This window comes from Malus domestica, chromosome 09 (genome assembly GCF_042453785.1).
Source record: "Malus domestica chromosome 09, GDT2T_hap1".
Lineage (NCBI taxonomy): Eukaryota > Viridiplantae > Streptophyta > Magnoliopsida > Rosales > Rosaceae > Malus > Malus domestica.
Window position 1 is genome coordinate 31785510 of NC_091669.1, and position 60948 is coordinate 31846457.

The 60948-nt window shown below is 38.0% G+C and overlaps 4 protein-coding genes across 5 annotated transcripts; 1 reads left to right on the forward strand and 3 right to left on the reverse strand.

Moving 5' to 3' along the window:
- Positions 1 to 8780: 8780 nt before the first annotated feature.
- On the reverse strand, positions 8781 to 14857 carry LOC103444154 (elongation factor Ts, mitochondrial). Its single transcript, XM_008383071.4, has 9 exons — positions 14402 to 14857; positions 13881 to 14274; positions 13584 to 13756; positions 13243 to 13332; positions 12443 to 12617; positions 12113 to 12297; positions 10912 to 11037; positions 9935 to 10023; positions 8781 to 9212 (listed from the first exon to the last, which is right to left on the reverse strand). The coding sequence occupies exons 2-9, from the start codon at positions 14236 to 14238 to the stop codon at positions 9167 to 9169; spliced, it is 1242 nt and encodes a 413-aa protein (XP_008381293.3). The 5' UTR covers positions 14239 to 14274; positions 14402 to 14857; the 3' UTR covers positions 8781 to 9166.
- Positions 14858 to 17317: 2460 nt separating this feature from the next.
- LOC103444337 (uncharacterized) lies at positions 17318 to 18097 on the reverse strand. Its single transcript, XM_008383273.3, has one exon. The coding sequence runs from the start codon at positions 18095 to 18097 to the stop codon at positions 17318 to 17320; it is 780 nt and encodes a 259-aa protein (XP_008381495.3).
- Positions 18098 to 20309: 2212 nt separating this feature from the next.
- On the reverse strand, positions 20310 to 40187 carry LOC103444156 (THO complex subunit 2). The gene is made up of 32 exons (XM_029108566.2): positions 39829 to 40187; positions 39611 to 39736; positions 39451 to 39492; positions 39240 to 39299; positions 39046 to 39108; positions 38452 to 38532; positions 38013 to 38081; positions 37878 to 37925; positions 36911 to 36979; positions 36699 to 36832; positions 35348 to 35423; positions 34692 to 34885; positions 33894 to 33974; positions 33406 to 33616; positions 33056 to 33292; positions 32889 to 32969; positions 32626 to 32745; positions 32134 to 32193; positions 30732 to 30859; positions 28126 to 28222; positions 27894 to 28022; positions 27645 to 27748; positions 27155 to 27335; positions 26769 to 26950; positions 26000 to 26606; positions 25736 to 25840; positions 25211 to 25366; positions 25045 to 25125; positions 24528 to 24965; positions 21912 to 23051; positions 20909 to 21225; positions 20310 to 20712 (listed from the first exon to the last, which is right to left on the reverse strand). The coding sequence occupies exons 1-32, from the start codon at positions 39961 to 39963 to the stop codon at positions 20649 to 20651; spliced, it is 5616 nt and encodes a 1871-aa protein (XP_028964399.2). The 5' UTR covers positions 39964 to 40187; the 3' UTR covers positions 20310 to 20648.
- Positions 40188 to 55074: 14887 nt separating this feature from the next.
- LOC103444159 (uncharacterized) lies at positions 55075 to 60548 on the forward strand. Of its 2 annotated transcripts, XM_070804564.1 has the most exons (8): positions 55121 to 55563; positions 55778 to 55903; positions 56579 to 56694; positions 56725 to 56806; positions 58995 to 59091; positions 59322 to 59425; positions 59576 to 59627; positions 59950 to 60548. In XM_070804564.1, the coding sequence occupies exons 1-8, from the start codon at positions 55349 to 55351 to the stop codon at positions 60151 to 60153; spliced, it is 996 nt and encodes a 331-aa protein (XP_070660665.1). In that variant the 5' UTR covers positions 55121 to 55348; the 3' UTR covers positions 60154 to 60548. The 2 variants fall into 2 exon arrangements, with proteins under 2 accessions (XP_028964400.2, XP_070660665.1); XM_029108567.2 differs by having other exon boundaries at positions 55075 to 55563; positions 56579 to 56806.
- Positions 60549 to 60948: the final 400 nt, after the last annotated feature.

Here is a 60948-nt window from a genome sequence, read left to right on the forward strand (position 1 = left end):
AGTGAATGGACCTCTGTTGTGAATTATAATGTTAATGAACCTGTGTTGAAGAGTGGTGGACCTTTAGTGAGTTTATTATGTGAACTAGCAGAGAGCACATACTTTGTGTGTGTGAATAACCGCTCATCTTCTTCCATGTTCTCTTCAAGCGCAACCGCTTCACTTCATTCAAACTATTAAAAAAACATTATGATTTCACTTACCTGTATGAAAAAATGATGGTGGGACAATTTCTCTTAATAAGTGCATATTTTTATTTTATGTAAATATTTTGATACAAAATTACTATTTTGCCCTTCTTTTGTAAATATAGTGTATCAAAAGTGAGGGCAAAATAAGAAAAAAAAGGATATGATTGTCATTTTGTCAGAAGATACAAAATTACTATTTTACCCTCCTCATCTCAACATTGTGTATTCAAAAGTGAGGGGCAAAATGGAAAAAGTGGGCAAAAAGGTTGACAATGTGTGTTCTCTTAATAATATAGAATAGATTAACCTGTATGGGTTCTAAAATCATGGTAGATCAAAACCCAAAACAGTTCAACCATTTACTACATGATTTTGTAGAAACACATTCTTAAGTATATAAAATAGGAATGTTTCTTAGTTGGATTGGAAGTACACGGATCTAAATTGATAAGCAAAGCATTCATGATTAAACCTAATATTTAATTACGAAATTGGTCTAATATCTAATTAACTCTATTATTTTTAAAAATAATACTCCATTTAACATTAAATATTGTTTTTCTTTTTAATGATTTTTATAGGATGATGCTATCCACACATCATTTTTTACTTCTCACACACCCTTAGTAAATTTTTGTCATTTGATTTTCTTCAATTCATTCTATCTGACGGTCGAAAATTAAGAAAGAGGTGTATGAGGTATAAAAAAAAAAGTGTGAATAACACCACTATTTTTATACTGGTGACAAAATATGGCGTATGGTATGAAAGTTGCTTTCCATCTCATAAAAACACCTTTTTCCTGTCTTCCTCTTATTGGACTACATTTCACACTTTTTTTTTTTTTTTATTGAAGAAAACCAGAAACTAGCATTCCAGGGCCGAAAAGCCTGAGAGATACATAGAAAGCCTAACACGATGCCAACAACTGAAGCAACACAAACAAGGCAGCAACGGGGATAAAAGAAAGACACTAGAACCAAGTTCAAGTGTCACCGCATGAACTGCTCATGAAGATAAAGGGGGACACGGCAAACCATCTTGACTCAGAATATGAACCAATGAAGATGGAGGTCTGAGGACCCAAACACAATTGCTCATCTCACTCTTTCGTATAGCTTTGAGTGCCAGTGTATGTATATATATATCTGTTTGTACTTGCATGCCTACAACATTCCAGCATTAATAACACAAAATTCGAAAAACACTTTGCTGCTTACATGTAAAAAGAATTATTTCTGATTTTATGCATACGTAATTTATAGCTAAGAAAGAATAACTCATCGAATGCCATGAACCAAGCAAGCTCTACCTTAGACCTAGATTCCAACAACAACAACAACAAAGCCTTTTCCCACTAAGTGGGGTCGGCTATATGAATCCTAGAACGCCATTGCGCTCGGTTTTGTGTCATGTCCTCCGTTCGATCCAAGTACTCTAAGTCTTTTCTTAGAGTCTCTTCTAAAGTTTTCCTAGGTCTTCCTCTACCCCTTCGGCCCTGAACCTCTGTCCCGTAGTCACATCTTCGAACCGGAGCGTCAGTCGGCCTTCTTTGCCCATGTCCAAATCACCGGAACCGATTTTCTCTCATCTTTCCTTCAATTTCGGCTACTCCTACTTTACCTCGGATATCCTCATGCCCAATCTTATCCTTTCTCGTGTGCCCACACATCCCACGAAGCATCCTCATCTCCGCTACACCCATTTTGTGTACGTGTTGATGCTTCACCGTCCAACATTCTGTGCCATACAACATCGTTGGCCTTATTGTCGTCCTATAAAATTTTCCCTTGAGCTTCAGTGGCCTACGACGGTCACATAACACGCCGGATGCACTCTTACACTTCATCCGTCCAGGTCGTATTCTATGGTTGAGATCTCCATCTAATTCTCCGTTCTCTTGCAAGATAGATCCTAGGCAGCAAAAACGGTCGCTTTTTGTGATCTTCGCTAGATTGCTCCGGTCATTAGTGTGGATAAGTATATAAATGAATAGAGATAGGAAAGCAAACACAAGATGTACGTGGTTCACCCAGATTGGCTACGTCCACGGAATAGAAGAGTTCTCATTAATTGTGAAGGGTTTACACAAGTACATAGGTTCAAGCTCTCCTTTAGTGAGTACAAGTGAATGATTTAGTACAAATGACATTAGGAAATATTGTGAGAGAATGATCTCGTAATCACGAAACTTCTAAGTATCGGAGTGTGGTATCGTCTTGACTTGCCTTATCTGTCTCATAGGTAGATGTGGCATCTTCTCTGGAAGTACTCTTCCTCCATCCAGGGGTGGTATCTTTAACTGGTGGAGATGCACAAGGTAATGTATCAATTTCACTTGAAGCTTACTTGTAGTTTCAGGCTTGGTCAAGCGCGATACAAACCATGTAGTAGGAGTCTCCCAAGTCGCCGAGCTAGGGGATCTGCTGAAAGAGGTGACAGACAAGGTAAGCAATCAGAGCTCCGGCTGATTGTTCACCTTCTCCCCATCTTGCAGCAGCATGAAGGATAAAGAGAAGAAAGATGAGAAGAGATGATATGGGATACTTTTGCTTTTGAAGAAGTAACTTTCCACATGCTTATTCTTGAACTGAGCTGGAGGGTTTTCTGGTTTCCTCCAGAGCCGACTGAAGAATTTGAGGGTCAAAACAAGTCCATCAAATCTAGAGTACGTTCGACCCTGCTGATATGGGATACTTTTGCTTTTGACAGAGTAATGGATGTATCGGCACGTGTGCTGTTACGCTTGTCTCCACATGCTTCCTTGTATCCTTCGCACTTGCCCTATCTGTTCCTCAAGCAGATGCGGTATCTTCCCTGGAAACATAAGATGTTGAAGATGAGTACTCGAGAGCAATGCCAGGTAAGTAATCAGGTAAGGGGTTCCAGGCAGTCAGTTCCTGGCTGGAAGCTTGATTCCAAGTGCTGACTGATTGCTCTCTTTCTCCTTGTCTTGCAGGTAACAACAAGGCCAAAGGAAAAGACAGGGAAAAAGCATGATATGGGATACTCTTGCTTTTAACCCTGATGATATGAGATATTCTTGCTCTAGTATAGCTTGTTTGCAAAGGTATTATCGGGGGGAAAGAAAGCTGAATATTTCGAAAGGCTTCGTTGGGAGTGCCCTCTCAAATATGAGGAAGGGTTGAACATTTTTGCAGGTCTGCCTGTCCGTTGGGGATGGAGGTCGACATATATATGAGTCTCCCTAACAACAAGTAGTAATGCTATTCCTTTACCCTGCTTGGTCATAGCACGGTAGTGGGAGCTGCCAGCTTCACATGTTTTAACTCTGTCAGAGCACTTTGAAAAAGTGGTCTGTGCTCTCGAGAAGTCTTCAACAGAATGCCCATAATTTCCGCAAAGCTGAGTGTGCGTGTGACAGGTGCTGACAAGGCTAGAAAAGTAGGTGCCTCTTCGATTTCTGAGATCGGCCCTCGTGGTCTCTGAGCAGCCCAGCTTTTGAGAAAGCGAGCGTCTCTTCGATTGATTCGGAGAACGATGCATCTTCGATTTTTAAGAAAGCAATCATGATGGGGGTCTGGCTCTCGAGATTCGGGGAGTAGTGTCACTTCGATTTTTGAGAAAGTAATCATGTTGGGAGTCTGGCTCTCGAGATTCGGAGGGCGGTGCCTCTTCGATTTTGGAGCAAGCAATCTTGTTGGGAGTGTTTTCTCGAATGTGAGTAAAGGTTGGGCATGTTTGCTAGTCTACCTTGCCACGAAGCACAGAGGTTGACACACAGGGATTTTCCAATTATCCAGCAATGGTACTGTTCCTTTACCCTCTCTTCGATTTTTGAGAAAGTAGTCATGTTGGGAGTCTGGCTCTCGAGATTCGGAGGACGGTGCCTCTTCGATTTTGGAGCAAGCAATCTTATTAGTAGTGTTTTCTCGAGTGTGAGTAAAGGTTGGGCATGTTTGCTAGTCTACCTTGCCACGAAGCACAGAGGTTGACACACAGGGACTTTCCAATTATCCAGCAGTGGTACTGTTCCTTTACCCTTGTGGGTAATAATATGGTAGCTAGACCTTCAAAATTTATGGGTCTAAACTTTGTTAGTGCTGTTTCTTTGCTATTCTTTTACCTTTCTTGGTCAGAGCGATGTAGTGGGAGCTGCAAGCTTTACGTGCTCAATTTTGGCAGAGAACTTTGGCAAAGTTATCTATGGTACCCATGAGCTATTGTTGCGTGTGGGAAGTGGGTGATTGAACAGTAAGATTCATGTGTTTTCTACTTCCTCAGAAGTCTTCGACAGAATGCCCATAATTTCCGCAAAGCTGAGTGTGCGTGTGACAGGTGCTGACAAGGCTGGAAAAGTAGGTGCCTCTTCGATTTCTGAGATCGGCCCTCGTGGTCTCTGAGGAGCCCAGCTTTTGAGAAAGCGAGCGCCTCTTCGATTTCTGAGATCGGCCTTCGTGGTCTTTGAGCAGCCTAACTTTTGAGAAAGCAAACGCCTCTTCGATTTCTGAGATCAACCCTCGTGGTCTCTAAGCAGCCCAGCTTTTGAGAAAGCAAACGCCTCTTCGATTTCTGAGCAGGCGCCTCTTCGATTTCTGAAGATCCGTCGAGTGCAGATTTTTATAGGGGCTGGCATTAAGTTCCAAAGCACACTTGAATCTCCACCAGTAGAAGCTCCATTCTTGCACTTCTAAGATCTTGATTTGTCCAACCTCTTCTCTCTTCAACACCTTTGAAAATGTCTGGCCCCTCCGACCGTCGTTTTGACTTGAACCTTGTTGAAGAGGCAGCCCCGCCTTCTCCAGACAACATATGGCGCCCATCCTTCGTCTCCCCTACTGGTCCTCTTACCGTTGGGGATTCTGTGATGAAGAATGATATGACTGCTGTGGTGGTGGCCAGGAACCTTCTCACTCCCAAAGATAACAGACTACTTTCCAAACGGTCTGATGAGTTAGCTGTTAAGGATTCGCTGGCTCTCAGTGTTCAGTGTGCAGGTTCTGTGTCTAATATGGCCCAACGCCTATTTGCTCGAACCCGCCAAGTTGAATCATTGGCGGCTGAGGTGATGAGTCTCAAACAGGAGATTAGAGGGCTCAAGCATGAGAATAAACAGTTGCACCGGCTCGCACATGACTATGCTACAAACATGAAGAGGAAGCTTGACCAGATGAAGGAAACTGATGGTCAGGTTTTACTTGATCATCAGAGATTTGTGGGTTTGTTCCAAAGGCATTTATTGCCTTCGTCTTCTGGGGCTGTACCGCGTAATGAAGCTCCAAATAATCAACCTATGATGCCTCCTCCTTCTAGGGTTCTGTCCAGTACTGAGGTTCCGAATGATCCCCATCCGGTGCCTTCTCTTTCTGGGGCTCTACCGACTGCTGAGACTTCTCCTAAGCAACCCTTGTGAAGGCTCCCTCTTGTTTGTTTATTTTGACTCATGTATATGTACACATTTGTAGCTTATCGGGGATATCAATAAATAAGTTTTCCTTCATTTCAACGTATTGTGTTAAATACACCAAAACCTTCTTCGCTAAGTTCTTTGAATTTTCTTTTGTTGAAGCTTGTATGTTGAAGCTTTCTGAGTGGAGCATGTAGGTTGGGGTAGTGTTCCCTTAATTTCCCGAGTGAGGAAAACTTCTCGATTGGAGACTTGGAAAATCCAAGTCACTGAGTGGGATCGGCTATATGAATCTTAGAACGCCATTGTGCTCGGTCCTGTGTCATGTCCTTCGTTAGATCCAAGTACTCTAAGTCTTTTCTTAGAGTCTCTTCCAAAGTTTTCCTAGGTCTTCCTCTACCCCTTCGGCCCTGAACCTCTGTCCCATAGTCGCATCTTCTAATCGGAGCGTCAGTAGGCCTTCGTTGCACATGTCCAAACCACCGTAACCGATTTTCTCTCATCTTGCCTTCAATTTCGGCTACTCCTACTTTACCCCGGATATCCTCATTCTTAATCTTATCCTTTCTCGTGTGCCCACACATCCAACGAAGCATCCTCATCTCCGCTACACCCATTTTGTGTATGTGTTGATGCTTCACCGCCCAACATTCTGTGCCATACAGCATCGCTGGCCTTATTGCCGTCCTATAAAATTTTCCCTTGAGCTTCAGTGGCATACGGCGGTCACACAACACGCCGGATGCACTCTTCCACTTCATCCATCCAGCTTGTATTTTATGGTTGAGATCTCCATCTAATTCTCCGTTCTTTTGCAAGATAGATCCTAGGTAACGAAAACGGTCGCTCTTTGGTATTTCTTGATCTCCGATCCTCACCCCTAACTCGTTTTGGCCTCCATTTGCACTGAACTTGCACTCCATATATTCTGTCTTTGATCGGCTTAGGCGAAGACCTTTAGATTCCAACACTTCTCTCCAAAGGTTAAGCTTTGCATTTACCCCTTCCTGAGTTTCATCTATCAACACTATATCGTCTGCGAAAAGCATACACCAAGGAATATCATCTTGAATATGTCATGTTAACTCATCCATTACCAACGCAAAAAGGTAAGGACTTAAGGATGAGCCTTGATGTAATCCTACAGTTATGGGAAAGCTTTCGGTTTGTCCTTCATGAGTTCTTACGGCAGTCTTTGCTCCTTCATACATATCCTTTATAGCTTGGATATATGCTACTCGTACTCCTTTCTTCTCTAAAATCCTCCAAAGAATGTCTCTTGGGACCCTATCATACGCTTTTTCCAAATCTATAAAGACCATGTGTAAATCCTTTTTCCCATCTCTATATCTTTCCATCAATCTTCGTAAGAGATAGATTGCCTCCATGGTTGAGCGCCCTGGCATGAACCCGAATTGGTTGTCCGAAACCCGTGTCTCTTGCCTCAATCTATGCTCAATGACTCTCTCCCAGAGCTTCATTGTATGACTCATTAGCTTAATACCCCTATAGTTCATGCAATTTTGTACGTCACCCTTATTCTTGTAGATAGGCACCAAAGTGCTCGTTCGCCACTCATTTGGCATCTTCTTCGTTTTCAAAATCCTATTGAAAAGGTCAGTGAGCCATGTTATACCTGTCTCTCCCAAAACTTTCCACACTTCGATTGGTATATCGTCTGGGCCTACTGCTTTTCTATGCTTCATCTTCTTCAAAGCTACAACCACTTCTTCCTTCCGGATTCTACGATAAAAAGAGTAGTTTCTACACTCTTCTGAGTTACTCAACTCCCCTAAAGAAGCACTCCTTTCATGTCCTTCATTGAAAAGATTATGAAAATAACCTTTCCATCTGTCTTTAACCGCGTTCTCTGTAGCAAGAACCTTTCCATCCTCATCCTTGATGCACCTCACTTGGTTTAGGTCCTTTGTCTTCTTTTCCCTTGCTCTAGCTAATTTATAGATATCCAACTCTCACCTTAGACCTAGATTCCACCATACTTTTAATTATTTTTGTTGATACAACAATAAATTAATACTAAAGATGAGAAAATAAATTGGTATGGTATCAAACCTGACGTCCACTAGATTCAAACTTAAGCTCTCTCATTTACAAATGAAGATAAATATTATTATATCGTAATACTAAATGACTTACTTTGGTGCTTTTAAGTTAACCAAAATTTTAATGCACTTTTAATGTTCAAATTTATTTTTTTAGTGAAAATGGTTTTTTTTTTTTTTTTTTGACAAACTATAGATTTTGTTAAATTATGAGTTAGATTAACCACTAACTGGGTTTGAACCCACGATGTCATGCAATGGCTTAACACATTTCTATCACTATGGTAAATGACCACTTGCAATGAAGATAGTTCACTCAGTCCACTATGGCCTCATTTGTTGTAGAGGATTGATTAACGTGATAACTCACTGTATTCAAGATGCAATGAAGGAAGTTAATGAAAAAATTGCTCCAACGTGAAAATGAAAGATGGATTATTGTTTTAAGAAAATTTATTCATTACAATCCCCTAAAATAATACAATGAGACAAAATAAATTTACTTCACATCTAATTTCTTATCTCTTCAAATCTCTTCAAATGAAAAATCATTTCCCTTCAGTTTCAACATGCCTTCAATTTTCTAAGTTACCCAATCCAATCCTACATAAGAGCATCTACAGTAGAGTCTCTAAATAGGGACAACCACCGTATAAAATAGGTATAAAACAAATATAAGGACAAAATGATTCTTCAATGAATAGGAAAGTGAGTCTCTAAAGTATAGGGACTCACCAAATACATAATGTATATCCTTACATAAAAGGACTGTATAAGAACAACCTTGAGTAGAAAAGGCCCACAATCTTGATTGTAGCTTTCAATGCTTTTAATTTTAATGCTTTTAATTAATTAAAAAAAGTTAACATAAGCAAAAAAATGTGCACCTAATCAAATTATCACGTAAAACCATAACAACTTCAAATTTAGGGATTCTACTATAAGGACTCTACCATTGTTGGCAATATTCCTTTAGGGACACAAAGATTCACTTTAAGTCCTTAAATGAGTACTCAAAAGTGGTGGTGGAAGTCCCTAAATAGGGACTTCCATTGAAGATGCTCTAAGGCCTATATATTCACATACCTTTAAATTTTTACTATTACTAAAGGGAGAGGGAGAATTCGAAACTATTAAATTAATTTGGGAAAGGAGGCATTTAGAACCCAGGAAGCATGGGTATAAACCCAATACCCTGTCCACTAAATATGAGATAGTAAATAGGTCAATATTAACCATTGGGGTTTCCATTATTACCATCTTTTTTGTTGGCAAAAGGTAAAAGAATCTCACATTCCTCACAAAATTTGTAAGTGGCGCTTCAAACTCTCAATACATCAGAGCCTGCAAACATCAATCCAACAAAAATACCTCACTCGGACATTGCCATAACTACCGTTTGTGAGCGCAAGCATGCTGTTTGTAAGATCTCAGACTCAGAGCATTAGAACCTGCAAAAATCAAAAGACACAAACCCGATTCCATGTATAACGGTCGGTTTGAAATTAAACTCTACTGTTCCGTGGTGAATGTCCCCCATTTCCTCAAACAGCCTGAGCCACATGTTCCGATGTACTAGATGCTTCTAGCCTGCAAGTACATATAGTCAGTAACACACAATCATCAGACGAGGACTTTTTGTTGCGGTGTTTACCTTAGGCGTCGAATAAAAGGAGCTCATATAGACCAAAAGTAATTAGTACATCAAGTAAGCCACATATAGACCGACTGTATGTACGGTGTCCAAATGTTTAATAATGTACGTCATACTATCCAACTGCTTAGAGTTGATCAGGTATAAAATGCAGCCTACAAAATATCAACCATCATTTGATAACCGTAGTTTTCGGATTCGGTGGATGAGATTATTGGCTTGTATGCACAAAGGAAATATGGCAGCCTTTCAGCTCCCACCCAAGGATTTTTTAATAATGATGTAGTTACGGTAATTTACATGCTCTACCAAGTTAGATCGAAGATCAACAGTCGATTACTTCTGAGAGTATTTAGGATGAAGGTGCAGCATAGAATCCATTGCTGTGATCCCAACCACATTCATGTTGACACAGTAGTTCAACGATAAAAGCCAAATAAGACAACAAAACTTCCAGTAGTTATAAGTAGGTAAAACGACAATTATGATGATGATAACCGCAACAATGTTAATGTTCCTGATCATGATAGATGAAGTCGATAACAGGATACTATGAAATATGGCCATTAGTCTAGGCACCAATCAATTATGTTACTATAGCATTGTCAAAATCATAATAAGACGGGAAAAGCATAAACTATAAGCAATGAATTTCTACCTCTGAATTCCTTCTCCCACTTCCATCCTGAAAAAGCTCTCGATCTTCACAGGTGATCTGACTTCCTTAGACAGATTTTCTAAAAGTTTCTGTAGAGAATTTGTAAGACACTAGTCAGCAAATGCACCACATAGCTTGTACATGCAGGTACCATTTTACAAACGACAAGCAACTAAGATACTACAAGTACATCAAAATAAACCTAGCTAACAATTCCCAGACATTCCTTGAAAAGCAAGGAGGGTGAAGTTCAACACATAGATTAGATATGAAGAAATTTGGGGTGGGCAAAGGCCTAACCTGATCTGACATACCACTGCTGTTTAGTATTTGTGCATGCATGAATGAAATATTTTGTTTATGTATACATGGATCCATGCATTTATGTATGTAAATCAATGATGGATAACTGTTTTTCCATGGTATTTACATGCATGATGTATGTGTACATGGATTACAAAAAAAAATATATGAATTTATACATTTATACATTTATACATTTTTGTATGTACTTTTATGAATACAACAGTTAGATTTCCATATATTCATAGGAGTTTACACATTTTCCAGGCAAACTTAGAATCAGAGAAATAGAATCCTCTGCTGATCCTGTTGATGTTGATCTTGTGCTTATGTCTAAAACAATTCCAGTTTGAAGGTTAGGGGGTTGAGGATTTTGGATTCAGAGTTGGAAATATGACATAAACACAAGAATACCAGAAAGATCAATAGGGGATCTGGACTAACAAAATGCACTGTGGGAAAACAAAATTCTTGTTATGTTTGAAACTCAAGTTTTACAAGGTGCAGTTAGTGTAATTCTTTTCTTGCTTTTCATTTAAACACCTTTGCTTCATTCTTTACTATTCCGACGTTTTTTAGATAATAAATACATTTTATCTTATCATTGAAATTCTTTAGAGTATACCACTATATCTAACAAAAATTTAAAATAAAGCAGTACAACAATTGTGCACCTTTATAGTTATGGTATCATCCATAATAAACTTCTGCTCCATAAGGACAACTTCCTCATAGTACTTACGCAAGCGACCTTCCACCATTTTCTCGATTGCCATTTGAGACTTCCCTGTACTTTCAGCCTGACATCAATAGAAAACATATGTTATTACTACTGGCTAGTAGGTGGTTATTAGAAGCAGTAATTGGTATAAAACACTTGCAATATACAGATGAAAGGGATCAGCACAATCATTGGTGGAACATCACCATCAACTGAGAATGAGGATCAAGCTGAGAGTGAACTGTGAAGTACAGTAAAAGAGCATACATGTTGATGTCCCCAAGACTACCTAATAAACTCTAGTAAGCGTCATGTTTAGCCAATAATGAAATAGAAAGAAAGAGAAAGGCTTCCACATTACCACTATGCGTAATTTCTCAACAAATCTGAAAAGTTACTTGTCAATATCAAAATTTCTTTTTGGTCAATAATGCTGCTTTGCAGTTGATGTCTCGTACATAAAAAAAAAAATCTTTATGCTCTATTCGTAGCAAAAAATCATAAATATTTGTTTCGCGACCATAGTGTACTGCTAATTTGATGAAAAAGACCACTTAGCCACACACATTTTGGAGTAATGATGCAAAGTTCAACTGAAAAAGTTAAATTCCGCAAAAATTTCCATTAGCAGTAATGTTTGGTGTCCCTTCTAGCTTTGACAAAATGCATCTATATTTTCTGGTTTACAAAATAAATATCAAATTATCAAATCTTCTGTTATGCTCATTTCAGGAGAAAATTGTTTTTGAACCTCCACATGCATCGGTAATTGATAACTCAATGGATAGCAAACTACCAGCAGTAAGTTGATCCAACAAGACGGATTTTCGGTGATTTCTTACCCACCGTAGGAATTAGTAATCCCAAAAATGGTGACCCATAAAAACATGAAATCAAGAAGTTCAAGGAAGTTATTAGATGGCTAAAAGTATTACACAACCAACCTGATGTTACTGAAGGACAATTTATAGATAGAATTGAATGACAAAAATTCATTAAACTAGAATCCTACATCATGTTATAAGCAAATAGAAAGGCAATATCTACAGGTAATTAGATAAATTTAGACTTGCTTGACAGATCACCATTCAATTCATGTTTACAATATTGCTGAGAGGAAGGTATATTAAAGAAAACGTGATATGACTAAGTACCTGAGACTTAAGAATTTCACGCTCACTTTCTAATGCATCAGAAGAAACGAGTTCCTTTGTTAAGAACAAAGGCTTCGCTGCCACTACATGCATTGCCAATTGTGAACCAATGCGCTGGATAGCATCCAATTGAGTAATTTTGTCCTCTACTGCAAGAGATAAAATTCCAGCAATACGACCTAAACCTGTAATTAGATAAAACATGACGGCAAAGTGAAAAATGCTTTTCAACTCAGATATTTTCAGTCCTGCTCCTGCATCAAGATAGTATCTGAAAGACCGGAACACATAGCATTAAAGTCAATATTTTGTGTGCAGGTAAACGCTTACCTGGTTGAGGACTTGTATGGAGGTAGGTAGAAACAACACCATGTGAAGATGTAGACATCACAATACCCCTTCTAAGTTTAACGTTTTCCCCCATTACTGCAGCTACTTCTGTAATTGCATTCTGAACAGTTGTTTCTCCACTAACTTTTGGATGTTCAAGATCTAACTTCAAGTCCTGGTAGGGATTGAACGACTTAAAAACAAGTTTCCAGGAATCCAATTCCAGTTAAAGTTGTAAAGAGGGATTGGAAATTAATTCAATTCAACTAATAGGTTTACTATAAGTTAACAAATATATTTACTTCGGAAACTTATTAAGATCTCCGATTTCAATAATTGCGTATTTAACTTACAACAAGCATAGAGTGCATTGCTATAGATATAAGTAGGTTTTATCAATACTTCGGGGTAAATATAACTGTCGCCATTTTTCCTACTTTAAGGACAACTTTTCTCATTTCAGCCTTTTCTTTCGAAAAGAATCAAACTTTTGTATTCAACACAAAACAAATAAGATGCATCGAGCAGTGGAGAAGGAATACACCAGAAACAGAAATATTATATCTCAGGTCCATTACAAAGATTAAGAGCAACCATAAATCAAGGTAAATGAACCATTATGGTTTCCACTCACTAAATCAAAGAACAGTGCATGATAATGTTCTTAAAAAGACTCATCATGTTAGTGGCAGAGCAATCATAATAACATAGAAGACTAGGAAATTGCATATTGTTTCTAGACCAACATATGAAAAGTTGAAAACAATAACACTACTAATAAAGCAATGCAAAATGCTTACCTCCAAATCCTCGGAGGCAATGTTAAAGACCCCAGAATCCAGTTGAGAAGAATGTTCAACCAGCAACGCTTTCTTTGCTAAAGCTAAGGCCTATAAGAACGGTAGAATCGATTATTTATGAGCTCCAACGTCTAGAAAATTTGTGACAAAGTTAAAATGAAAGACAATAAGAATGGAGTGTAAATGTTTGAAAAAACCAATGGAAATTACTTTATTTCTTATGAAAACAAAAACCATTGGTGAGAATGGTCCTAAATCAAAGTACGCAACCATATACTTACAATAACAACTAATCAAGTAGAACTCAAAAATTATGGAGAAAACATATCAGTCACACTAACCAAGTATTGAAAGATATCATTTCGAGCAACAAAGTCAGTCTCACAGTTAAGTTCAATAACAGCAGCCTTGTTCTCGTTCTGAGCCAAAGCCAGCAAGCCCTCAGCAGCCATCCGAGATGACTTTTTCGACGCCAAAACCTTCCCTCTCCTCCTCAATTCCTTCTGAGCAGCCTCTGCATTTCATTAAAGAAACTAACTTTGATAAGGATTCAATAAAAAAAAATATATATATATATACACACACACAAAACCGATTCAAATTAGCATAAACAAAAATGGGGAGAAAAGGGTTCTGACCAATGTCCCAATTGCTATCAATGAGAGCAGCCTTAACGTCTTTGATCGGCGCACTGGTTCGCTCCCTCAGCTGTTTAATGAGACTCATTTGATCAGCAGAAGAAGCTTCCACGCTGAAACCTCTAAGAAAGAGACCAGACCCACATCGGGTACTGGCAAATTTCGGAGGAAATGAGGCCGGACTCTCCGCGGCGCGGGCAAATGAAGCTCTTTTGCTCGAAACCCAGGTAGAAAACCCCCGCCCATTAGCAGCGGAAGAAGCAGCGGAAGCTGTGGAAAAAGTATAGCTAGTGTTCGGCAGCACCCTGCTATACAGGATTGAACCCAGAGAACGCTTTGCGCCTCCACGAAAAGCCATGAAAATATTCCTCTAGTCTCTCCCTTTCACTCTAATCTAAAATTCAAAATTCAATCAGAAAATTGTCATACAACGGAAAATTCAAACTTTCTGAGATATTTTCCGTGAGATTTTCTGAGGAAACAAACAGAGAATAGATAGAAGAACTGAAGCAAAAACTGACCTGACTAACGAAAGAAGGTGCGAACTCTGTGCTACTGAAACAACTGCGGTTCAAAACGGTGAGACAAAAGTTTGCGATGCAAAGTCTGCAGATACTCACTGGGTTTTAGAGGTACCTCCATAGTGGGTCGGGTCGGGTTTCCACCCGAATTAGATTCAAGTTTTCAAATTACTTTTGGTACCGTTTGGTACGTGGGACAGGACGGACGGAACGGAACGAGCCGTTCACTCCCACGTTTGGTGTGCCTAAAATCTGTGGAACGGGTTGTCCCATGAGACGAAATTTGGTTGATTTTTCGTTCCCCCTCTTCCCCTGAAACGACCCATTCCACATCTGTGGAACACAAATTTATAACATTTTATGACAAAATTTCTCCTTATCTTTTTCAATATTTACATCATCTGTTCCGTCCCGTCCCGTTCTGATCCGACCCGTCTGCGTACCAAATGGTACCTTTGGGACCATACTTAGGTCCTGACTGCTCAGGATCAAATATACTGACCTCACAACGTGGTACATTATAAAGATGACACCTGTCTTTTTACCTATCCAAACACCAAACATGGCGTCTTTGTTCTATATCCAAACATAAACTATTCCATTAACCAAACACCATCCTTCTCTCTCGTTGAAGAATCCCCAACCTTTAAGAGACAAACCAGCAAGCACCTCCCTGTTAGGTACTCAAGCCCAAAGGAAGAGCCCAACCCAAAAGACTAGTCCAATAGGTGGGAGGACCCCAAGGACTTAAGAACCCCTACACTCCCATAAGTGTAGTCAATGTGGGATCATAACATTACACCACCCTTCGGAAGACCCGACGCCCACGGCGGTAATCACGTCGCCCAGTCCCTCGTCACCAAGTCCCTTGGAGCCCATACTCCCAAGGCGGTAATCACGAGGCGGCACGTCACGTCACCAAGACCCGCAGCATCGGGCACCTAGGCTCTGATACCAATGTTAGGTACTCAAGCCCAAAGGAAGAGCCCAACCCAAAAGACTAGTCCAATAGGTGGGAGGACCCCAAGGACTTAAGAACCCCTACACTCCCATAAGTGTAGTCAATGTGGGATCATAACATTACACCACCCTTCGGAAGACCCGACTCCCACGGCGGTAATCACGTCGCCCAGTCCCTCGTCACCAAGTCCCTTGGAGCCCATACTCCCAAGGCGGTAATCACGAGGCGGCACGTCACGTCACCAAGACCCGCAGCATCGGGCACCTAGGCTCTGATACCAAATGTTAGGTACTCAAGCCCAAAGGAAGAGCCCAACCCAAAAGACTAGTCCAATAGGTGGGAGGACCCCAAGGACTTAAGAACCCCTACACTCCCATAAGTGTAGTCAATGTGGGATCATAACATTACACCACCCTTCGGAAGACCCGACGCCCACGGCGGTAATCACGTCGCCCAGTCCCTCGTCACCAAGTCCCTTGGAGCCCATACTCCCAAGGCGGTAATCACGAGGCGGCACGTCACGTCACCAAGACCCGCAACATCGGGCACCTAGGCTCTGATACCAAATGTTAGGTACTCAAGCCCAAAGGAAGAGCCCAACCCAAAAGACTAGTCCAATAGGTGGGAGGACCCCAAGGACTTAAGAACCCCTACACTCCCATAAGTGTAGTCAATGTGGGATCATAACATTACACCACCCTTCGGAAGACCCGACGCCCACGGCGGTAATCACGTCGCCCAGTCCCTCGTCACCAAGTCCCTTGGAGCCCATACTCCCAAGGCGGTAATCACGAGGCGGCACGTCACGTCACCAAGACCCGCAGCATCGGGCACCTAGGCTCTGATACCAATGTTAGGTACTCAAGCCCAAAGGAAGAGCCCAACCCAAAAGACTAGTCCAATAGGTGGGAGGACCCCAAGGACTTAAGAACCCCTACACTCCCATAAGTGTAGTCAATGTGGGATCATAACACTCCCTCGACCCACCTCGTTCCTTCGCCGTAAACCTACCCCGTGTCCTCATCCAACTTCTCTCCTCTGTCAACCCACCGCCGTTCCACTGTCAACTTCACCGGTATTCCTCCGTCGGCCCCGCTTCCGCCTCGTCCTTCAACCTCTCTCCTCCATCGAAGTAGGTCCATAAGAATTCATGAAAGGGAGGGGATCTTTGTTCTTCGTGTATAGTGTGACGACGCTGCACTGATACAAATCTGTGATGGCATAGGAAAAGACAAGGACGATGCGGGATGGAGAAGACACGAAGTGAAAATGGATTATGGGGTGTTTGGATGACTAGGTAATTGGATAAACAGGGTGTTTGGCTGCATAGCTTAAACATATAAAGTAGTACACGTGTTCTCTTTTAGTTGAGCCATATCAATGGTCAGTGAAAATTGGGTACCCACTTGTGAGTACCCCAGTATTATCCTTACTTTTGCCTTTTTTTTCTAGTACAACATATATTTACTGTATTATCAAATCAGCCCCTACTTTTATGGTTATGAGCGATATACCTCGGTTAATTAATTGCCTCACCTTGTCGCGAAAATTAGACTAATCGAAATTAAGCCAATTAAGTTTCTAATTTTAATGCTTGGAAATGTACTAATTGTAAAAGTATCATAGTGGGCAAGTAGTAAATCGTTCCACCATAGATTACTAAGATTGATTGAATTCTAACACCTAACTTAATTTAAATTGCAATTGTTAACATTTAACAATGATTGATAATTTGAGAAAAAACCAGGAAGCAAAATTTAAAATAAGAAGTAGATCGGATTAATAAAATGATTAAGAGTTATGGGAAAAAAAGAAGATATTTTGTGCTATTATAAGATAGCTTAGCAACGACGTTTATTGGAGGTGACTCGTAGCAAGGATTTTTGCCGATGAATCAGATTACTAAAAACAATAACAAGCTATAATGATACATCAAATTTCAATGAGGAAATCAATCATGATGAGTAATGATCGTCAGTAGGCATTGAGAAGCGGCACAGCGGGCAGAACCGGCTTTTCTCCAACCACTCGACAATGCACTCCTCGTGGTAAAAATGCAAACACGGCATACCAAGTGCTTCGGAACCAACCACAATCTCCGCCAGACAAATCGAGCAACAAACCCCCTGCGACGAGGCTTCCACTTTCACCCTCTCTAACTTCTCAATCGAAGATTTACTCGCCGGCACGAACGCAGGCTGCACATCAACCGGCAGCTCGTCGTCAACCGCATCAATGCTGATGAATGCCTCCATATGCACAAGTACAGGGTTGGTGCGACCTTGATCAGCACCATTGCTAACAACAAAACTCTTATCTCTTGCAACAGCACGCGCATCCCGTAATATAGTAGCCGCGGCGGATAAAAGATTCCCAGAACGGACGTGGATCAGCTTGGATAGCTCCTGAGATATGGTATCCAAAGTCCTTTTTGTGGCATTGTCCTCCATCAAAAGGTCAATCTCAAGTTTTTCCTCGTACTCGACGACGTCGGTGGTTTGTCCCATTTGATCATCTTCTAGTAACATTACTTTGTAGTGGTCCTCCAACTCCTCCTCATCCCCTAAATCCCTGGGCAGCACCATTACTGTAACGGTGGCCTTGATATCGAGCCACAACTTGGAATATTTCTCCGATTTGGGTATCTTCAAAACGTCGAGTAGCCGTGTTTCACAGTATGTGGTATCGCCCACCACATCCCAGAACTCATCACTTTGGCTCTCCACAGTGTCCATGTTATGTGGTATATGTGATAGGGTTTCTAAGTTTTGAAATTGGAAGCAAAAGTCTAAACAAGCTAGGATGTTCAGCGGGTATAAATAGCAATCAAGGGGTTTCCTAATTGGTTTAGGATGTGGAGTCTTGCTGGCTAAGAACTAGGGTTAGGGTTTTATGTAAAATGTGGATTTGGTTTTCCTAATTGTTTTAGGACAATGATACTTGGTTCGCAAGAAAGATAATTGAGCGAGACAAAAATAACCCTGCCTTGCCTACTAGTATTTGGAAACCCTAGCTAGCCGCTTTTACAAAGTATATATATATACATACTGCTAGACTTTCTTACTCTCATAAATTCTTACCTTCCAGTTTCTTCTCTTCCGAATTCTCTCTATCTTCACATCCAACTAGCTTTCAGAAAACCCTAGTTCTTTTTTCTTCGTCTAGTCGAGGAGAATTCAAAGCACATACTGACCTACAATGATTCATTCAAATCTTATTCAAGAAAAGACGACAATGTTCATCAAGAAGTTGAGCAAGTTCCGGTGCGCCAACAAAAGCTATATAGCTTTAAGCAAGTCCGAGAAGCCCAAGAAAGGTTATGTATCTTTGTCCGTGGGAGAAGAACGAAAGAAATATCAAGTTCCCTTGAAGTATCTCTCGGATCCAATTATCCAACAACTCATCAAGAAGGCACAACCGGATGTGTTCGATGCGAAGATTGACGGGCCACTTGAGATTGCATGTACGACCAACACCTTCGATCAGTTGCTCAAAATCTTCAAGCAGTACTAAAATCACATGTATGCCGCACTGTTTTCTGTTGATGACTTTTCTTAGCGGGTCTTGGCTTCGTCCACCCGCTTGTATCTAGTTATTTCATTCATCTTAATAATATAAGGTGGAGGGGGGACGGGCGGGGGGTTTCCGGGTGTAATGGTCCTCACCCTTTCGAGGGAGGGTAGGTGCCTCTCACGCGACCATTGCCGAGGAGCTAATCTCGCCTAATCCTTCTCCATTACTTAAAAAACAAATTCACAAGTATGTATTCAAGTTCTAATTAACATTCAGAAAAAAAAAAAAAAAAAAAAAAGCCCCTATGACGTTGGCATGTATGGAATTTGAGATTTTATTGAATGCAGTCGTAGTGAATAAAACAATAACAATTAAAATAAGAATGCATTTTGTTCAGAACGCCAGCAATGGCTAGAATGGTTGGTTCTCATGTTGAAGTTTTTGGAACATATCTGTGAAACATTGAATTTGGGATTGAGTTGCACCAACATGGCGGACAACAACGACAGTTCAACAGGAGGAGCGGTGGCGGCACCGCGAGTGGCGGTGGCGGCACCGCGAGTGGCGGTGGCAACGGTGGTGGTGCTTATAGTTTTCGGGGTTTTGTATAAGTAGGTTAACATTGTTTTTATTTTATTTTATGATTTCTCTCTATAATATTAATCCCAGATTAATACACGCATTAAAACAAAGTAAAAAAAACTATAAAAACATACAAAATTATATTTAAACTTGGAGTACTTTTTTTGGTATTTTCACACAATCGATATTAAAATCCCGTACGGTAATTTTCACTACAGTTATCGTTACTTCTATTACACTAATGCTCGAGATGACAAAACCCTATTTCTCTCAAACAAATATTTTTTATATAAAGCGTTAGAGCAAGAGCATCTCCTTTTGCCTTGACCCAGTTTAGGGTACCTACCATACCGGTTTTGAACCTATTAGAAAACAACTTTCATGACACAAGTATACCGACATATGACGTTTCGTGTCAATAAAACAAAGATAAGTGGATAAAAAACTCAGGTTTTTTTATTTCATTAGAACAGGACTCTACACATGGAGTTTCGTGTCGATAAACCAAAAGATTAGAGGCATCAAAATCACACATCTGACAAAAGGATTATCAAGTTGTACTTCGAACCCCATCATTTTCGTTTATATCAAGTTGTATCTTCGAACCCTACCATGTTCAGGTTCGTTTTTGTTCGACAAACCAAATTGTAAATTTGGAAGATTCGCGTTCAGTAATATTACCATGTCTTCAAGAAGATGACCAAAAAAGTCTCCAAATTATGTGTAGCCTCCGACTGATCTCAGAGTTATCGTGTTTTGCACACTCACTAATCTACAGGGACCATTGCCGTTCACAAAATATGAAAAACGAAATCTAAAAATGGAACATTTATCGACGGAAAAAATGGAACGTTTATCGACAGAACTCGGGGCTTCCCGATTTTCCTTTCAAAGTTCCAAGGGTACAGATAATTTTACTTCAACTCTGTACACTTGCGATCACTACGGAATTTACAATATTGTACATCATGACAAGAATGAAGTTATCACTACCCAATAGTGACGATAGGACGAAAGGCCGTTTGCCATGAAAGAAATTACAACAGATCTGTTACAAACCAAAGAGTTTCAGCACATCACTTCCGGTGCCTTTGCTTCTACCACCAACCCATCTGTCACAAACCAAAAGAACGAAACTCACCGCATCAAGAGCAGGTGGATGTACCACAAGTGACCAAAACTCTACGCACATCACTTCCGATGCCTTCGCTTTTGTTCAGCTCTTTGCCTTTTCTCATCTTCCCATTCATACATCCTGGGACATAGTTAAGGAGTTCTACTATCCGATACAAGATTGCATAACTCAAAACAGAATGGCGAAAAATATATGCATATCATGATAATCATAAATCAGTGTCACGATGATACATGTATTCGTGAATGTATGTTCTCAGCATTTAGCAATTATCTATTATATGCGGAATGACATGAAACATTGACATTAAGGATACGGGTCAGTTTCACGACGAGCCATTTTGCTGGGTACTTCTTTACCATGAATCCTCGGACTTGGTTCCTCCAAGTAGCCTGATCGCTGGACAATGGGTCCTTTTCGGTCTCCCCTATCCCTTCCATCATATGACTGGGACAAACTAATTGAAAGAGGAGGAGGTGGAGGGGGAACTGGTGAATACTCACCTGCTTCCCCGGAAGGCAGATGCTCTCTTTTAAGTTTCCGCCTCTTAGAAGCCGCAATTGCATCTGTATCCTCCTTCAAGAGGGTTGCTTTCTCCCTCTCTCTCTCCCTCTCCCGTTCCCGCTCCTCTACCTATACAGAAAAGAGTAAAGCACAAACATAAAAATCATGCCTCATGTACAATGAAACTAATGAGAATTCCATTTGTAGTTTGAACCAAGTGAGTGCCTCAGGTACACTCATCTGTTCTAAGTATCGAATCATGAAAAAATTGAGATGTTAAGAAATTAGGAGTGGACGTGGAATGCCAAAAAAAATATGCCTAATTAATAACTGATAATGGACCTATTAAATTCGCAAATAATGTGTATACATAGAAAACTTGACAAACTAAAAAAATAGCAAGTTCTCAATGAACAAACTCATGCTTATGTCGCCCTAAAATCTATACTTGAAGAGTAGAGGCATGTAAAGGACTAAAAATTACACAGCACTTGGCGTGATAGCAAAGCTACTAAAACTGATAGTCGCACATAATGGTAAATGTGGTATAACACAAGGAAAGTTAACTGTGATTGCGAAAAACCAGGCCTTTTGACCAACTATGATAAATATGGGGGACAAAAGCACATGTCTCTACAATTACAAAATACATCAAGATATTACTAATTACACTTAGTTTAGGCATCAATTTAACATACGGTGTTATAATGAGAACAGAAAGAGTCAATAATGCCTGAATATGGAACCACTTATTCTGATATATTGCAAGGAAGTGCCTCAAATGAAACCAAAAACAACTAGCATATTGAGCATACCTTTATTGACAGCCCCTCACGATCTTCGCGCTTTCTTTCTCGAAAATCATCTTCTCTTCTACGTTTTGAATCATCTTGAGAAATTAAGGAATTATCTTCAGATCGTCTACGGTCCTTCTCATCATGCCTTGGGGAAAGCCTCTGAGTATGTCTTGTAGTTCCAAACCTTCTATCTTCATCTTCATCTCTTTTAGCAGAACTAACAGAATGTGGAAGCATGTGAGGAGGTAAGGGTGGTGGCGGAGGTAAGCTTTGTCCATGATATCGATCATCAACATGAGATTTTTCCGCTGATACATCATTGTACCTTACTTTACCTCTGTCATCCTTAGATTTGTCAGGAAGTCTATCCAAATTCCTATCCATACCCCTCTCCTGAAGTTTCTCTACTGAACGCTCCCTTCCATGTCTCTCCATTGACCTGTCCCTGGATCTCTCATTCAAATCATCTCCACGCGACTTTTCAGGACGCTCCAATCTTTCCCTATAATCCTTTTCATGTCTTTCATTGCCCTTATCTTTGGACCGGTCAGAAGGCTTATCAGTGGCCTTGTGAACACTTTGATGATCAGTACCTGAAATTTCAGGATCCAACAGTCGAGCATCAACAGACCTCTCTCGGTCTGACACTCGAGCTTCGCCCTCAAAATCTCTCACTTCAGTTGTCCCTTTCCGCCGTTTGCTCTGTCTGTCAGTTTCTTCAGGACTGGTTCTCTTTTGCAGCTTATCACTAGATTTTGAAGCAGCAGCAGAATTATCATGCCTAGGAGAGTGAACAAGTCGAGAAGAATGGGGCCTTGGTGCATCAGAATTTTCACCACCATCTTCCTTCGGAGCAGAAATCCTTGTATTAGAAGATTTTGCTGCTGCAACCTCCACCTTTGATTCAGTACCATGAATGTCAGTCCTCGCAAATGAAGCTGAACCTTTAGCTGACGCTGAATCTGTGTTACCATTTACTGCGGCGGAAGAGGAAACATTTGAAGTCCCAGCTGATGCATGGGAAAGAATATCTCTGTCACTGATACTAGAAGTTCTGCCAATTGCTTTTCCAGATCTACTATCATCTTTTGCAACATCTTGTTTCAGCGCCTTAGCAAGTGATCCAGTAGGAACTGACCGTTTTGCTTGAGCTCTCAACTGTCAACAAAAGAAAATAAAATTTAAGGAAAAAGGAAGAAAAGTGAGACAATAAGAAAAATGTCGGTGAAATAATTGCTGGAAATATAACCTAAAGCTCAAAGAGGGAGAAGTAGAGAAAATGATTCAATCAAGGTATATAACTCATGACAATAATAAATAAAATTAGGCATTTAGCTCTTATCTTTTGGCCATGAAATCTACATACCAAATCCGTGAACACCAGGGCGCAGGAAGTAGGAAAGTTTTACGGCTCAACAATATGCACACCAGGCTTGGAAATAAAATCTTAAGTACCACATAGGTCAACATTCATTACAAACTCAAGCAAGTGAAAGGATACAGCTTGATTGCAGATGTTCCAATAATCTATATACAAGCAGACCATAGATCATTTTTTTTGGTCAATAGTTAGGGGGGAAGTGCCTTCGCCCATGAGCGGTAGGTCTCGGGTTCGAGACTTGGGAGCAGCCTCTCCATAAATGGGGGTAAGGCTAGCCGACATTCACCTCTCCCAGACCCTGCGTAAAGCGGGAGCCTTGTGCACTGGGTACGACCTAATAGTTAGGGGGGAAGGGGAAAGGGGAACCTAGAACCAAGGTGAGGAGGGCCACAAGGGTGCTTGATTTTCACTACAGCACTAGCCCTCCTCAGATATATTATATAGTTAGAACATATGAACTTTGCTGGTGTCATCTAAATTTAACCCTGAAGTAGTGCAGAAGTATCAGCTTCACCACATCCCCGCAAACTTGCGTGGGGTGATTTCAGAGATAAGTGTCTAGCAAGTTCCTTAAATTTCGTTCATTTCCCTTACCAACAACAACAACAAAGCCTTATTCCACTAAGTGGGGTCGGCTGTATGAATCCTAGAACATCACTGCACTCGGTTTTGTGCCAAGTCTTCTGTTTGATCCAAGTACTCCAAGTCTTTTCTAGAGTCTCTTTCCAAGTATTCCTAGGTCTTCCTCTACCCCTGTGACCCTGAGCCTCTGTCTCGTAATCGCCATATTCTAACTAGAGCGTCTGTAGGTCTTCGTTTCACATGTCCAAACCACCTTAACCGATTTTCTCTCATCTTATCTTCATTCAGCTATTCCTACTTTATCTTGGATATCCCCATTCCTAATCCTATCCTTCCTCGTTCATCTCCCTTGCCAATATGCAAAATTCCCACATATTTACTACATTAATATCTTTGATTGATTTAGCAAACATGATGCAAATGATGGCAAGGAGCACTAAACGAAGGAAATGAAATATAATAAATTTTAAATTCCCGTCTTCTACCCATCCACGGTGCAAAATGCATTTTGCCACCACAACCCTTAATTTCTTCCACTAGACAAACATTCATCTTGCACTGACCTAAAACTGGTCATCACAATGCTGATTAGACTACAGCATGAATGTGACAAATATCCTCAATCATACAATAGTTAAAGACAGAATTTTTTTTATGGGCCAACATAATACCTCAGATTCTGTAGGGTTCTTTGGTGCAGCTTTTCCCATGTTTTCATCTGAGGCTTTATTCGAGAATTCATTCACTTGTTTTTTATTTTCAATAGATCTTGCCGTTGCAGGTTGGAAAGCAGCTGAGGTTATTGATGGCTTAGCATCTGACCCATTCACCGATGAGCTAGCTTTAAGTTTTACATGCCCTTGATCAGATTTTGCAGTTGGGCTACTTTCACCTCTTTCCAACCTCCCATCTACAAGTTTTCTTTTTAGAGTCTGCTCTTTGCCTGAGTTCATTGAATCCGAGTGTTGGGAGGGTACAGCTCCAACTCTTCCTCCCATAGGTTCACCCTGTGCAGCTATTGAATTACCAGCAGAAGACTTTGATCCGTTTTGTCCATTCTTTAAATCAAGATGTCCGTTACCAAATTCCTCATCTGAAACCCATGAAGGCTGCAAATGGGAAACATAAAATTATTAATATTCGTTAATATCTAAGCTGAAAAGCATGCCTCCAAAAATTCACACAAACCTTTTTAGCAGCAAGAGAGGCACAGACACCTGTTGCCAGCACCTTGAGGTCCTCTCTCTCATCACCCTTTATCTTGGAAACCTGCAAGGAAGGTGGCAAAAATTAGAGACACATATGATGCCACTTCAACAAAAACCAAATCAAATGACTATTTGAAATCTCTTACCCGTTTTTCAAGATTAATCCCAGTTTTTCGAGTAACTGGAAAAACACTAGTTATTTTTGTCAACATTATGAGTGCATTTCGAATTTCCATGTACTCTGTTGATTCCAGACATTGAATCAATAACTTTGTAATCCTTTGACTCCATTTCCAGTGAACCTATAACAAAATTGAAAAACAAGGACATCAGAAAAAAAATGCAATGAGATACCATAGAATAATTTAAGGTACAAGATAAATTACGAACTCGAACTTGACTTTTAGAAAGGTTGAAGTTCAAACTAGAATCTCAAAGTATATGGATAAAACAGGCATTATGCATAATCAAAAAAATGAATAATAACCACTTGGAAGGACAAGAGTTAGCAAAAATCTTTAAAGGAAACTCAGAATCTCCACTTTAAGACCAATAGTAATCATTCTCTGCTTAGTGACTTTTGTGGCATAGGGAAGTTTATTTTTTCCTTTTTTCTATTTGGGGAAATATAGCCGAAGTTAATTTTACACATAAAAAGGACCTGGACTCACCTTGATGAACTGGCCGTAGGTAACTCTCTGGCTATTTGGATATCTATAATATACAGCAAAGCCTGGCATGTTTCCACATTCGCGTTCATAAATAGATTCATCGCTCTGGAAGACAAAACAAGGATCAGCAAGACATAAAATAAATTGGAGAAAGAATATAGCAGTTTCTGGTGCCCGAGTACACCCTCTTATATGTTCATGAATTGTATGATCAGTGTCACCAAATGAAAATACAAAGAACAAAAACATAAAATTGCCTATCACCTTCCAATAGTAAGCAATCCTCAACGTCTCACAGAGAAACTTCCCAAGTCTACCTACTTCATATTCAGTACAGCAGCATATCATAGGCTGCAAGGTTTTACAGATGAGAACATCAATGTGGTTGACTGTGTTAAAAAATGGTGTCCCAAGGGAATGAAGAGTGTGCACAAACATGGCACAATACACAGCATCTGGCATACTGAAAGTACAGCGTGGAAATATACAACGTTGAAGGAACTCCATGTTGATCTTCAAAGTATCAGGGCAAGAACTCAACCATTTGTCCTTCTCCCGAGATAAGCGTTTACGAACAGATGCGACGTTTTCTTCATGCTTATGGAGTTCGCTAGTCAGGCGATCTAGGGATTCTTGAATTCGTTCTTTTTCTTTCTTCCGTTTGGTTATTGCTGAACTTGAATTATCAGAAATCTCTTCCAGAGCTTTAAGAGCAGCATGCTGCTTTGCAATTTCAGCCTCATAACAATTTCTAGGGACATAAAGATCATAGAGCGTGAGCCCCCAAAATGTAGTATAGAGATCAGGTGACAGGCTATTCCAGGATTTTGAAGGCAGCATCCTTTCAGCAGTACTAAGAAGATCTGACCACCTGCTTGCAATTATATAAATATAGCATAGAAACACAAATCAGTTGGGAAAAACAAGGGAATTCATCCTGTCTGCAAAAATAACTAGATGACGATAATCTTTCACGTCAAGATGAGTGCAAATGCAATAAATAAAACAACAGAAAGCACACTAAAAAGTTTACGTTATAGGCTTCCATGGAGACCCAAGATCCAGAACCACATTTCCAGAATGCTCTGTAGCTTCAGACTCTGAACTTGCAGACGTGATACTTTGAGTGTCAATATTGTCTAGAGGCCAGAAGACATCAGAACTCCCTTGGCACTTGAAGAGCCTCATTACAGGGCGATAAATTAAGAAAGCAACCTATGTCATGGAGAAAATAGTGAAAATAGTGAAAACAGTGTATAGGTAAAAGATTTATGCTATTGTAGAAACAGTAATTAAAAAATCAGCACTTAATTGTAAATAGATTCAAAGATTACGATTATGAAATTTACAAACTAAGCACTCTGATTATATACAGATCGAAGAACATAAATCGAGAGAGAGAGAGAGAGAGAGACAGACCTCTGGATCAAGATGGTATTTGTGAACAAGATCGTCAAGCGAAGGAATTAGCTGAGCATAAGCCGATGCCGGTGTCACAGCACTGCAAAGAAATTCCACAAATTGAAGGAGGGTTCCATGACATCTATCAAACTGTTCACTAACCATCTTGATGTAAGGTGCATTCGCCTCTATTATGACCCTGCAGTTAATATAAATAAATAAAAAAAATTGTCAGGTATCTAACTTACCATGTGTTAAATAAAAAAGTGTTCAGATGGCGCATGAACAAAATCAGAACTGTCATGCCAAACCCAAACGAGAGGTGTTCTATCAAGATGTTAGAGACATTGGTCTAACTAGACAATGACCAACCCAGAATCAACTTCAAGATACCTTACCACCAATAATATTTGGTATCAAGAAAAACTAATGCTTCTTGAAAAGATTGTCATTTAACATTATAATGCAGGAAAAAAAAGAAAGAAGCAAATAAGCTCTTCAGCCTTACACAGAACGATGCTGAGCAAGAAGTATTAGAAGGGGGATTGCCAACTTGGATTCATCCTTTGGTAGCAGTGAGTCCCTTAGCCTGTTGGTGGACTTGATTAGTGCCTGTTATCAATATTAAAATGAACATTAACATCTTCAAATTTAGGCAACTCAAACATCATACCATGCATTACAGATCATCTCAAACATCAATACATGCATTACAGGTTTAACATCACATCTAATACAATCGAACATTACAAGGCACCTTGTTATTACGAGTAACACCGAAAGAAGTTGCCTGATATCGCAGCGTCTCACTGCCTGCCATGGCATCCAGTTGATCATCAGTCAGATTCTCAGTGTAATGGACATTTGCCATTTGCTGAATAAGCTCCTGACATATCATCCGCGAAATTCACTTCATCAGCAGGATAGCATAAGGAATAATCATACGAAATTGCTGGTATAACACTATAACCACTGAACCTGGTAAATACCTCGAGGAGAACCAGTTCAATTCCTTGGCCCTTTTTTAGTTGGTTCACAAGATACTGGAAAAGCCCCCTCAATTCCATAGATGGGTATTTCTTACACCTAAATAAAACAAAAAACTGAGTTAGTCAGCTTTCTTAAAAGTTAAATGACATATTTAACTTAATTCCAAAATGAAAAAACAACAAGAAATAAAAAAATATATAATAACAACCATCTTGAAGGGAAAAAGAAATAGGAACTACGTTAGAACTACACATTCATCACCTATATCAATAAATTTTATGAGTTGAGAAGAAACTAAAAAGTGGAAAAAAAGAAAGGACACAGCATAAATCAAGAAAATAAACAAAGAAATACATATCAAGGGGTTAAGAAAACTTGACGAATTGATCCACAAAATTGAACCCAAAAATATTCCTTACAAACCCATAAACAGAATGTAAAATAAAAATATTGTTACAGTAAACTATGTGAAGAGAATTTTAAGTCTTTAGACCAGTGGCTAGAAATTATATCTCCATACAAGATGAAGGGGTAAAAGCTAATTTAGCAAATATATTGTCTATTTAGACACTGTAATCGGAATCCCCCTTTCAGTTTCCACATATTCCCAGATCCATTGATACGGCCTTTTTCTTTTCGAAGATACCAAATTTTATTAATGAAATGGAAATTACAATCTGCAAACAAGAAGTCCACAGCAACGGATAAAACTAAGATCTCAACTTTTACAAGAACAATCATCAAACTAAAGGTACAAGGTGAGACAATTACAAGTAAACCATAGACCACAAGAAAAATCAACTCTAACCATCAATGCACAGATGCTTTCCAATCTAAGTAGATAGAATTCTTGAATTCCACCGAAACTGAGCCCAAAAGAAAAGACCGAAACTTTTCTCCTTTTCCCAGAGCACCTCAATCTGACTCCTTATGACATTCTAAACTATACATCCCCGGACCACTTTAGCTTTTTACCCTGCCAGCCACCTTGTGCTTTTCAAACAGTAAAGAGTTAGGAATAAAGGTCTCCTCCTTTGAACCATCTTGCAAGTATTGACTTTACCAACGTGCCACAAACCACACGAAAAATGTTTCACTGTTGATTGTTTCCAAGTCTGCCCTAAAGGTTGAAAAGAATGAACTTTTTGCTTGTCAAAAAGAAATTTGACATAACACTTGTATGATCCTGAGCATCTAACATCCATTTCCTAGAACTTGGCCTACTGTGAGAAAGGTGCACACTTTTTACACAACAACAGTATGCAGATAGTTCCTCCAACTCTGCCTTATTCAGAATTCTCCCAAAGCCAACGTCCCAACCATGTGGGAAATAAAACAAACCACAAGCCTGGAAATGTTCGAATCTCTACATCTAGGCAGCAAAATGTCTTTGAATTATTCCTAGAGTTTTTTCCCCACCCAACGATCCTTTCAGAATATCTTACCCTGGCGCCACCCACAAGCAACAAATAATTCCAGCACAATAGAAAAGGTTGGAGTAATGAGAAGCATCTTTCCATGGATTCCACCTTTAACCTTTTCCACCAGCTTGGTCATCCCAACCGTTGAGGCCTATCCCATATTTGCTTCTGACCACAGAACGCAATAAAGCTTCCTCCTCCAAATGGAGTCCCAAAAGCCATTTTCTAGCAAATATTTCTTCTTTTCAATAAATTCCCAACACCAGGATAATCCGCAATGAGGAAACTGAAGGGAAGTATCCAACAATATATCTAGACTCTGTATAGCAGTGAAAACAGGCATAAATGCCATCAAACAATCAATGCTAGAGTCAAAAGGAAATCTGAAAAAACACTTGTACGATCCTGAGCGTCTAACATCCATTTCCTAGAATTGGGTGTACTTTGAGAAAGGTGCACACTTTCTACACAACACTAGTATGCAGACAGTTCCTTCACCTCTGCCTCATGCAGAATTCTCCCGAAACCAAAGTCACAACTATGTCGGAAATAAAACAGACCACAAACCTATAAATGTTTGAATCTTTAAATCTCAACAGAAAATAGTCTCTGAATTAGGCTTCCTAGAGTTTTTTGCCCACCCAAAGATCCTTTCAGAATCGTACCCAACAAATAATTCCAACACAAAAGAAAGGGTTAGAGTAACTAGGAGTGTCTTCCCATGGATTCCGCCTTTAACCTCTTTCCACCAGCTTGGTTATCCCATCCATTGAGACCCATCCCGTATTTGCTTCTGAGCACAGAACGCGATAAAGCTTTCTCCTCCAAATGGAATCCCCAAAAGCTATTTTCCTAGCAAATCTTTCTTCTTCTTCAATAAATTCCCCAACACCATGATAATCCGCAACGAGGAAACTGAAGGGAAGTATCCAAGAATATATCTAGACTGTATGGCGGTGAAAACAAGCATGAATGCCATCAAATAATCAATGCTAGAAAAAGGTAAGAGGGAAAAGAAAGTGATGTAGATCGATAATAAACAAACAGAGCTCAAGAATAATAGAATTCCACAAAACCAAAAAAATAGGCCAACACATTTAACCTACTAAGTAGCATAAGAAAATATAGTATTTCAAAACAAACATATTTATAAAGACAGAAACAATAAGAAAGAAAAGACATACAAGTGACCCCAAAATGAAGCCAAAGATTGAAGCCAGTCTGACAAATTAAGGCCATCATCTTTTAGCTTGTCACGACCTCCTTGAGCCAGACGCTCAATGACAACATATTCCAAAACGTCATACTCCAGCTGTACAGAAAAACATGCATATAAGAAAGAATAAGAAAGAAATCACAGGTTTAAAATATGGAACACTTGTATATACACCCAAACATGAAAGCCAAATGCAATAAGTGGACAAGGAACGTCATAAACCAGATAGAATGATGGCTATTCAGCAAAAAGATGCCTCAAGCTAGAGTATGATGTTTCAAGAAATGCAATTAAATATCATGCTGAAAAAGTTAAAAACTGAGCCAACCACAAAGTACATTTCAACAAGCATGCTTCTGAAGTGCCCTGCAATGCCCTAAAGATGAAAATGAATATGAGGAATACTATTCCAATGATACTTAAGGCCATATGTCAGAAAAATCAAAATTATTGTAGCCTCCAAGAAATCTAAGTCAAGACTCTAAAGATTATAGGTTTAAATTATGGGCTATGACTACTATAAATTCATATAATTGAGGCATCCTTCTGAGAAACGACAAACAAACAAAAAATCACAATTGAAATCTTTCAGGATAGGTATCGTACTGGTAATAATCATGCACCAATGTCAGTATGACTAGTTCGAAAACTAGCATGACCCGTTCTAAAATTCCATTAATAGATCTCTCAGAATCCGAAAGGTTATTATGATGACAATTACAATAATTACACCTATATGGTGTTTCCAAGGACCAGAAAATTTCCATTAAGAGCTAGATTAGAGATCACTAAGTGGATGACTAGCCAAGGAATAGTCATACATAATTATTAAGGTAAAAGGCATATGAAGTAGTGTCAAATTTGTTTCGATGTCAATAAAGAGAATATAAAGTTGTGTCAAATAATGTTTGACAATAGCAATCAAAGGAATAGTCATACATAATTATTAAGGTAGAAGGCATATGAAGTAGTGTCAAATTTGTTTCGATGTCAATGAAGAGAATATTAAGTAGTGTCAAATAATGTTTGACAATAGCAATCAAATATAATGTTTGACAATAGCAATCAAATATAAGTTCTTTTGATAAAGAATGCACAAGTGTTGGGCACAGAATGGCATGCATGGAAACACGTGTTGCATGCATCAATGTGCCCAATAGACAAAATTTCACACAAAATTGTCCTGCAAGTACAAACCACAGGATTGGCCTAATAATCAGAGGAATCATCAGGATAATTACTATGGGTAAGATAACAGAAGGGTCAAAAAAACAGAGGGCTGATATATAGCTAGATATTATTAACAGTCTAAACAGTAATAGAAGTGAAGGAAAAAAAAAATACTAACACAATAAAAGAGAAATTCACACCTGAGTCAAATACTTAAATGCATCTACAACAGGAGCAATCATATCTCTGTACGCCTCAATCTGCAGGTTGTGCCAAGATATTAATAAATGCCTTTATAATTAACAGAATTATTCATTAAAAATAAAAGTAGATCAGTATAAATTAGCGAACAAGGATTCCACTTCTGGCAGAAAACAAAACAAGAAACCTAAGCAACAACATGATATGAGAAATTCACCAAGATAGAAACAGAATACCCAAATAGCTACAAAATAATCTGACAAAATACAGAGAAAGTTAACTCCCTAAATCAGAAGCTTCAGATGCCCACAAACAAGCCCAAAAACACCATAAACACTCCTAACACATTCTCAACACCCTCATATTCCTTTCTGCCCAGAAATATCAAGAGATTAATAACACCTCCTTGCATAAAAATTCAAATGCCAAAAAAAATGAAATTGAAGATTCCAAAAAAATAGGTAACAGTATATTCATCAATAAGATAAGACCTGATGAACAATTGTTCTTAGTACAGTCATTGGATTTGCGTGAGCCAGTTTTGCAACCATCCGACCCAGCTGCTTCAAATTTTCTTTTGCAAGCCGTTTCAAAATTCTTCTTGTGTCCAACTACAAAAAGAAAAAGAAAAAGGCATACCAATGATGCTTTTAGGGAATCAAACTTGCAAGTTGCAACATACGATATAATACGAGAGTAAATGCAAGCATATTCAGAAAGCCCAGGAGATTCAAGACGAATATATATGATGTACCTTGGCTGTTTGTCTTGCAGCTAAAACCATAGGAATCTGCTCATCTTCTTTCTCCCACTCACCATATAAACGATACCGCACCTAAGAAGACAAAATTCATTTAGCAAGAGTGTCTACCACAAAATAAATTCTCAACTGAAGTATCAAATGACTGATGTAAGGCAAACCTCATAGGGAAGCAGATTCATCACTTCCCAGATCTCCTGTCCAACAGCTGGATTTGCAGGTACCAATTGTAATGAAGGAAGTAGACATGTTCCCAAAGCTTCCTCTATCCTTGACCTTGCTTCCTTAAGATGCAGACGAGGATTACCTCCAAAAACATGATTGGGATCTATGACTCCTTCACCACTGTTTACAAGCTGAAGCGCAGACGAGTAATAACCTCTCAATACTCTACAGACCTACTCCAAAAGAGACAGTGACAAAGACCAACACACACATAGTCAACTCTTAGGTCATTAGGAGATATAACTCAAATAGACGAAACAAGAACATTAGAAATAGATAATTGCACCTTCTGCAGCAACAAAGTATTACGATAAAGATATGGTCCAGCACAAGTAAGCATCTGAAAAAGTTCTTTTGGAAGTTCTATAAATGATCCATGGATTGATGCATTTTCTGTATTCATCACATCAATACTAGTTCCTGAGGAAGCCCCAAATATTGGAAGATGTGCTCGACGAACAGTGTCATAAGCAGAAGAGATTGATTTTTCAATGAGCCTGGACTCAAGAATCAAATAATTATTAAAAAAACAAAAGTAGATGAATGGCCAAAGCTAAGAATGACCATGGACAACAGAAGAAGGCTACAGAAAGCCAAGTTAATTAACTTTTCAAGTGCGCTCAAAGAAATTATGCACAATCAGCCACCTATGTGCACTTGTGTGTTTTTTGTGCATACATATTTATGAGAGCACATCCGACCAAATAAATAGATACACAATTAGCTCATAGCATAAAACGAAAATAGAGTGAAAGAAAATACATTAAAATTTACCTAAACAAGCTGTCGCAGATTTGAATATGTTCAACAGGATGGAGAGGTGAGAGCCGCTCAAATAGTAGATGTGCATGGTACCTGATGAGAGAAAGTACAGTAACAAATGAGATACTTTAAAATGAATACAAAATAAAAGCTACTAAATCTAGTGTACAAAAGTGAAATCAGTTATAAACTTCAACAAGCTGGATTCATAATATTTTTGGAACAGACTTTAAGACATCCACCTTTGTGTGTATTATATGCATTCAAAACAAAAACCAAATACCAATCTTTTATGCAGACAGCCGACAAAGAGCTGGTTAGAAGTTCTCAATGTTTATGCAGAACAATAAGTACACACCATTTTAGCTTTTCACATATTTTCCAAGCCCTAATGTTGTGAACTTCCACTCAACTGAAAGCATGTTGGTTCACAAAATGTATTGAGTACTATACAGTATACAACAGGGTCCAATGATCACCAATACTGTTGAAAACATGTAAACCATACATTCACAGAATTTTCACATGAGAAAATTAAAAAGAATCATCAGCAAGGAAACACAAGAACCTCTATTTCATAAACGATTTCATTAAACAAATGACGCAACAATTGGAAAAGTACCCTTCAAAGTAGGATACGACCGCAAAACAGACAACTAATAGGCTCAAGAAAGGGGCAACTTAAGCCAGCAGCAACAGCTTATAGTATAATAATCAATGTAAACAAGAAAAGAGAAAATAAGTAAAAACTCAGGAATCATTTAGGGGGAACAGCTGGGAGCTAGAAGTTCCAAGTACAAACAAGCATACCAGTCATCTACGGAAAGAAAACCAGTAAGCAAGCCCAAAGTTTGATTATTTTCACACTCTGCAGACCGCTCACAAACTGCACCTGTTTCCATGTCTAAAGCGGCAAAAAAATCTATTGTCACATCTCCTTGTTTCTCATCATCCATCAGATCCTTCCCAGTTGCAGCAAGATTTATTTTACCAATTTTGTTAGCCTGCAAATGACCAGATGTTCATGTCAAAATAAAAAGGCCAAGTCTTTCATATAAAAGGAAAGGGATTTTGAAGGTATGTTAAATAAGCAAGTAAAGCCACCACCATAACTAAATGACAAAATACATGAACACTCAACAAAAAAGTAGAATCCACCGGACAAAATATACACAATTCTCTTGTCCATCAATGCCCTAAATTTTTATGCTGGGAAAAGAAAGCACATAACATACAGCTGAAACATAACATGTAGAATCAAAATAAGTTATGGCCTCATGCATTGATAACCATTCCAAGAAACTCCACAATTATATATATGTACACACACACACACACACACACACACACACACACACACATATATATATATATATATATATATATATCTGATCTGATAATCATCCATATTTCATACATTTAATAAGTTATATCTCATTTTTCACCAAAAAAAGAAAAAATTTTACCTCATCAAGTCGCTTGGAAGAGAAAGCACTATAATGCTCAAATGCCTCATTGTCCTTGGGAAGTAGATGAGCATATCTGTCAAAAACATAAATTTAATATAAAAAATAAAAAAAATAAAAAAAAACCAGCAAGCCCAGCACAAATAGAACTCTAATTCAGACCATCACGGAAACTGAAAAGCAGATAATCAACAGCAAAGTAGCACACATAACAATGATACTAAGATATATATAGCTTAACCAACCACAATCAAGCTAAAAGATGTACAGGTGGACATAAACACACTCCAAGTGGTTCCAACATATCTTAATCCTCCTCTAGCTCCATGCATATTTACCATTAAGAAATATTCATTATAAACCTTGCACTCATAAGCACAATACCAAAATTGACACAACCTTAGGTTCAATCACTGTTAATGTCTAGCGTCTAGGTCAAACTGCACATGCAGCAGAAGCACCACAACCCTCAATATTGACTCATGGACCCCTAAGAAAGATGTGTCGTAACTAGGTGCCATCATACCATAAGGACTCTATGTATAGTACATTGTTTAAAAAACGTGCCTTAAGGCGCACCTAGGCGGCTTTGGAGGCGGGGTGATGATGAAAATGCCTCAGCCCAGCGGGAGTAGGCTTAAACTCGCCTAGACGTGGTTGAGGTGCACCTAGGCGCCTAAAGTGTTCCACTGGGCCTTTTTTTAATCTTTTGATTAAAAAAAATTTAAAATAAAATAAAAAATAAATAAAATAAAAAAGAACCTACCCAAACCTCAAAATGACGTCGTTTTGGGCAGGGTTTTTTAAAACATTGATAGCACACAAGCCGATCCTTAAGCTTACCAGCTTTTGTACCAAAGTACTAAGAAAGAGCCCATTGGCCATGACAAGGAACAAAGAGTTTATACATACCCATAAATATGGCTTGTACATAAACATAGCGATTGATGGCAGCGGGCATATGAAATTTATTAGTAATCACTGCTTTGCAAAAGCAATTTACCTCCCAACCATTCCTATCAGCTAACAAATATAGTTATGAGAACAACCGAATCCATACTAAAACCAATTCAAATATATGGCCTATGGTGGTAGTGTCGCACTACAGAAAACCATAAATCTTGTAGTGTCCATGATTCCCTCAGGGTATCAAGGACACTAGGCTGCACTTGTCCTTACTAAAGCTGAACACAGGCCATGGATGCCAAGTCTATGTCTCACACTGGCACTGACATTGCTGTTTCATGTGTTCCAAGAGGTAACATCATCCATGCTTGAATCAAGATATAGGAAACTTAGCAAACAATATGGTTTTCCTATCAAATACCAAACTAAACAAAGGAAAACTCACATGCTATCAAGATCAATAAAGTCCTCTTTCACCAGCAAAGCTGTTAGCTTATAAAGTCCAAATGGTACTGGACTATTTACTTCCAAGCGCTGATAGTATTGAAATTTGAAACCAAGGACTTGTGAAGCATGAGACTGCAAAAGATGTAACGTCAATTAAAGATTTTTGAACTAGAGAATAGGACTTTAACTTCGTCAATAGAATATCCTTACCTTTGGAAAAATTGGTATCAGCTCCAAAAAGACATCACTATCTGGTTGAAGTTCAAAGCACTCCAAAACCTAATAACAAAAATATGGAAGGTAAATAGTGATATAGATTAGAACTCCATATTCTTATTAAATGCATCAGAGAAAGGACAGTACTTGCTTCTGTCAAAAAAAGGACAGTACTTGCTACTGATGCATCATGAGGAGCTCCTCTCTATATGGAGATGTGCCTCATCTAGAAGTGGACACTTGCCCAAAATTAAAATAAATACATAAAATTTGAAACAAACCAAAGAACTCCTTGTTGGGTTGTTCCAGCCCATGATGAGTTGTACTAAGGCTATTAGGAATTATAATCTTAAGAGGATTAAATTGTTTTTCCCAATTGGAGTTAGTTTCTCAATTGGAGAAAGATTCATAACTAGATTCCAATTAGGATTAGTAATCCTTATTGAAGAAGACCTTTATTATGTCTATATAAAGGGGCTATTGTACTAGTTTTGAATGGGAGCAAAACAATATTTTGTATACCACTCAAGGGATTAGAGTGAGAGAATATTGTAAGGGTAAAGTGTGAGTGAGAGAATATTCTAAGGGCAAAGTGTGTGTGAGAGAAAAGAAAAGAGATAAAGAGTGTATTTCTTGTTCTTGTTCTTTCAGGTTTATCGTCAAGTTCTTAATTCTAGAGACTTGGCAAGATTATTGGTTGTACTCATTATTGATATAGTGAAAGATTGTTGTTCCTGCCACGTGGACATAGGCACATGTAGCCGAACCACGTTAATTCTCTGTGTTGTTCATCTTGGTTATCTTGTTTCATGGTTTCCTTGTACATTCTGTTTTTCCCATTCTTAAACACGATATTCTCAACACTCCTCCTGATACATCTGAAGCCAACTATTGTCTCCCAAAATAATACAGGCTATATAGAAAGAAAAAAGTACAACTAAGGTAAACAGCGACAACTTACAATATCGAAAACATGATTTGGGTCCAGATCAAAATGTCCAATTAATGACTGCACAAACCAATGTAATTAGAAAGTTGAAAAGTATATATAAAGAAGCAAAAAACTTGTAGAGAAAACAGGACTTAAAATCTACACCTTTATAATTCCTATTGTTGCTGCTGCATTGTGTGATGAAGTTTCTGAGTTTTGGCAAAGAAGAGTAACCTACAAATAGACAAACAATGAAATATACATGATTAAATTTCTCAAATCTGGGTAAATTAAAGCACATATTTCAACCAAGGTGCACCTAAAGAGAGGACAACGCAAACTTTAAAATCATACTGATAATATACAACTTAATTGTGACTTCTCCGTGGAATGGAAGTAAACAAAAATGGAGAAACACAACACATTTGAGAGGAGCAGCACTTGTAAATAAATCCAAATACCAAAGATAGAATCGACAAGACAATTATCTTTTTTTCCCAAAAGAAAACCAGCAAGCACTCAAAACCAGTAAGGGAAGATTGTTGTGAAAAGAATATTGTAGAACACTGAACAACTTCGAAAAGATCATCAACAATAATCATACCAGCTTGGCATAGCCCTCGCTCTCTTCTCGGAGAAGGTTAAATTTTGTTTGCTGATATAGAAGACGGGTATTTACTCTGACCTGAAATTGAAATCAAATGCAAATCAAATGCAAATCAAATTTTACGGTATTCCCAGACTACTACATCAACATATTGATATTTTGGTAATAAACTTGTTACATAAGATGCTTTTCATAGTAAACTTAGCAAGCCATACTTTGTAAGGAACTTAGGGATCATGCAAGTCATTACACACAATTCCGAGCTGTATTTGTTCAAGCAAAGTATTGAACTTACATTTACCTTTAACAAATAGTGTCACAGGTTGATTCATCCAAAAGTTCATGTTATTATCAATTGACAAGAAAATATACAAACAAAACAGTGCAAGGTAAATAGAATGAGCATCAATATGGCCCTTCATCAGATAAAAGAAACTATAAGTTTACAAGGGTAAAGCAAGATTCTTTTTGGACAAGCTCGTGTGAGTATGACACATTGTTATAAGGTGAACTACGACATAACATCTGCTCATATTATGGGTAAGGCCCCCATCATCTAAGCATATAGCTACATGGTAACGATCTCATTACCTCTTTACTCTTCAATTCCTGAGCCTTTATCTTGATCATTTCAGCCTCCCACAAAAATTCTTCCTACAATTTATAAAGCATATATGCATCAGTTCTATTTCATACAAGGAAAAGAAAGCGGAGATCGAGCCCAACAAAGAAAAAACCATGACCAGATAACCATCCGTAAACTAGTATAAAGGATGAGTGCTCACCTCACAGCGCTCCTGGAAAAGTCTCAACGGAACTAAGGAAGATTCCACCAACCATTTGGCCTGATAAAGAGAAAACAACTGAACAATTACAAACAGTGAAGACACACCAATAAGAAAGTACTATTAATAACTAGAGCAATGAAGTAGCAAGAAGGCAATGAACACCAATATATTACAAGACTCCTATTTTTCAAATGACCAAAGTACTAACCAATTTTACTAGACGAGCACGATCCTCTCCAGGCATTCTAATCTGCAAATGAAGCGAACGTCCACGAGTCAAATAATCACACATTTAAACCCAAATTCATCTATTTCTCAATCTTGCACAATAATCACGCACTTCGCAAGCCAAATTACGAAGAACTCACATCTTGAGACAATTGGGTGGTGATATCCACAAAACAGGAAGGCAAGTCTTGGTCCGAAACCTCGTCGGAGAACTCAACCGAATCCAAGGCCGCTTTACACTTGTGAAGCGGCAGTTCCCCACATACCTAGCAATCAGAGCGCACACAAAATTCAATCCAAAACCCTAGTAAGTACCAAAATTGAAGACACGAGAAGTGGGCGGGCACATTGAGCTTACCATGGTGGAGCAGAGCTCGTAGAGAAATCGAAGCATCGGAACCGGGTCCGGGAGCTTGAAACTAGGGTTTCCATTCTTCCATTGACGAAGGCAGTCATCTGTGACGTACGCACGCTCTACGGGGGGGAGAGACATGGTCGTATGCAAAATTCTACTGAGAGTGGAGCTCCAGTACTTCAATTTTCGGCCGGTAGAAAACTAGAACGACGGAGGAACCCTAGCCCTAGCCCTATGTTTGGTTACAAGTATAGCGAGTTCCGCAGTTGGAAAAGAGGGGAGTTTCTGTTACGTTTCGGGTTGTTATGTACTGTGATTGACTTAATCACAATTACCTTAATGTGTAAGCAAATGGGGTCAATGTGCAAATTGGATCTTTGTTATTAATTTGTTGGCCAGCTGGCATTTATCTTTGTGACTAATTTAACAATGGCTTGTAAAACCATCTTCAATGAAAATGTCAAATTTCATTCTCATAGCTGATATGGTAAAATAACATTTTATAAAATCTCCTACTCTAACTGAGGTATCAAATTAAAATACTTTTGGGTTATCTATAAAATTAGATGGGGCAGAATATAATAATAATAAAATAATCATTAATTGAAAAGAAATATGTGGGCCAACGTTAATTAGAACAAAACTATAATCTAACATTGCCTTCAAATTTGGCTGCAAAGTGGAGAATGTCAATCTATGTGGGATTTTGGCATCTACTTTGGAATTAGAAAATCACCATTTTTTTTGTCAAAATAGTCCGCGTTGTTATTAATAGGCAAAAATTAGAGAGATAACATTTGCTAGGGACAGAAGTGAAGCGGGTGCAAAATATCACACTGTTTAGTTTCGTAACACAAAAGGATTGCAGGTAAAAAGAGGAAGGGGATACTGATATTATTGTTTTCAGTTCTTTTCTTTAGCAGTGTTATGTGTATTGTGATCACACGGAGTGTTCTTTATGTAGAGCAACACCCGTGACTAACAAAACAGACAAAATGATTACACTTTTGAAAGCACCACACAACAACTATTCCTTACTATTCCCTATTATTCCCAAGTCTCCTTCACTGTGGGCATTCATTCATCCTCACAATTTTACAACATTCCCCCTTGGATGCCCACATTTCTACATCAGTTACCTCGTTAAACTTTGCTTGGAAAAATCCAATGGGAAAAAACCATAACGAAGGAAAAAAAGTACAACTTTATCTGGATTGTTGATATAGTGTTAAGTATGCTTTTGTTGCCTCATTAAAACCTTGATAGGAAAAATCCTAGTCTAAGGAAAAAGAGTACAACAAACATGTATCATGGATGCTCCCCCTTACATGTATCTCTCCCTAATTCCGCATTCTTCAAATTTAATTTATTGGTAAGTCGACGTAATCTGATACCCTGCACTAGCTTCTGAAATGTGCACTTTGGTAGAGATTTGGTGAACAGGTCTGCCAGATTTTCATTGGAACGAATTTGTCTGACTTCAATAACTTTAGTCTTCTGAAACTCATATGCACTAAAAAAACTTTGGAGATATGTGTTTAGTCTTACCCTTGATTAATACTTCTTTCATTTGGGCAACACATGATGCATTATCTTCATGAATGACAGTTGAAGTGTCTATCTTTGAAGGTAGACCACATGAATTCTGGATATGATGGATCATTGATCTTAACCATGAACATTCACGATTTACTTCATGTAAAGCAAGTATTTCCGAGTGATTGGAAGATGTAGCAACTAATGTCTGCTTTGTTGAGCACCAGGAGATTGTTGTATCTCCATTAGTGAACACATATCCAGTTTGTGAGTGGGGCTTTATGCGGATCAAAGAGAAAACCAGCATCTGCATATCTAACAAGAATCTGGTCATTTGTGGATTTCTCTTAGTAGAAGAGGTCCATGTCTGTTGTCCCATGAAGGTATCGTAAAACATCTTTGACTCCCTTCCAATGACGAATTGTTGGAGCATAGCTATACCTTACTAACATGTTGACTAAAAAAGCTATATCTTGTCTAATACATTGTGCTAAATACAAAGCACTCAAATATGGTACTTCTGGACCAATGACCATTTCATCATTTTTTTTAGAAGGAATGGATCTTTCTTAATGTCCAAAGAACGAACGATGATTGGCGTGCTGAGTGGATAAGCTTTATCCATGCCAAATTGCTTTAGGATTTTTTCAATGTAAGCTGATTGATGGACCAAAATTCCATTAGCACAATGCTCAATCTGTAGGTCGAGTCAATATTTTGTTTTCCCAAGGTCTTTTATTTCAAATTCGCTTTTCAGATATTCAGAAGTTTTGTTGAACTCTTTAGGGGTTCCAACTAGGTTCATATCATCAACATATACTGTCACTATAGCAAATCCAAAATTTGATTTCTTAATGAACACACAAGGGCAAATGACATTGTTGGTATATCCTTTTTTGATTAAATACTCACTGAGACGATTGTATCACATTCGTCCAGATTGCTTCAACCTATACAATAATCGCCTTAATTTGATTGAGAGCATACCTCGTGGTTTGTTAGTCGTTTCAGGCAACTTAAGTTCTTTTGGGACCTTCATATATATATATATATATATATATATATATTAGTATCTAATTCTCTATATAAATACGCGGTAATGACATCCATAAGTCGCATGTCAAGTTTTTCTGAAACCACCAAACTTATTAAGTAACGAAACACAATTGCGTCAATTACAGGAGAATATGTCTCATCATAATCAATTCCATGTCTTTGTGAAAAACCTTATGCAACGAGTTGTGCTTTATATCTTGCAATCTTATTTTTCTCATTGCGTTTTCTTGTGAATACTCACTTGTAAACCACGGGGTTTACACCAGGCACGGTTTGGACTACCAGTCCAAAAACACTTTGTCTTTCCAATGAATTTAATTCTGCCTGGATTGAATATTTCCACTTAGGCCAATCTTGTCTATATTTGCATTCATCAACAGAGCGGGACTCAATATCATCGCTTAATATGATTTCAGTGGCTACTACGAATGCGAACATGTCGTCGATGATTATTTCATTTTGATCCCACAATTCCTTAATACATGCATAATTTATGGAGATTTCTTTACTTTCATGTACTTCTGTCTCTTCAGGGACATGTGTCTCATCAATGACATTTTCTTTTTCTGAAAGTGTCGAATCATGAATTGTGGATCTGTCATTCATTTTCTTTTCTTGAATGATTTCATTTGGATTTAGTTGTGCCCTTATCTTTCTCTTTCGAAAGGCTAAATCTTTTGAACCTGGGGGTCTACCACGCTTCAGGTGTGCACTGAATGAATCATTCACTGCCACCTTATTTTGTCCAACGGGAACATCAATTCTTGCAGGCACATTTGTAGCTGGTATATGTGATTTTGTCACTTTTGAAGCATCATTAAATGTCTTTGGCATTTGATTAGCAATACTTTGAAGATGAATGAATTTTTTCACTTCATTTTCACATTGAGTGTTTTGTGGATCAAAATGAGATAAGGTTGGTACAACCCATGTCAGCTCTTGCCGTTTTTCTGGAACGGTCTTTTCTCCCCCTAACAATGGGATGACTGTTTCATCAAAGTCACAATCCGCAAAACAAGTTGTAAACATATCACCTATCAAGGGTTCCAAATATCTAATGATATATGGTGAATCAAAACCTATATAAATTCCCAGTCTGCGTTGAGGTCCCATTTTAGTGTGTTGTGGCGGTGCAATAGGCACATAAATAACACAACCAAAGACTCGTAAATATGAAATGTTTGGCTGATAATCAAACATGAGTTGTAATGGTGAGTATTGGTGGTTGGCTATAAGTTTCAATCGAACCAATGATGCAACATGTAAGATGGTATGTCCCCATGCAAAAACTGGCAATTTTGTTTTCGTGGGCAAAGTACGAGCTATTAATTGAATCCGCTTGATAAATGCTTATGCTAAACCATTTTGGGTATGAACATGAGGAAAAAAGTGTTCAACATTAATATCTAGTGTCATGCAGTAATCATCAAAGGTTTGAGATGTAAATTCACTAGCGTTATAAAGTCGGATTGACTTGATAGGTTAATCTGAGAACTGTGCTTGCAACTTAATTATCTGAGCAAGAAGTCTCACAAAAGCTACATTTCGAATAGACAAGAGGCAAACATGTGACCATCGGGTAGATGCATCAACCAAAATCATAAAATATTAAAATGGTCCACAAGGTGGTTGAATAAGCCCACAAATATCCCCTTGAATTCTTTGCAAAAATGATGGGGATTCAACATCAATCTTTAGTTGTGATGGTCTAATCACCAACTTCCCTTGAGAACAAGCCTTGCAAGGGTTATTATTTGAGATAGCAATGTATCTGCTTAATAATGGATGTCCATTAAAGTTGGTAATGATTATATGGATCATGGAGGATCCTGGATAACCCAGACGGACATGCCAAAACATGTAAATTTTTTAATCAATGAACTTCTGTTTCATGACAGTATATGCTTCAATTGTCTTTATGTATGTATAATACAATCCACTCGATAAACCACGCAATTTCTCCAATGTACGCTTCTGGGTATCATTAGAGGTAATACATAGATATTCCACATTTTATGCACTTTTCGTTTCAATGTGGTATCCATTTAACCGTATGTCTTTAAAACTCAACAAATTTTTAGTAAATCGAGTAACGTACAACACTTTTTGTATGGACAATATTATTCCATTTGGTAACATGATCTAGGCTTTCCCTGAGCCTTCAATTACATCTGATTGGCTTGATATTGTTGTTAGCTTTACTTTTGTAAGCATCAAGCTTGAGAAATATTTTCGATCTTGAAGTTTTGTATGCGTGGTCATGCTGTCTGCAAGACAAATATCTCTGTCATTGCTTTTGTTTTGAGAATAACCATAGTTTTTATCCTTACTCTCTGAGTAAGGGAATCACAGTTAAAAACAGTTTATTCATAATAAAAGGAAATTGAAATGCCACTTTTATTGAATTGAAATGTGAGCTTTAAACTACTAGTTCAGAATAATAAGAGTACATCAAATAGAAATGATTCAATCCGACCGATACACTTCATTCCCTCTTTCCACAATGAAGTCTGAGACATCCATATGGGTTGTGTTCAATTGCCCTAATAAATCGAACACTGGATCATGTATATCCATTGGTTTAGCCTAGTCGAGAAAATTGGTTTCAACACCCTTCTTCTTGAGGAAGGCTTGATACAGGTCCACCAGATGTTTAGGGGGTGCGACAGGTACACGTCCAGTGCCCATTGCCACCACACATATGGCAAACTCTTTCAGGAATTCTAGGAGTGTTATTCATATGAGCTTTTCCTTTGTGGCGATTTACATTTTTGAAGCTCGGGCCTAAATGCCTTGGAATCTGGTTGTGAAACTAGACACCATAATTTTTACCTTTCTCGTTCCACCGGCCTCACTTGTGGCCACGTCCTCGTTGGTAATTATTGCCACGAGAGGATGTGGTGTTCACTTCAAGGGAAGCATCATTCACTTCTGGGAATGGTGCCGATCCAATAGGTCGAGACTGATGATTCTTTATTAGAAGCTCATTGTTTTGTTCGACCATAATGAGCACATATATCAGCTAGTTGTACTCAGTAAAGCCTCATTTTCTATACTACTGCTGCTGCTACAGGAGCACGTTGGAGGCATGAAAAGTGCTGAAAGTCTTTTCTAGCATATCTTCCTCAGTGATGGTTTCCCTATAAAGCTTCATCTTGGAGCTAATTCTGAACATTGCAGAATTGTACTCAACCACCAACTTAAAATCCTGAATCCTTAAGTGTGTTCGCTCATAACGAGCTATTGGAAGAATCACCGTTTTCTAGTGATTGTATCTATTTCTCAGTGCCTTCCAGAGGGCTAATGGATCCTCAATCGTTAGGGACTCGCTCTTCAGTAATTCGTCAAGGTGGCAACGAATAAAAATCATGGCATTCGCACGATCTTGAGAGGATTCACTATTTTCCTCCTTGATGGTTTCTCCGAGATGCCTCCAGATGGATCTTGGTATCCACTACCCAAGTAAGGTAGTTCTTCCCAGTAATGTCCAGAGCAACAAAATCAAGCTTTGCCAAGTTCATCATTTTCTTTTCTAAAAGAAAAATGAGATGTGTAAGAACTTGCAATAATGTGTATTCTAGAGGAATGTAGTATTAGAACTTTTGATTCTTACAAATTTTTCATTTTGATCTTCAGGCCAAAATGATAAACACTCGAAACTTCAGGCTTGAGACTTACATGATTAATGAGGAGGGCAATTGTACCGCACCACTCTCATTGAAACATAATAGCATAGGATGAACAATTATACCGCACCACTCAAGCAGCAAGAAATTTAAATATGCAGAGCAGGGTGGGCGATTATACCGCACCACCTAAAATTGTAGTAAAATTAAATCTGTAGTTCAAGATGGGCGACGATACTGCACCATCTTCAATCACAGTAAAATTAACATAAAAAAACAATGAGTTAGTAATTAGGAGCTACACCAAACAAGAAATCAAATATATAAGTAATTGTTATGTTGAGAACTAGAAGCAAGCATGATGCTAGCAATTCTTTGCGATGGTACATTAAGCAGATGAGGCAGAGGAGGAAGAAGAATAGGAAAATCCTTGGAGGAAGCATTTTTCGGTGAAGGGAGATGAGAATTGGTTGAGGTTAGAGAGTTATGCTAATAACGTATTATAAAGAGGCAAAAGTTAAAGAGATAACCTTTGCTAGGGATAGAAGCGAAACAGGTGTAAAATATCACACTGTTTAGTTTTGTAACACAAAATGATTGCAGGTAAAAAGAGGAAGGAATGGATACTGATATTATTATTTTCAGTTCTTTTCTTTCGCAGTGTTGTGTGTATTGTTATCACACGGAGTACTCTTTATATAGAGCAACACATGTGACTAACCAAACAGACAAAATGATTACACTTTTGAAAGCACCACACAACAATTATTCCCTAATATTCCCAAATCTCCTTCACATATAATCAATGAATGAGATTATCAAAAGTAAATAAGTTACTCTTTTTTATTGGATGGGATGGTCATTTTAAGTTTGTAATGTTTATTTTATATGAATTTTAGGATTGTTTCTTGTGTGATGATTGGTACCTCATCTTCTGGAGCATCTAATGCAATGTCGTTCTTCTCCCAAATTGAAAATGTGTTGAAGTGTAACTCGAAAGATGTGGGATGTGAATATGGGATCTTGGCAAATACTACAAACTCAGATAAGGTGAAATTTAAATTGTATAACAAAATCATTAGTGGTGGAGTACATATATTAAAACAACACGTAGCCAACATAAGAGGAAATGTAGCGACGTGCACAAAGTCTTTGGATGAAGATAAAGCCAAATGTAGAGCCGCGTTAGAAGAAGAAGAAGAAGAAGAAGAAGAAGACATTGAAGTGGTTGGGTCAAGAAAAAGGTCTCGCACTTTTGGACCTATGGATAGGTTTGCATCCGTCATCAATCTTGATTTTTCAAATGAGGGAAGCAAGAAGTCTCGGCAGCAAAACATCCATGATGCAATTTGGAAGGAAATAACACATCAAGTGGATCAATATGTGGCTCGATGGGTGTACGAAGCCGATATTCCTTTCCATACTATTGATAATGATAGCTTCAAGCGTGTGATGGAAGTAGTGAGTGCGCAAACATGATAATGCTTCTAACAATATAGCAACGGCAAACATGATGAAGAAAAAGAGGCCGAATATGTTTTTGACATCATATGCGACTCATACTTTGAATCTCATGCTTCAAGGGATTGGTAATCTCCCTAGGTTCAAATGAGTTATTGACAAGGCAAAGGCTTTCACTATCTTCATTTATACACATCATAAAACTTTGGCATTGATTAGGAAGCACACCAAAAAAAGAGACAATAAGGTCCAGAGTCACTAGATTTGCAACTTATTTCCTCACATTGCAAAGGCTTAATGGATAAGAAAAAAGGCTTTGAAGGTTATGGTTGCTAGTGATGAATGGGAACAATGCAAACATGTCAAGACTACAATGGGAAAAGCGGCATATGCTACCGTAGTGAGTGCGCATTTTTGGAATGGGGTCTCACTTTGCTTAAAAGTGTTTGAACCTTTATTCAAGATACTTCGAATTGTGGATGAGGATAAGAAGCCATCAATGGGGTTTTTGTATGGAGAGCTACAAAAAAGCAAAAATGGAGATTAAAGAGACATTCAAGAACAATGAGGCCAACTATCAACCAATTCTTCAAATTATTGATGAAAAAGCTCGTGAGCGGCTTGATAGTCCATTGCATTTGGCGGGCTACCTCTTGAACACTTATTACTTCTTCAAAGATCAAAGCATACAACATGATCCAATTATCATGGAGGGGATTTTTACTTGTCTAGAGAAGTTCTTCCCCGATAACTATGCTATTTAAAACCAAGTGATAAATGTTGAGATGCACAAGTATAAGGTAAAACAAGGTGGATTTTGAAGATATTTGGCCAAAATTGGATGTGTTGAGAATGATGAAAACTATAATCCGGGTATGAATATTCACATATGCTTATATTTTATTTATTAAATTTGAGTTTACTACTTATTTTTCATTATTGATTATGTGTTTTTTTTTCTTCGTTAGTTGCATGGTGGTATAATTATGAAAATGGTGTGCCTAATTTGCAAAGGATGACTATAAAGATTCTCTCATTAACTACAAGTTCATCCGATTGTGAAAGAAATTGGAGTTCTTTTGAAGGCATACATACAAAGAAAAAGAATAGACTAGATACAACAAGGTTAAATAATTTAGTCTATATCCAATTTAATGCAAGGATTATGAACAAGAAGAAAACAGAGAAGAAGAAGAAAGTGGACATACTACTTGCAAGTGAAGCTAGTATGGCTCAAGGATGGATTGTGGAAGGTGGTGATGAAGAACTTAAGCTTGGTTCGGGAATTTGAGAGGCATCGGAGGTAAGTAGTTCCCTAGAGCCTAGGGGGAGTTCTAAAAATGTTGAAGTAAGAGAACTTCATGAAGAAGATTTTATATAGGATAAGGACACAGAAGAAAAGGAAGGAGATGATGAAGAAGTTGAGTTTGAGTCCGACACGGATAGAGTATTGGAGGGATATGGTGAAGAAGAGTTTGATGCCTAGTAACTTTCGTAGCTCGATTTTCTTTTCTGTCAGTGTCTAATTTTGAGAAAACTCATTCATTTAGATAAATACCTAGTATTAATTAAACTTAAGTTGTGGTTCACTTGGATAGTTTATTCAATAGTTCTAGATGTCAATAGGTTTAAGGTATGACGCGAAACATAGTTGTATTGTCACAAGGCTCTTGTTGATGTTGTCTTGTTATAGGTTGTATCCTAAGCAGAATGTTTGGCCACTCCTCAACATATGTTGATTTTCATTTATGATTTCGTTCTTACGTTGGGTGACTTTGCCAGTTTGTACTTAATTGCATACATATAATTTCTGCCACTTTCACAAGCGTTAGGTAAATGCTAGAGAAACCTAAATGGAAACGATGCTATATATTAATTTGTATATTTGTTGACATGCATACATGGGCTTTGCCGTTTTCTTTCTTGCACTTAAATATTATTTAACTTAAAACATTTAGAAAGTAAATGGGATACCCAGATAAGATTGGAAATCACATTTCAGTGGTTGCTAGCACTACCTTATTCTCAAGTATATTATAGCCTATAGGATTATTAATTACTTCATTTGTTGAAAGAAATATTTCTGTTGTACATTTTCTACCTGTTTTACATACGGGTATAGGTACTGGTTGCCTTGTTGGTAAAGCAATTCACTTTTGAGTTTTGATATTGTAAAGCACACCTTGTAATGAATTACCATTTACAGTTTGCACTGGAATTGTTTTCAGAAACTTTCTTGTGTTTGAGCTACATAACATATAATTGCTCGTTTCATTTCTCTGATCTTCAGCTGTGAAATCAGGTTGTAAATTTTTATGTCTTCTTTTCATTTACAGATGAAAGGAGAATGAAAATAGTAAAGATGGGTGGTGCACTGGTGCTCAAGAGCTCGTGAATATGTTGGGGGCCGCTGAAGATGATAGCATAAGGAATAAGGCTTTGAATACTCTTACCGCTTTATCACCCTCATGTCCAGACATTTTCATTCACAGTTGGTACTACATGCGCCTATGTTTATACCTTGAAATTTTGTTAATTTTATAGAATAGGTGTGTATCAACTTAAATTCCGGGATGCTAAAGATAAGTATCTTACATTACTACATTTCCTTATTTTCCTCCTATTTTGCATTTTATGTGGTTTTAAATTATGAGCTTGTTGTATATGTATCATCCTACAATACTCCTCACTATGGTTATATGGCATATATGCTTAATGTATTTTTAAATTTTGGACTTGTTGGATACTCTTTTTGCATTTTGTCGATCTTTTATTATCTTATCCATGAATTTCATACAATTATATTTTTTTTGTAAGTGTTAATATGCTCTTATTTATAAGATATACAAGAAATTTACCTAAATCCGCCTAGGCCGCCTAGACCCCTGCCTAGCGCCTAGGCGCCTAGGCGCTAGGCGCTATCCCGACTAGCGCCTAGCGTTTTTTAGGATCTTGACAAAAAGATGGACTCCATGATATTCTTGCTAAGTTTTTTTAGTCAACCGAGTAATTGGATTGATTTGAATCTCTACATAGACCATGCATCCCAAGCATTATCCATTGTTGATTATTTAATTATCCTTTGGATAGGGATTTTATTTGTTAGTCAGAAAATAAGGATTGATCTTGCTGATTTTTTGCACCCTACACACACAAGAACAAAAAAAAAAAAAAAATTCTAGAATGGGATTGCATGCAGAGATTGGCAATGATCCTTCTTATTATCCAAGGATATTCTAGTTTTGGTGACTTTGGTTAGGATGGCATTATTATGCAAAGATTGGTGATGTGATCACAGCTAAATGCTGGTCAAAGATGAAATATAAAAAGACATGGAATAATGGTCAAAGGTAGTAATGCAATTGAATTGTAATTTGCTTTATCATTGCATGATGCATTTGGACAAACAACATGAATAAGGGAGTCCCCTGATTGGAATAGGAAGCATGACTTAAGACACTATCACATGGTCCTTCATTGAATCAACGTGAAAATATATGACATTATCAGGATGAGCTTTGTCATTTGCTCATCAAGCAAATTCAAATATTTCACTACTATAAATGTTGAACGATGTGCAACAAGAAGAGCCTTTTTAACCAAAAAAAAAAAAAAAAAAACAACTCAAACACTTTGGGGTATGCTATCCACACACCCCTTTTTACTTCTCACACACCCCTTATTAATTTCTGTCCGTTGATCTTCTTCAATTCATCTGATCCGACGGCCAAAAACCAAAAAGGTGTGGGAGAAGTAAAAAGGGGTGTGTGAATATCACACCCCAACACTTTACGCGAAACCTCACTTTACACAAAACATTCTCATGCCCCTAAAAATTTACTAAGGGCCCATTTACGTAACTGTAATCAGAATCAAAAGGCAGAATTGATTTTCGATTACGAGATATCCTGATGTTTGCCCAATATTGGGGAATCAAAAACATTGTGGGACCAACCCGAATTATGGAATCAAATTCCAAAATTTGGAGGAATTAGATTACCTAAATTTATGTGGTATTTTGTTTATGGGTTGTTAGGAATCCATAATGGATTTTTGCTCGTTATATTATCCTCCTTATCTCAGATATTACAAGATTGCCATTCACATCTTCATCTCTCTTCTCCTCACGACCATTCAACCATCTAAGGCACACTTTAACCTGACCACCCCCAACCCAGCCCAGACCACCATTTGTCTTCCAATATCAATTTCTCGAGCTTTCACTATCTTTGACTTTACCAAATTAGGATTTTCAATCTCAGTAATCCCTAGAATCCCCTTCTTTTTCTCATCTTGTCCTTTAGATTCATCTCTAAACTCTTGTTTGGTACTTGTTACAAAATTTACTTCAACTTCACCATGTTTAGCTTCTCATTTCGAAAAAAGTTTGAGGACAGCTAGGGATGCCATGACACACCCCGACCCACAATGTTCACCTGGACTTCGAATCGAGTTGTGTTGGCCGACACCCGGAAAGTGACGAAGTCATAAAGTGTCTAAATATAAGAGTGTGCATGTGAGCAGGATTGAACCCAATTCACATGTCATCTAGAGCATAAGTAAAGTATAGTAGAGATAGGGTAAGAATTATACCGTCGAAGGTAATCTTCAATACCGGGATTTGCTAAGAATATTCGTTGATATGAAGCTACTAAAAACTAGATGGGCAATATAAACAAGGTGAGTGGGCCTAAAAATACAGCTTTGTAAAAACCTTTTCAAAACCATAATAACTCATCACCGTAAAACAAATATAGTTTCCAAAATATGCATACTACGTATAGTATGAAAATATTTACCGTAGTCTACAATATCTCATGTATTTAATATGTCACAATATTTCGTGAATAAACCCTTAACGTCCAATAATCACATAATCTCACATAACAAACATATCAAATTTAGTGCTTATCGACATATGCTGACACGAGTTCATGTAGAGATATTCTGCCATGAATGGGTCTGGGTGCAATAATGATTTACACTCCAGTACTACAATCACGTGAAGACTTGCGTTATACGCATCACATACGAGTCCTAATTGCCTATAGCGATCTAGGACAGGATTGACACCTACAATGGATCCAAAGTGAGCGTGCAGTGCAATATGAACATACACGTGAAGCCTAACCTTAGCCCAGGTGAGTACTAACATCAGTGTAGTACAAGATGAGCAGATAGCCTAAATATGATCATGTCACAATAATTCAATATTTCTAGTTATAAATATAATTACGGCATCCATGTATAGTATGCTTACCTGTGCATCCCGTAGGATGATAATGATTCCCTAATTCTCATTATTACAACATTTCTTATAAATGCTAATTTAATTATGGCATCACATAAAAAATTTGTTATTAGATGTATATATGGAAACTAAACAAATATTGCACTATATAAAAGAAAAGAGCCACTCACATATACTTGCAATGTCACATCCTTTCGAGCTAAAAAAGCTGGAGTCTCCGTTAGTAATCGCACCTAAGCATAATATTGGGACCCGTTAGTAAAACTCAATTAAAATGATTAAATTTAGGAAAACGGAATGTGAATTTGAAATCAGGGCGTTGAAATATGTTAAGAAGGGTCTTGGGCAATTTTCATAAAAAGTCAACGGTCAACCTGAAATAGTCAACCATGCCTCCAAGGCGGTCAACTACGTTAAAACTTTGAAATTTCATTAAATGGATGTAAAAAACAGACTTGGGGCGTCGAAATTAGCCTATAAGGGTTTCTGAGAAAATTTCTTAAAAGTCAACACAAGGAATATTTTGGAATATTCCAAAAAATATTCCAGAGAATATTCCAAGAATATTTCATATCCATTTTCGGAAATGGGCCAGATCGGGTCAACAGGCCAAAGGTTTGGCCCGAGTTTGGGCTTAAGCGTTTTTTTTTTTTGGGTACTAGGTCGGCACACTTGATGCACTCTTATATTTAGGTACTTTTAAGTTTAAATTTATTCACATTTTCAACCTCATTACATTTTATGGCTTCGTCACCTTTCGGATGTCATCCAGCATAATTCGATTCGGAATTCATGTGGACATTCCGGATGGGAGTGTGTCATGCCAGCAAGAAGATCTTCGAGAGTGGAGAGTTGGCTATGGGCAGTGGACTTGCTGAACTTTCCCTTTTCCCATCGTTTGAATCCAAAATGAAGACGAAACGACATTGGAAAATTCTTGTTCAAGAATTTGGTAAAAAAATAATTGGAAATTTTGGTGGATTATGGTGTTGATTTGGGGGGCAGGGTTTGATAAAATTTGACTGCGAAAAACTCTAGTCGAGTCATCCCTTTTTGATATGTGAGTTGCATGTTTAATCTATTTACAATAATTCTATTTTAACTCTTCACTTTAACTAAACAAATAAAAATAACTAATTGAAATGTTATTAAAAATAAATACAGGGATATAATAAAACAAAAAACAACAGGGGTATTTTTGTAATCATATTAAATCACATTCGAATTCAGATGAATTAATAAACAACTTATATGAACTCAATTCACTTCTTCTTCAATTCCAGAACATTTAAGTAAACAGTTTCAACATGAATCAGATTATGACTCTTCCTCATTCCAACTCCTCAAGTTAATTCATCCTCAATCATATTCCTCCTAGTTTGATTATAGTTATGTAAACGAGCCAGAACTATCATAACCCTTTTGCCACACATCTTCTATTTGAATTAACATAACTAGAATCGTAGAATTAGGCGACCTAGGAACATCTTCAGTTTAGACTAATAACGGTGCTTCTATTTCGGTTGATTACATATCCAAGTCTTTGTTAGTGAGGAGTCATTGATTCTCTTGCTGAATGAGGTCACTTTATTAGCTTTCTTGGCGAAAGAAGGTGTTACTCATGTTACTCAATGTTCAACACATTAAAAGTCGAATCTTTTATTGAAGTTCACAATAAATGCAATTTGCTTTCATGTTCCAGAACCTTAGGCCCAGAGTGTTCCTTCATTGGTCGTAATCACTTAGTGTAGAAATCAGTAGCACGCTCAACACCATACCACCACATGTATTCTACTCACCTGTCCAAGCTCGGTCACGAGTTGGCATGTCTGCATTCACAAGAAGGACGTAGTTAACTCGATAGTTGCTCAACCTACGCCTTGTAATTTTTAGGGTCAACACATATGTATCAAAGTTATGCCCTTGTAACCAATTTCTTTGTAAATTGTAATGTTGGGTAAACTGTTATTGTAAATAGATGAATTATATGTTATCGTAAGTTTGAAATGTAGGTCCAAACATCGAAAGATATTCTGCAGTAGTGGTGCAGCAACATTGGGGCTTTGTGGGTTTCTTGACAGCTGAGTGGAAGATGAGCATGCACCTCAAAAATCCACGAGGAAATACAAATCCCTCACAACAATTCACAACTAGAAAGCGCGTGAGAATTATTAAGGGAGATTTTGTATAAGAATTATTTGGCAGATATCAAGTTTGTCCAAAGTCGAACTTAAAACTAATAAATGTTAAAGGGCTATGTTTAGCTCTTTGATTGAAGTAGTGTATGAATATGGTCCAACATTTCATTAAAAATATAAATTTTTACAGAACTATAAATTTAAACGCGCCTATGTTTAGTCTGTTTGGTTGGGGATGGACTAATAGCTAGACTTAACCGAATCTAGAGGGTGCACTGGTCCAATTTTAGGTTGTCCAAATCCAAGATCCAAAACCCAAATTTCAAAAAAGTCCACTACTCCAGTAGCACTCCACGTTTGATAACGTCGATTCGACGAATCCTCACTATTCTATCAGTCAGCCAGTCCATCTCTCTCCTCCTCCTTCCCTCAAACATCCAATAGTTTGTTCAGCGATGGCAGGATTCCGGTTGGGGCCAGATGACTCGGAGGTATCACAGCAGAGCCGAGCAGCACCGCCTGATCTCGTCTCCGACGACGACCGCTCCATCGCCGCCGACTCATGGTCCATCAAGAGTGACTACGGAAGCACTCTCGACGACGACCAGCGCCACGCCGACGCTGCCGAGGACCTTTCTGCTGCTAACCTTCGCGCCCCCTCCGAGTACAGGTTTGCTTCCCCTTCACTTCCTGTTTGGTTTCCAGGAAAATCTTTGTAAATGAAATATTAACTAATTAATTAATTAGTGCAAAATTAAGTTATTAAGACTAAGTTTTTGCATAGCTTGTTGTATTTATGCTTTTGCAATTCTGAATTTAGAGGAAGAATTCATAGGCTATTAGTTTAGGAAGAAAATTTTCTTTTGATATGGTGGTATTTGCAGTTCTGACAAGGAGGAACCAGATGCTGAAGGAGTGACATCAATGCTAGGTCTTCAGAGTTACTGGGATGCTGCATATGCCGATGAGTTGGCGAATTTTCGGGAACATGGTCATACCGGTGAAGTTTGGTAAGCTTTTCGCAACCGTGCAAATTAACTTGTTATTCATTTGTTGTGGCTTTGGGGCACAGCAGAAAACAGCCAAGTGCTAACATCAAAGAAATGTCCCGAAATATCCAGAATCGAAGAAAAATCTTGAAGGGCGAGCGAGAGATTATAGAGAGAAAGCTTTAGTATTGTCCGAGAAATTAAAACGAATCTGATAAACTCTGGTATTACAGAGGAATTATTATTAGCTTATATATTTAAGCTAACTGAAGCTAACTAGCTAACAACCACAATACCAAAACTGTTAAAAATTATCTAAACACTGTCATGTGAAGATCACATGAGTTAATTTTTAGTAACATACTAATTAGCTATATGATATGCATTTACTGCTACTTTCAAAGAGCCTTAGGAAAATGATATTCAAAATAGTGAGGGGAGATTGAAGAAAAAGGTGTTAACAAGATTGATATCCTTTACATATCAACTATATAAAATGAAAAGGAGTCAATGTTAAAATATTATCGGCTGTGCAAATCAATTTTGTCGTGATTTACCAGAGTTTGTTAACCTTTAATCCTTACTTTTATAATTCCACATTAGTGAGGGATTCGTATTTAGTTTCCCTTTGTGTTAAAGTGAGTAGGTACTGTAAGATGTGGAGCGTTTGATGGTTTCAGCCCTCTGTTTCTGCAGGTTTGGAGCTAATGTCATGGAAGTTGTCTCCTCTTGGACCAAAAGCTTATGCATTGATATTTCTCAAGGTCGCACACCAAATCATGATAATAATAAGTCTGATCCTGTGGAACAAGGTAATAATAAGTCTGATCCTGTGGAACAAGGTGATAAGTATCTTTCAGGCTGGAGTGTACTTGACATCGGGACTGGCAATGGATTGCTTCTTCAAGCACTTTCCAAGCAGGGGTATTCTTTTGTTCTTCAACTTTATCTGGTATTCTGTGCTGAATTAGATTGAAATTCCTGTATGGAAGCAAATAAAATGCAAACTAGGTGAATCATATGTCAGATTGGAATGTTAGATTGGAGACCATAAGGCTTCCGCAGGTCTCATTTTAAGGTCAACAAGTTGCCCATAGATGAGAGTCTCAGTATTTATACGCTACTTGGTTAAAGTGAACTGTGCATTTAGATTTAATAGAATGATGTGGCAGTGAAGAAAGTGAACCATCTAAGATAAATCGGTAACAAATTTGATGGAAGTGTATATGTGCTTAAATATTTATTTGCAGTGTATAATAAGTTTTCGGATCTAAATGTAGAAACTTGAATGATCAGGAGGAGGAGCTAACAGAGTCATTGGCTGTCTTATAGAACAATTTATTGTTCTCATTACTCTAGCTTCTTGTGTTGCATTATTCTTTGAGAGGTTTAAGTGTTTTTATGGAAAAAGATGGGCATGGTGCTAGGGAGATGTGCTGTCATGGAATCGAAATCTTATAGATGGTATGGATATTAAAGAATAGAAGTGTTTTTTAATTTTGAGGGAGCAAGGGAATGAAGAGGTGGATCTTCTCGGCAGTAGGAGGTCATTTTTGGGCTCTTTTTGGGTGTCAGTACGACGGTATTTCCAGAATTTGGGAATAGTTCTTTTTGAGCTATATTGTATTGCTGGAACTCTACTGTACAGTAGTTTTTTTATTGGTCCTCTTTGCTTCTTAGCTACATTTTGCAGTCTTTGTTGAATTGTTTAGCTAGCATCTTGTAGCTAGTTCAGTTGACAACTAGGTCCTCTCTATTGTTCGGTTCTTTTTAATGATATTATGTTCCTGTTACTTAGAAGAAAAGAGTAATCGGTTCTGTGGCTTAGTCTTGAAGAGCATGCAATGAGTGATGCACCAAAAAAAAAAGTTCCACTTATTTTAGGATACATGCAGGATTAAAAACTACTTATGTTTAAATGAACTTTAATTATAATTATTTAGTAGGAAATTTGTTGTATGCCAATAAATAATTTCATATTTTCAGTTATGGTCAATGGACATTTCATTTTCTAACATAGGTTACTAGAAACAATTTTCCTCTTCAACTAAGATCAATAATTACAAGTTTCATTTCCAGCTCAATTCCACTTGCTAAAATGTCTCTTAATTGACCTCTCATTAAAAGCACAAAATATTGACAGACTCAATCTTTGAATTGAAAATATGTTGTGACCTCAATCTAATTACCCCTTAATTTATTCAGAACGATTTAGGTTAGGGTTTAAATTAATAGGTTAATAATGAACTTGATTTTATTAATATAATTATTATTCTTGTTATTGACTTCTGATTATGCTAGTTATTTTATTATTATGAGATTGCATGTATTACATGGGCCTTATTGTTATAATGTTTTAGACTTTCTTATCATACTCCAGTCCTTGATAATTGAATCAACACTGCTATCAAGTTTTTCTAACCTACATACTTTCAAGTGCAATCACTGTCACCACTGCACATACGACACATTTGCCGCTGTTAGATGATGCTTCCTTTACCCTTATGGTTGGGTATTTCACTATTTTGTTATGTTTCATCCTCCAAGAATCAATCCTGTCTTGAAGAGGGCATGATTTGTTGGAAATGTATATTTAACCTTTTTATTTGTGTTCAACACGTTTGTGCTAAAACCTAACGGACTGGCTAAAGTCAATGAAAATTTTTAGAAGGACCTTCCAATATTTAATCTAGAAATCTCAAAAACTTTCTTTCTTCAATTTTTTTAATAAAAAATAATTAATTATTCTATAAGGACTCCTCTTCAGCCAACCTGCTTCAATTGAAACTATTTTAGTTGCTGATGTCAATGTTATGGTTTGGCCTAGCCTAGGCCCTAGGATCATTCCTATGTAATTTATGTTTGTCTTTGGTCCCCAATTCACCCCAAAAGAATATCATTCCAAAAACTATGCTTGATGAATGTCCTTTTTTGTCCTTTGATTTATTTTTCCTTCCTTGTTGGATGGTTGTGAAGAAGGGCTGGGAGTGTTGTAAATAAAAATTCAGTCCATGATTTCATGAAATTTTAGTTAATGACTTGAATTCCGTTGTTTTTCTAAATTGTCACATCAGAGACCTTAATGAATGAAATTCTGGTGTTTTGGGTTCAGGTTTTCTGATTTAACAGGAACTGATTATAGTGAAGGAGCGATTGATCTCGCTCGCAGCCTTGCTGATCGTGATGGATTGCCAAACATTAATTTTTTGGTATGCCATTTCTTTTGGCAAATGTTTTCTGGTGTGTCTAGACTTTAGACAAAAAATATCAGATTATAACCTGCTGTCTTCAATTATCCTCTTGGACGTTTGTATATTTCTATTCAATGAAATTTCTCTTCTTACTTTAATGTCGTCTGAACCTAGCTCGTTATTAAACTATTTTTTTAATACATTCTCTCCCAATAATTTTAAATGAATTGTGTGCCACTATTTTTTAGGTTGATGATATTCTAGAGACCAAGTTGGACAGGCAGTTCAAACTAGTTGTGGACAAAGGAACCTTGGATTCCATTGGATTGCATCCAGACGGTTCTATCAAAAGGTAAAAGCCAGCATAGTCTGCAACTCTTTATCTATTTTCTGATTGATAATTCCTCCATGTCTGTATGAATGATTTGTTTAGCCTATTTAATCGCTTGTGGTTATCGAATAGAAGGAAACTAGAGTGTGAAATTGTGTTTTTGTTATACAGGGTAATGTATTGGGATTCCGTTTCAAAATTGGTGGCTCCTGGTGGATTAGTAGTAAGCATCTTCACTTTGGTTAATACTTGTTACTTAAAACTGCACTTACCTTCATTTAGGGCGTGCTTTCAAGTGCTAAAAGGAAGAGTATAGATAACGTATGTCGTTATGAACCATAGTGCTTCCTGCATGTTCACTTTGAAAGTGCTGTGGTTTTGTTTTCGGCCATGTGATATGAGAAGCACTTTTAATTATTTGAAATTGCTTATGGCACGTACCAGAATCATGCACTCTTTCTTTTCCCTTTAAATTTCTCTGTAAGAAGTTTTTGTTTCGTTCGATGCTACCTGATGTTTCATTGCTTTGGGGAACACCTTTGTAGGTGATCACATCATGTAACAACACAAAGGATGAATTGGTTCAAGAAGTGGAAAGTTTCAATCAAAGAAGTGTCATCCAGGAACACGAAACAAGCAGAGATCCTCCTAAGTTTCAATACCTTAGTCATGTCCGCACATATCCAACATTCGCGTTTGGTGGATCTGTTGGATCGCGCGTTGCCACTGTGGCATTTCTCCGGAACTGAATCACTAATCCTTGCGAGTTGTAGTTACGTTGCGCAATGAGAAAGCACATGTACTGACTTATGCAAGTTCTTTTGTTTGTTTTGAGAACCATGAAACACTCATTCATTTTAAGCTGTTTCTTCTGTCGGGGTTTCTGCGTGTTACGCAAAATTTATACAGAAAATGTACATTGTCGATCAAAGTCACAGTAAGATGGAAAGAAAGCTACGTGATGAGGCTGATCGCCCCTTAGAAGTGAAGTCTTATTTCAGACTCTTTGAACGGGGAGGAAGTGAAAAGAAATTTTAGAAGTTCCAATTTCGAGTAGAAAAGGTTGCTCTTCTTACTTTTCTGTCGTTGCTAGTTCCTGTAATGTATTTTGGTAGTTTACAAAGTGGGTTATTGTTTCCTCTAATCCTACTCGTCTTATAAAGTTGAGCTACTGGTTCTATACATATATATGATTTAACTCCTTGTTTTATTCACGATAACAATATTGATCTAAAGACATTTAAAAGAGCATTAAAGAATGGGGATGTGGAAAAGGCATAAAACGGTAAAGGTCAACCAAATGCTTGACGAAATGCCTTATTGAAAAAACTAGAAAAAGATTTTGGTATTGCGCGCGTTATTGTTGGGATACTACAGAAATAGAGTCCCGCATCCATCACTACTTAGTTGTGTCTATGATGAACTAACTTTTGTCTTCGTGCCTACTCATCACAGATGAGTCCGCATTAGATTTATTTTGTGGCACTTGATTTTTTTTTTTTTTGCACTCGTAATAATTTAATGTTAATCGTGATTAAGTCACC

Excerpts from the sequence above, each read along its gene's own strand:
- LOC103444154 (XM_008383071.4), bottom strand. The coding sequence starts at position 14,238 with ATGGCTTTTCGTGGAGGCGCAAAGCGTTCTCTGGGTTCAATCCTGTAT. Across the intron at positions 12,618-13,242 it reads TTGCCTCCGAGGATTTGGAG|GACTTGAAGTTAGATCTTGA; the intron begins GTAAGCATTTTG and ends AATCCCTACCAG. Across the intron at positions 12,298-12,442 it reads CCATACAAGTCCTCAACCAG|GTTTAGGTCGTATTGCTGGA; the intron begins GTAAGCGTTTAC and ends ATCTAATTACAG.
- LOC103444337 (XM_008383273.3), bottom strand. The coding sequence starts at position 18,097 with ATGGACACTGTGGAGAGCCAAAGTGATGAGTTCTGGGATGTGGTGGGC.
- LOC103444156 (XM_029108566.2), bottom strand. The coding sequence starts at position 39,963 with ATGTCTCTCCCCCCCGTAGAGCGTGCGTACGTCACAGATGACTGCCTT. Across the intron at positions 39,493-39,610 it reads CCACCCAATTGTCTCAAGAT|ATTAGAATGCCTGGAGAGGA; the intron begins GTGAGTTCTTCG and ends CTTCATTTGCAG. Across the intron at positions 39,109-39,239 it reads TTTTCCAGGAGCGCTGTGAG|GAAGAATTTTTGTGGGAGGC; the intron begins GTGAGCACTCAT and ends TATAAATTGTAG.
- LOC103444159 (XM_029108567.2), top strand. The coding sequence starts at position 55,349 with ATGGCAGGATTCCGGTTGGGGCCAGATGACTCGGAGGTATCACAGCAG. Across the intron at positions 59,092-59,321 it reads TGCCAAACATTAATTTTTTG|GTTGATGATATTCTAGAGAC; the intron begins GTATGCCATTTC and ends ACTATTTTTTAG. Across the intron at positions 59,426-59,575 it reads CCAGACGGTTCTATCAAAAG|GGTAATGTATTGGGATTCCG; the intron begins GTAAAAGCCAGC and ends TTTGTTATACAG.